This window comes from Clarias gariepinus, chromosome 15, assembly GCF_024256425.1.
Source record: "Clarias gariepinus isolate MV-2021 ecotype Netherlands chromosome 15, CGAR_prim_01v2, whole genome shotgun sequence".
NCBI classification, from domain to species: domain Eukaryota; kingdom Metazoa; phylum Chordata; class Actinopteri; order Siluriformes; family Clariidae; genus Clarias; species Clarias gariepinus.
Window position 1 is genome coordinate 5,731,792 of NC_071114.1, and position 68,209 is coordinate 5,800,000.

At 36.7% G+C, this 68,209-nt stretch overlaps 5 protein-coding genes and 1 pseudogene across 5 annotated transcripts in view; 4 read left to right on the forward strand and 2 right to left on the reverse strand.

Annotated features, from left to right (window-relative positions):
* Positions 1-1,064: 1,064 nt before the first annotated feature.
* Positions 1,065-24,259, reverse strand: LOC128543205 (receptor-type tyrosine-protein phosphatase C-like). Its single transcript, XM_053513571.1, is given in 21 exon segments — positions 1,065-1,598; positions 1,747-1,901; positions 1,998-2,120; positions 2,212-2,346; positions 2,427-2,560; positions 3,177-3,264; positions 3,738-3,884; positions 4,815-4,950; positions 5,087-5,170; positions 5,928-6,007; positions 6,203-6,284; positions 6,286-6,326; positions 6,690-6,787; positions 6,907-6,947; positions 7,131-7,162; positions 7,712-7,812; positions 7,910-7,944; positions 8,049-8,157; positions 8,292-8,355; positions 8,966-9,159; positions 24,238-24,259. Coding segments are annotated over 21 exon segments (2,112 nt in total). The 3' UTR covers positions 1,065-1,387.
* A 3,468-nt stretch (positions 24,260-27,727) lies between these two features.
* LOC128543207 (chloride channel CLIC-like protein 1) lies at positions 27,728-36,229 on the reverse strand. Its single transcript, XM_053513574.1, has 8 exons — positions 35,884-36,229; positions 35,732-35,784; positions 32,696-32,845; positions 32,386-32,526; positions 28,614-28,713; positions 28,329-28,426; positions 28,097-28,243; positions 27,728-27,964 (listed from the first exon to the last, which is right to left on the reverse strand). The coding sequence occupies exons 1-8, from the start codon at positions 36,008-36,010 to the stop codon at positions 27,728-27,730; spliced, it is 1,053 nt and encodes a 350-aa protein (XP_053369549.1). The 5' UTR covers positions 36,011-36,229.
* An 8,944-nt stretch (positions 36,230-45,173) lies between these two features.
* LOC128542687 (chloride channel CLIC-like protein 1) lies at positions 45,174-49,674 on the forward strand. Its single transcript, XM_053512644.1, has 9 exons — positions 45,174-45,346; positions 45,446-45,565; positions 46,934-47,026; positions 47,110-47,334; positions 47,472-47,612; positions 48,367-48,466; positions 48,980-49,077; positions 49,163-49,309; positions 49,428-49,674. The coding sequence occupies exons 1-9, from the start codon at positions 45,230-45,232 to the stop codon at positions 49,626-49,628; spliced, it is 1,242 nt and encodes a 413-aa protein (XP_053368619.1). The 5' UTR covers positions 45,174-45,229; the 3' UTR covers positions 49,629-49,674.
* A 1,916-nt stretch (positions 49,675-51,590) lies between these two features.
* LOC128543208 (chloride channel CLIC-like protein 1) lies at positions 51,591-56,355 on the forward strand (annotated as a pseudogene).
* A 982-nt stretch (positions 56,356-57,337) lies between these two features.
* Positions 57,338-60,712, forward strand: LOC128542686 (chloride channel CLIC-like protein 1). The gene is made up of 6 exons (XM_053512643.1): positions 57,338-57,361; positions 59,140-59,271; positions 59,538-59,637; positions 59,772-59,869; positions 59,955-60,101; positions 60,230-60,712. The coding sequence occupies exons 2-6, from the start codon at positions 59,185-59,187 to the stop codon at positions 60,605-60,607; spliced, it is 810 nt and encodes a 269-aa protein (XP_053368618.1). The 5' UTR covers positions 57,338-57,361; positions 59,140-59,184; the 3' UTR covers positions 60,608-60,712.
* Positions 60,713-62,974: 2,262 nt separating this feature from the next.
* mcoln2 (mucolipin TRP cation channel 2) overlaps positions 62,975-68,209 on the forward strand; it is an 11,966-nt gene continuing 6,731 nt past the window's right edge. Inside the window, exons 1-10 of the mRNA XM_053513726.1 lie at positions 62,975-63,072; positions 63,731-63,890; positions 64,290-64,463; positions 65,190-65,343; positions 66,011-66,089; positions 66,179-66,275; positions 66,357-66,456; positions 66,547-66,659; positions 66,795-66,944; positions 68,167-68,209. The exon at positions 68,167-68,209 is cut by the window's right edge and continues 59 nt beyond it. Coding sequence (XP_053369701.1) covers positions 63,035-63,072; positions 63,731-63,890; positions 64,290-64,463; positions 65,190-65,343; positions 66,011-66,089; positions 66,179-66,275; positions 66,357-66,456; positions 66,547-66,659; positions 66,795-66,944; positions 68,167-68,209 — 1,108 coding nt within the window. The 5' untranslated portion in view covers positions 62,975-63,034. The remainder of the gene's footprint in view (positions 63,073-63,730; positions 63,891-64,289; positions 64,464-65,189; positions 65,344-66,010; positions 66,090-66,178; positions 66,276-66,356; positions 66,457-66,546; positions 66,660-66,794; positions 66,945-68,166) is intronic.

Sequence of the window (68,209 nt, forward strand, 5' to 3'; positions counted from 1 at the left end):
TGTGACACCACAGTGATTTTTTTTGTTTGTTTTTGTTTGAACTCTGTGGAAGACTTAAGTGTGAGGTAAGGGAATTTGACAGATATTTGTGAACACTTCATCAATGTGGCATGTCTTTATACTCTCATAAATTGATTTACAGTCCATCCAATTCTGAAGTCATTTACCATCACACATCACCTTCATCATTCCCTAAACCCCAATAAGAGATTAAATGCCTATGATCATTCTCTTTAGTGCATTTTGGAAAATTAGAATATCCTGAAATTAAAATAATTTCTTTTCATAATTTAATTCAGGTTATGTATATATTAGTAGATAATCATGGACTTAATCTTGTTTGGAAGCCATTTGATTTACAGTGAGTTGACGTCTGGCATTGAAAAAATCTCAAGCAAGATTTTATTGCTACAGTGTGACGCGCCATAAACAGAATATTAAAAAAGAGAATATTTTCAACAAACAACAACAACACCTTGTTTTTTTTACTATATAGTATTATATATAGTAATATACATAGTATTTAACTAACTATATAAAATTTTTATGCAAAAACAAAATGAATGTGAGAACAAATTATATTTTGCACACAGGAATGAATCAAAATCTAGAAAATAACTGTATCAGAAATTGTGCACAAATTAACCAAAAATACAAACACAAGAACAAACTATCTTGTTTACACTACTTAAACAAAATAGGGGAACAAAATGTATTCCATAGACATGAATTAACCTAAAACAAAAACATGAGAATAAAAAGAACATCTTGTGCACAGAAGTTAATAAAAATGAGGGAACAAATTGCATTTTGTGTGCACCTACAGAAAAAAGAATGTCTTATATGCTGTGAGCACAAATTAATCAAAATGTGGGAACAAATAAAACCCGAAATGTAAGAATTAAATGTATTTCATGCACACAAATTGATTTAATTGAAAGCATGAGAACGAATTAAATTTTGCATTCAAGAATTACCCCAAATCTGCGGAAAATAAATGAAGAAAAATGTTGAAACTAATTATCCCTTGTGTGCACAAATTAACTACAACCAAAACGTGATAATGAGTTGTGCTTTATGGTTTTCATAAGTTAACCAAAATGTGTAAATGATTTCGAAAAATAAGCGAAGAAATTAGGGGAAAAAATTGCCTATTCTGGAGATCCATAGTCTAGCACCCTGCTGAATGACATCACTTATTATGAATGTAACTTTTTAATTTTCTGCTACAATTTTGGTCAAGATTTAAAAAAAAAATAATGACCAAGATTTATTGGAATAGTTTTAACTTAAACAATTATCCAAAATAGATAGATGATTACAAATGAGTGCACAGTTTTATATTTTTATACTGTGACATTATAACAAACTTTTGCAAATATTTATTTTATTTTATTTTAAATTTTTTTATTATATTTTGGTATTTGGGATTTTGGCCTGTATATGAAGTTCGAAAGCTCACCAAGCTGTTGATGACGCCTAGCCGAGCCTTGCGCAGGTCCTTGGCCACCTGGAAGATGTCCACCAGTTTCTCCGTGTCTGCGGCGTCCAGGAGTTTCCACAAGGCGCAGAAGACTCCAGAGCGTGAAGAACCATCACTGGTACAGGAAACAATCATGTTCAGTATAATACAGTATATTGCACACTCATTTCTGTAGATGCTCTATTCCTCTTAATTTCCTCTATTTCCTTTAATTTATTAAGATGTTCAGGGTGTGAGAGACATTCCAGCAGTTAAAGACTCACTTGCAGTGTACTACAATGGGAACGTCACTGTTCTTTGTATCACTGTCCTGTCTGACTTTCCTCATCATTTCGACCAGGTCGAGAGGGTTGGGTGGCAGCTCGTGCCCCGCCCATTTCAGGAAGTGGTACTGCTCCAACGTGTGGCTGTCTTTCCTCTGCAGGAGGGACGAGCAAGCAAGTCTGAGTGCACGGCTGTATCTAAGAGTGTATTAGTCAATATGATCGTAATAGCAAAGCAACGATCTGCTCACCTTTGTGTGCTGTATTTCCAGGCACCGCTTGACATACGTAGGACAGTTTTCAGTCTCTTTGACCTCCACCTCTAATTCACCGAATGTTTTCTTCTCATCATCCCAGTACTGGGAGCAGAACTCCTGACAGATCGACACATAAACACAAACGAGTCATGAGCGTGGGATCTTTTCGAGCCTTATATATATTTAATGCAGATGTGATGAGACTCACTTTTTCATTCTCAGTGCAGTCAGTGAGCATGAACACAGTCTTAACCCGTTTCTGGTAAAGCATGTGCAGAAAGTCCACAACCGTGTCAGGCATTGGTCCTTGTGCAGCAATGAAGCTACCCGAGCTCCAGTATCCCTGGAGGACAGCAGACATTATACATCTGAACATGCATGGAAATGTTTTAACGTTTGTACTGTATGTAGGGAAACACTTACATCCACATAGGAGGCGTTGATGTATTTGGTGGGGATTTCATCATCTTCATCTGAGGAATATTCATACTCATCCTCAGCCTCGCTGTCATGGCTGGCTTCATCATTCACTTTAATTGGGACTCTGTTAAAGTCGTCTGAAAGGAAAAAAACAAGTTTTATAGTCTTATTTTTTTCTCATTTTGTAGAATATTTCTTCTCTATAGTCCTACTAGGGACCGTCCAGGACAATGCTGACCATTTACACACTATAGGCAATTTTGGAACACCAATTAGCCTAATCTGCATTTCTTTGAAACCCACCAAGCACCCTCCAGTACCAGGGAGAACATGCAAACTACACGCACCCGGCCCCCAAGGTGAAAATCTAGACAGAGGCTCAAGGCGACAGTTCTAACCACTTCACCACTGGAACAGTTCCAATAAATATCAACAACACTGTCATATCTATAACTTGGATAAAAAAAGATCATTTTGATTTTGACATTGAAATATTGAAATTAAACACTCAAGATGTGAGTAAAGTCAAGACCTTTAAAGAGTTTTACAAAAGATTGGCATTAACTTTCATACACACCACGTTTTTGTGTGGATCATAAGTAATGGAACAAACGCTTGACAAGCAGTTGCATGAGTAGTGAGGCAGATAAAAGGTCTGGAGGAGGTTCTATGCAGTATCGTTGTTCCACAATGTATGGACCTGACTGTATTTCAAATTTTTATAAGTGATTAAAAACAAAGCTCAATGCTCACTTGGCACGATAGAAGAACGGTTTTTATTCTTGTTCTCCTCAGAACGCGCCGTGTTGGACGACCTGTAGTTTTTGAATTTGGGAAGTTTCTGCAAAATAAAAAAGGAGAATGTTAGAATGATGTGCCTGGGCTTGAGTAGGATTAAGTTAACATGAATGCAAAGGTCAGTGAAAACATGGTTAACGTGTTATTATACATTATTGCTGAAGAAGTAGGGAGAATACATCTACTGTATAAAGAATGTTTATAATTTAAACAGTGTTATGTACTTCTGAAGTTTTTTTAGGGGGAAAAACACAAAAAATAATATACTGTACTATAGATTGTGCATATAGTTCAGCTCTTTTTTATTTTTGATTCACCACTAAATCAGGAGGTTTTAAATATACCTCCATGTAGATAAAGTACAGCACATTAATAGAGATGAGTAGATACAGTGATAACATATTTGTAAGTGTTAGATTAAGTACAATATCTCTGACAGTGCTGAGATTTGAACAATTTTTTTTATAATAACTAGGAATTTAAAGGTTAGGATAAAGAAAGAGAGGAACCACAAACCTGAAACTCCATCTCTATTAAAGACTGATCGTTCCCCTCTTTCTGTCGGAGTATGTTGACCTCCGAGTGGAAGTTTGAGAGTGACATTTCCGTCTCGCCAAACTGACTGTACTCGATCAGCGCCGTGTGGATGAGCACGTACTGGGCCTGGGATACATCACACCTCCGATTAGATCAGGGCACATTTACTGTTTACATTTAAAGATGTTGCTTAATCCTAATCGTCCTCAAACAGCAGCCAGATCTATACACACACACATCTCCATACATTTCTCTTTCAGTCTCACACACACAAATACACACACCCTCTGCTGGTCTACCTTAAAGCTTGTTAAAGTATTTTGCCGTTATTTAGATGACCCATTAAAATCCTGAGGCATCAGGTTAGTGTGGCTGTAGTGTCTATTGGGATTTATTTATCCAGCTGATTCATATAACAGTTGACCTATTATTCTTTTATTCTGCTATCTGGTAAACCAATATGATCATATACAGTTCAATTAAAATCAACTGCACAAACTCAAATAACTCTAACTAGATGATTTCCAACAGTTTGGTGGCACACACTCCTTTACACTATGTATTAAATACAAGTTTATTAACCATACACTAATTGGAATAACTAAAGTAATGGTTTATTAATAGAATTATTAATAATGTTTATGTAAAAAAATCATAAAAGGTTCCTGCTGTGTGTTTTAAAATAACAGTTGAGAAGTTTAGCATATAGTGTAGAACAGGAACAGTAAAAAGTCCACCAAGCTGGATAACAGGCAGAACTATTAACTAATATTAGTTATAATACAACAAGTGGTTCTGACTATATACTGTAATCTGATTGGATGAGAGGCTCTCCATAAGTGCTCATATAGTGCATAACAGCACTGGGTATTTAACTACATGTAGAATATAGAATATATTTCTTGTTTTTATCATAATTAGTTGTGGACTTAACTATTTTGTAATACTTTCTACTGTATTAAATAATATGAATGTACCCATACTGTTAAGTGATAACCACAATAAAGTAATAAAATGATGTCAGACCATGGCAGGACGCTACTGTATGTGTCTCACCTCCACTTGGACCATGAGACATCTTTGGCGGCGAAGTTTCACCACATATCCATAAATGTCCACACGTCCTTCTGCCTCCAGACTCTCAATCATGGCATCGATACCAATGTAGGTCCCTGTGCGTCCAACTCCGGCACTGCGCAGAATAAAAATTATTTGAGTTCAGCTTTTGAAGAAGAATCACAGACAATGTTTATTATTCATATCTAACAAAATGTGTTAATTTGTGAATAACTAATGTAACTGTTTTCCAAAGTCTGCTCCTGTAGTACCTGCAGTGAATGACGATGGGCCCGCTGAAGAAGTTTTTTAAGGAATTGACTCTGCGGCGGAGTTTAAAGGGGTCATACAGGCCTACATGCACTTTTTTAAGCTGTTTGGACTGAACTGTGTGTTAGGAGAGTGCGTACACAACCACTCTACAATGATAAAGAGCCGCCCAGTGGTTTTCTTTCTATTTATTACAGTAACATCCCCCTTCTGAAATCAGGCCAATCGCAAATGCCTGTCGATGTGACGCCTAGTGACCTAGGGTACCTACCTAGGGTTAGGTATCTGAGCCACTGAGGACGCAGTGGCTGAATTTAGTTTTTGAAGCTAACGTCCCCGCCGATCTACCTAAATGCGTTCATGTTTGCGATAATCATTTTTCACCAGACTGCTTTATAAACGCGGGTCAATATAAAGCAGGTTTTACTAGGAAGCTGCTCCCAAAAAATGGATCTGTACTAACACTTCGTGTTCCTGCTTCATCTTCACCAGGCTCAGTAAGTAATTTATTTTTCTATGACTCTTTGCAGATCGCCTTTTCTAATAATCACGATGAATGCGGAGTGTAAGATAACTTACACTCTCATAGAACATGGTTATGGCTTCTTCTCTGTGTACATCCGTCTCTATATAATTCCTAATCGCCCGTTTATAATAAACAATGCACTGAGGTGATTGTCTAGTTGCAAACTGTGTACGTAGTCGGAAAACTATATTATGCTTACCTTTGTTACGTTAGATGGTTTATAACGATGTCTGTCGAAGATTAAGAAGTCATGTAAACACATCAGTAAACACATCGCGTCAACATTTAATGAAAAATATGATGTGTAGGACCTTTAAGGAGAAGGCGGGACACCGTGGTCGGGCCAGCTGGTGAACTGGATGTGAGTGACTTCTCGTTCTGCTGATTTCTTTCTACGCTAAAATTGATGAAATATATAATACTCACTCACTAACTTTTGTACACCTGAATCATAAAGAAGATTTCTAAATATGTGAAAAACGTGAAACATTACATGTATTTGCAGCAGATTATACAGACAGTTGAACATGGAATAGGATCATGATTAATAGAAAGCATTTCTGTAAATTAAAATGAGTCTGAATTTGCTTACGTTCATCAGGGTCAGGTGGCGGATGATGTAATCTGGACAGGTTTCCTCTCCTTTGATTTTCACAACCAAATCCTCGAAAATCTGTTTCTCTCTCCAGTGAGGGCCAGTACTGAGCACATTTGTTCTGAGAAGCAAAACAAGGATTGATTAAACTCTTTTTGAATGAATGCCATAGTGATGGAGAGTTTTTTTTCTTGGGATAATTTTCATGGCGAAGAAAAAATAGTCAACAATCTTGACAAACAGACATTAGTCTGAGTTAGTAGTGTTCTACTAACTAGTGTCACTGTCTGTGGTGCTGAAGCAGGAGTTCAGTTTGTAGACAAAGTTGTGTTTTTCAGTTGTCATTGTCACTGTTCTTACTTTTACTGTTTTCCATTTAATTCTTAAATGTACAGGTTTTAACCTCTATAATTATGGAAAAAGCCTCCTCAATAACTACAATAGAAAATCACAGGCTTCCTAATATATTAATAAACAATATTACCTTATTTCCTTCTTCACAACGAGTTACCATGACAATAATAGAACTCTTCTGCTCCCAGATCATTGTCCAGAATTCTCCAACTGTCTCTTCCTTGGGTCCTTGAATAAAATAAATAAAATAATTCATTAAAAATAAATAAATATATAAAGAACAACATAGAAATAACTGCATCAACTACATTATTTCTGCATTTGACTGTTACAACAGCAGCATTTACCTTGAGCTGCAATGTATTTGTTGGATTCGAAGATTTTTTTCCTGTAATTTTTTTTTTTCCGACATACTACTTACTTACTGTTAAAGATTCAAGTTCATTATGGGGAAAAGTGCAAAATGTTATTAGCATTTCCTATTTAAAGATTAAAATTGATCTTAACAAGTAGAAAATTAGTGGCATCTACAAGTAAAAAATTAGTCGTGTATGTGATGCTGGTGATATACTTAATACTACAGCATTCTTTGTCATTTGGAATCTGTGGAAATGCAGCGAGAGTTATGTGAGTATGTTGCGGTGATTTGTGGCTGTACGAATTATTTTAATGCTAAAAGCTTGTCATGTTTTACTGAGCTGGATGATTTTGGTATATGTGTATACCAAAAATGGTATTGGTCATAATTAGGTTTACATTATAAGAGTTATTTTTATTATATATTATATATAATAAAGACAGTAATATTTGTATTTGTTCTATTTTAGTTTATAAATAATATTCTTGCCTTATTCTGCATGTGTGACATAAAAGCCACTGGTGTATAGGTTTAAGAGCTCCAATGTATTCTATTCTGATGGTAATTTCATTACTATTTTGTCTTGATTATTGTTTTAAAATAGTACATTTATTTCCATAACACTATAATAAAGGATTATTGACATGTGACTCCATGTCAGGCAAACCACATCAATCTAGGCATAGCTCCACCTCTACTTCTTCAGTGTTTGCTGTTTGCTATTACTGAGACAGCTGAGATATTACTACAGGTATACATGCTCATGGAATCAAATAAAAATAGGTGAGAATAACCTGAAATTCTTCCATGAACAGACGTCCCTTATCAGCTCTTTTCCTCTTATATGCCTCCAGCAGAGCTTCAGCACTCATGGGTTCCACCTGGAGCAGTGCATCTTTCAAGGAGAAGAACAAGATCAGGGAGATTTCCAAAATAATATAAACATTCAAACCAGAAACAAAGGATGAGGTGTGTAATGTGTTATCACTTACTTGTAGGAAGAAGGTCGTCCAGTTCTTGCTCATTCCTGTCAAACAGCATTAGTGATATTGTTTATAAAATATCAGTAAATCTTATAGAAATTTAAACCAAAAATGAGAGGGTTCAGAAAGCATTATCTGTGACACAAACCTTGATTTTTCTCTCTTTAAAAGGAAGATTTTGTACAGGACAAACAAGAGTGCGAGAGACGTGATAATGATGAGAAAGCTCAGAATTCCAAGAACAGCTTTGTCATTGTCTGAAACATATTAACATATTAGTCTAAGGATTTATAATATATTTAGTGCATATTATAATATAAATAATAGAAGGACATAAAATACTGAATGAGGACTTCTGAATCAGTGCAATGGATGTAAAGGAAAGTCTTACATTTGGTGTCATGGTTTTTGTTATATATTTCTGTTTGGTTCCCATTATCATTTATGGCGTACACCTATTTAAACATACATAGTTAGTCTGCAATGTTAGTGCAATGTTTCCCAAAGTTAGCATTCATTAAAGCTAAGCACAAGGAACAACCTAATGTGCAAGTACTGTATATGTAATGTTATTGCACAAGATTAAGCAGTATGTGCCATATTTGCTAGCGATGGTCTTTAAAGAGACTGATTTTTGTTCTCATTACACACTGTTTGGTTACTTGGATTCGAATTATTATTGCATAAATCACTACGTTTTAGTGATTATAATGCAGGTTGGTTAGAAAATATATATTTGTTTATAATATAGATCTGTACTGAATTAAAATTTTTGGCACCAAGTTATCGGGCTTTTCTGGCAAGTGTTACAAGTAACCCTCTGTTACAATTAAATCTACCCTGGGGTAGGTTGCAACAGTGCGCTTCACTTTCATTAAAATTGCACATAAATAGTAAGTGTTGGAATCCAAGTGTTCGTTGTGCTGTATATGCTGTTTCTACTTAAACATAATTATTATTTTTAAAATATCTGTTCAAATATTTTACGAAATTCAAATTGCATTAGGTTGTGCCCCGCTCTTCTCTATTTCATAGTCTGTAAACCTTAAATGTCAGTGCAAATACCTTAATTGTGTATGTTGTTAAATAGTAGAGGTTATCTAAGACAATACGACATTTTTTTTCTTTTTTGGTACAGCTTTTTTTATCAGGTTTCGGACCATATTCTACAACAATCTCTCCATCGTCTCCATTCCAATCTTGGATTTCACTAGTCACTTCGAAGGCATTATTGCCAATTGACCTCACTTGGGTTTTTTCTTTGTCGTAGGAGTTTTTTTTTTTTTTTTTTTTTTTTAAAAAGGAAAATATAATAAATTAAATAATTAAAGGTAATATCGTACTGCATATGCTTCAGTCTTTTTTCATTTTATACTGTATGCGTGAAGAAAATGTTTGTCACATATTCATGTCTTTGGTATTTATATTGTTAGTTTTATTACTTATACAATACTCAGAAATTTGTGGTATGTACTGTAGAGCCCTTAATAAACTGAATTAGACATATTGAATCAATAAAGAGTCTTTTCTTATCTTTTTAAAAATTTAATGAACATTGTGTGGCCACTGTGGTGGATCTGCCATCATACTGTGACTAGTTATCTTAAAATTAGGAGGGGTTAATTTGCTATCATATATGTAACTGCAACCACTGTCATATATATATATACATATATATGCACTGAATTTTTAAATCTATAAGAGGGAGAGTAGCTAGTTGGCACATACAAAAAATAAAACTGTAGAAAATGGTGATTGACAGTGAGGAATTACAAATCCCTAGAATTTTTTATTAATACTTTTGGCACAAACCACCCAGTTGGTACCCAGTATTCCCTAGATATTCTCTGGCAACACCCCAGTCCTGACCAGGAAAGGCAACTACTAAAGTTGAGTGCATGAACTAAAAAGGGAGATTGGAATTTGTTTCTATGTTTGCTTAAGCTCCACTAATCTTAATGATTCCCGTAGAAATAGACAGAAATGTTTTTAATTTGTCAGAACAATTAATTTTAGCAAATATCTAGCATAAGCAGTAAAAACAAGCATTCCTGTTAGGTTAGCTAGATGGTTAGAATGTACACTTACTGTAAAAAGATACTAAAAACATTTTTTATAATGATTTATGTACAATGAAGAAGATAAAGGATATCCAGAGTGGCAAAAGAGAAAGATATTTGCTGTAGTAACTCATAATGCAATAAATGCTTTAAATGTACAATAACTATGTTCTAACAGTGGTGTATTTTATTTAGTAACACCAGAAGTAAAACTGTCCACTACAGACCACTGTGCACAAGACCTTACAGGAACCAGTTTTATTCGTAATGTAGTCCAATAATAATATTATTAATACAGTTAAACCTTGGATTGCGAGAATAATTCTGCTGCTTATAATCCAAAACACTCAAAATATCAATCTGAATTTCCCCATAAGAAATAATGGCGATGAAAAAAATGCCTCCTTTTGAGAATTTGTCGCATTGTTGTTTAACAGATTCATCTCCCACACTGCTACAGCCTTTTTAACCTGTTTCTTTACAAGAGCTGTTGTTGCAGTACAGTAAATAAAAAAATCACTACACTTTAAACAACACAACATTTAAAAATGCCTTACCTGCACACATACCCCTGGTCAGTACACGAGCACAGATGTTGACTATACAAGTGACACACGCTAATTGAGACTGAGCATGGGAGAGGATTACCCACAATCTCACAGCAAGAGAGAGAGAGAGAGAGAGAGAGAGAGAGAGAGAGAGAGAGAGAGAGACAGAGGAACCACTGGCTCTGTTGTGATCATGTGACGCTCAGCAGACAATAAAAATACATACTACTCATATTGCAAGACTCGTTCATCAAGTTAAAATGTATTTTTGCTCATCTTGCAAAACACACGCAGACCAAGTTACTTGTGATCCAAGGTTTTACTTTATTTGGATACTTTAACATTATTTTTAAAGCTGAAATTTTGAGCATTTTAATTCTGTCTTTATTAATGTAAAATGCAGTGTTAATCATATACTGCAGTGTAGTGTAGTTTCTGTAAGGATTAAAATGTGCCTAATGGTTCTTTAATTATTACACTAATGTGCCTTAAAAGTGCAGGTACTCACTTGATGCCACTGAGAATGCCAGCAACAGAAATATTTGTTTTTTGTTGTCTACCTTTATGCTGTATTAAATACCTAGTATAATTTGTATTCATTTTTTGTGGATTTGTTTATGAATCAACTTGAAACAGAATTTCACTGTGAGGAACACAAACACAGTAAAACACAGTAAAACTTTTGAACCCTTGAGCAACAAAACATCTACAGTGACAATGCTCATACAGTACTTTGACCAGTCTGCATACTCAAATTTGTTAAATTATTTTTGTCATATACTACACTGTTCTGTGAAAAGTAATTAAAAAAGATAATATTTAACAACATTTAATAATAAGATAATAATTAACAACCTGTTTGTGGCCACTGACTAACTGAAGCCAGTGTCCTTACAGTTAAAAATGTCAGTGTGATGTGCCCCAGTCAAAACAATAGTAGTGGTAAACAAATGATGGTAATATGTGCTCCACTGAAGATGCCAGGGTACAAGAATTAGTGTAATATCCATTAGGCTTTTTTTTTAAACATTAAGATAAATTACCAACTTATCGCAGTTATATTTTACTTAAATGGTATCGCTTGTAACGTTTTCATTCAAATAGAAATTATATGTTCCATTCCATTCATAATCATGTAAAAGTAAAACAGTGTTGACTCTGTTTCCTGAACCAACTTATTGAATCGGTCACTCTTTTGGCAAAACCATAAGCACTTTTCACCTGTTTGGACACATGTTGTCAACACATTGTCATTGTAATGCACCTGTGTTGCATAATGGTGAGCACAGGTTGCAAAAGTCAAACACAATTAAAGCTCAGGTGTCACCGGTTGAACACAACAACTCAAAATTTACAGTGGTGTGAAAAACTATTTGCCCCCTTCCTGATTTCTTATTTTTTTGCATGTTTGTCACACAAAATGTTTCTGATCATCAAACACATTTAACTATTAGTCAAAGATAACATAATTGAACACAAAATGCAGTTTTTAAATGATGGTTTTTATTATTTAGGGAGAAAAAAAATCCAAACCTACATGGCCCTGTGTGAAAAAGTGATTGCCCCCCTTGTTAAAAAATAACTTAACTGTGGTTTATCACACCTGAGTTCAATTTCTGTAGTCACCCCCAGGCCTGATTACTGCCACACCTGTTTCAATCAAGAAATCACTTAAATAGGAGCTACCTTACACAGAGAAGTAGACCAAAAGCACCTCAAAAGCTAGACATCATGCCAAGATCCAAAGAAATTCAGAAACTAATGAGAACAAAAGTAATTGAGATCTATCAGTCTGGTAAAGGTTATAAAGCCATTTCTAAAGCTTTGGGACTCCAGCAAACCACAGTGAGAGCCATTATCCACAAATGGCAAAAACATGGAACAGTGGTGAACCTTCCCAGGAGTGGCCGGCCGACCAAAATTACCCCAAGAGCCTCACTTGCCTCAATTAAGGTCAGTGTTCACGACTCCACCATAAGAAAGAGACTGGGCAAAAACGGCCTGCATGGCAGATTTCCAAGGCGCAAACCACTTTTAAGCAAAAAGAACATTAAGGCTCGACTCAATTTTGCCAAAAAACATCCCAATGATTACCAAGACTTTGGGGAAAATACCTTGTGGACCGACGAGACAAAAGTTGAACTTTTTGGAAGGTGCGTGTCCCGTTACATCTGGCGTAAAAGTAACACAGCATTTCAGAAAAAGAACATCATACCAACAGTAAAATATGGTGGTGGTAGTGTGATGGTCTGGGGTTGTTTTGCTGCTTCAGGACCTGGAAGGCTTGCTGTGATAGATGGAACCATGAATTCTACTGTCTACCAAAAAATCCTGAAGGAGAATGTCCGGCCATCTGTTCGTCAACTCAAGCTGAAGCGATCTTGGGTGCTGCAGCAGAACAATGACCCAAAACACACCAGCAAATCCACCTCTGAATGGCTGAAGAAAAACAAAATGAAGACTTTGGAGTGGCCTAGTCAAAGTCCTGACCTGAATCATATTGAGATGTTGTGGCATGACCTTAAAAAGGCGGTTCATGCTAGAAAACCCTCAAATAAAGCTGAATTACAACAATTCTGCAAAGATGAGTGGGCCAAAATTCCTCCAGAGCGCTGTAAAAGACTCGTTGCAAGTTATCGCAAACGCTTGATTGCAGTTATTGCTGCTAAGGGTGGCCCAACCAGTTATTAGGTTCAGGGTGCAATTACTTTTTCACACAGGGCCATGTAGGTTTGGATTTTTTTTTCTCCCTAAATAATAAAAACCATCATTTAAAAACTGCATTTTGTGTTCAATTATGTTATCTTTGACTAATAGTTAAATGGCTTTGATGAATAGAAACATTTTGTGTGACAAACATGCAAAAGAATAAGAAATCAGGAAGGGGGCAAATAGTTTTTCACACCACTGTATATTGACTATCAACTTACCAATTTCAGGAGTTTTAAAATTTACAGCTCCAGTCACGTGTTCACAGTAAGGATTAACAGTGATATTATAATTTTGGGAAGGCTTTAGTGATGTAAATGCAACAGGGAAACTTGACAAATTCCATGGCTCGATGTTATTTGATGCATTTGTGAATGTGACGGTGTAATTGCCTGAGTCCGTGTTGCCCAATTTTACCCTCACTTGATCTTTTCCCTCTTCAAAGGTTAAGTTACCTGTAAAAAAATGTTTACATGTGCACCTGGTAAACAAAACGATGATATGATCACAACAGGAACATTTTTTTGGCATTAGGTTTAATAGGTACTTACACTTGGGAGTTTTTCCTGTGGAGTAAAAAAAAAAGAGATAGCAAAATGCTGATATTTATATTTAGATGAAACACAAAAATAAATACACATAATAAATATGTTACACCACGCACTGCACCACGTTCCCTCTGATCCTCCAGCACTGCTCGCCTCATTCCACCATCTCTCAGGGATCGAGGGCGGCATTCATCCAGGCTCTTTTCTGTTCTGGCACCTAAGTGGTGGAATGAACTTCCTCTAGATGTCCGTACATCAGAGACTTTGACTATCTTTAAATGACGACTCAAGACGCATCTGTTTCTTCAGTACTTTAATTAACACCCCCCCCCCCCAAAAAAAAAAAAAAAAAAACCTCTTCCCAGTTGTGTTGGACTAATGGCACTTAGTTGTTAACCCAGTGTAAGTATGTATCCAATGATGTAAACTGTAAAGTCGCTCTGGATAAGAGCGTCTGCCAAATGCCTAAATGTAAATGTAAATGTTAAGAAGGTGTTTGTGCATGCGTGCGTGTGTGCATCCGTGTGTGTTACCTGTTGTTGCAAGTAGGGATAACTGCAGGCTGGAGCAATAAGAAACAAATCATAATAATTAGTACAAAAACAACAAAAGCTAGACGCCTGACTGAGCTTCAGTCAGGCTATTTATAATAAACTTAATTACCTTTCCTCGGTTCAGGTGAATGCTTACGTCACCTGCCCAAGGTGCAGTCTGGGCCTTGAAGTCCAACTAAAACAAAACTACAAACATAAAACATAACGCAAACCAGACTAAGAGCGCTTTGGCGCCCTCTAGGGGTTAACCCTTACAATATCTATTTGTAAATTCCTGTCTACAGTTAATAACAACTTGTATATATCGACCACCCACTGTAAATTTATAATTATAGTTACTTGCAATATGTATACTATGCTTACATAATATCCTGCACATAAGTATAGTTACCAGCCATACCAGTTACCATAATATCCTTCTGTAATAGTTACCCATAGCTTCTCCCTGCACATATCCCTCTTAAGTGTACTTAGACTTTATACCTTTATCCTGCACTTTCTGCTAATTGCACTTCTGGTTAGACCTAAACTGCATTTCGTTGCCTTGTACTTGTACATGTGTAATGACAATAAAGTTGAATCTAATCTAATCTAATCTAATATTTGTCCTTATCAGGCAATGTCAAAGTCAACGTTATTGTCAATTCTGCTACATGTACAGTGCATACATATAGAGAATTGAAATTACATTTCTCTCAACCCTTGTTACAAATAACACTGAAAAAAAAATAAACCTAAAAAAAAACCTTAAATAACACTGGAGAACAACAAAGGTAAGATAATTAAGTTACTGTTCTGCAAAAAGGGACAGATTACAACGCAGAAACCTGATATGGTGAAAAATGGAACAGTGCAATAAGAATAGTGCAAGTGTGTTTATTTTAGTTGAGTAAAGTGACATTTTAAAGAGCAATATAAAACAGTATAAACAAGAATGTTTATACTTTTTAACGTAGTTGCACTTCTAGTAAAACTACAGAAAACAACTGTCAGTTCAAAACATTCTAAATGACTAATTCTGTAACGTTTTTGGTCTTGTTTAACCAATACAAAGTTAATAGTATTTCAAAAATATTAAAATTACATTAAAAAATTTATGAACAGCTTGTGGTACTATATTCTTTAAATAATTGTAATTTGATTTTGATTACGGTTAAGGCTAGGAGAAATACAGCTCGAGCTCTATTGGGCATGCGCACATCAATCTAACATTTTTTTTCTCTCACTGTACAACAATAAAACTTTTTGTATTACAGAAAAATTATCCAATAGGTATAACAATTCATTATATTGTTAGTTTCGGTGTTATGCACTAAAATGCCCCCCTGCCATGGATTGCCCCCCATACATAATCGCTATCAAATATTATAGTAGAACATAAATTCAGAGGTTTATTATTATCAAATATGATATTAATATTATAATAAACCCTAGTTACATAACAGCCGTCAAGACCATGAATACAAATTCTTGTATAATGATAATCAGAAAAAGTTAAAGCCATCAGGTATTGATGGCCAGATGAAAACTCATTTAGGTGTCAAGGCTTCCCAGCCAATATTTTCACCAAAAGGTTAATTTCATGACGCTTCATTTAAGAGCTCATTGTACTGCCATCTAGTGGACAAATTCTGTAAAGCAAATAGACTCTTACACCAGCAGGACAATTAGGGGTTAATATGGACATGCCCCTGTAGGTAACGTTGTATTTATCACTGACAGTAATGTGTGTGTGTTGTTTAAAGAAATCCACTGTTCAAATGAAATGTTTATGCACATAATCTCCGCCCATGAATCTTTGAAAATTAAGTGAAGTACGGAAAGGAAACGTGAAGAACAAAAAGGGTCCTTTTCTTTCTTTTCCTTTAAAAAAATTATAGACATGAACAGGAACAGCACTAACAAGTCACTTGGAACAGAATATATAAATACACCAGTCAGTGTTAAGGATTCAATACACACATATCATTAGAGTGTATGACCTTCCTTGTATAAAATATAGGAAGTAAATGTAAGATTCTTTATGAAATGGATAAAAAAGTTTTCCTAAATTTTGATTGAAAAAAAAAAAATTAATCTCCAGTATAATGACTCACAGCAGTGAGACTCCATGTGCTCGAACCTTTATTTAAACCAGGTAACAAATGAGACCTCGCGTTTGCTGAAATCACGTGACTGATGTCGGGGTGATATTGAGATCACATGGGCCCTGTATCCAATTCGAATGGGTGCATTTTGCAAATGACCGAAAAATAACTGACTACCTGTTGAATTGACCCAGGTTAAAGACTCGCTCAAAAAGAATAAATCGTTCATTAATTTTGTGTGTTTGTGCATGCTGCATATGTCTGTCTGTCAGAGAGAGAGAAAGAGGGATGTGAGTGTTAACATTTGTGATGTGTGTTGGGGTGTGTGAGTGTTACCATTTGTTATGTGTGCGTGATACAGTATGAATAGAGGGGATTTTTTATTTTATGCTAAGACTTCTAAAAAGCAGCAGATATTGAAAAAAAAGGATTCACACTATGATGTCATTCAATGTGATGGCATTCAATGTGATGTCACGCCACACAAAAAGCACAAGTTTTCAGCACAACTTTAGGTTTGGTGGCAATCGCATAAATTCCCAAAATGACACAAAACAACTGACTTCCTGTTGAATTGACCCCTTGACATGCAAGGTTAAATTTGTTTGGCTCAATGAGCTCTAATTGTGTACAGGGTTTATGTCTCATGTGACTCTCAGACATCCTAATGGCAGCAGATTCCAACCTGCTAGCCGATTTTCATGAGTTTTTAAGCACGTTAAGTCCCCCCAAAAGCCCTAAATTATGGGAATAAATATCCTTAGGAAAACAATAGAGCCAGGGCCCAAAAAAGTAGCCTTAGAAAAAACAAGAGGGCCCTCGCATTTATGACATCAGGCCTAAAAAAAAACAACAACAAAAAAACAACAACAAAAGAGCATTATCAAAGCAATGTTGATGACATCATAGTCATGTTGTCATTGTGCTGATGTCATAGTGCTTGGCCCCTAACTAGTATAAAAACTATTAAATTTAAATACATAAAACAAATTCAAAAACAATGCAACTATTTAAAGTACATACACAGCATTAGTCAATGAAATAAGAAAAATAAGTCTTTAAGCTCGATGTAAAACCATCCAATGATGGAGAATCTCTGATGCTCAAAGGAAGACTGTTCTACAGCTTTGGGTAAACTACTGAGAAGCTCAATCGCCCTCTGTTTTACAACATGAATGGGGGGGGGGGGGGGGGGGCTTGTCAGTTAAAAGTAACTGACCATTAGATCTTAATGGCCTAGAATCCATATACTGCCTGATGAAATCAAAAATATAATCTGGGGCAGAATTATGCAATGCCTTGAATACAAAAACAGGATTTTAAAACCAACTCTAAATTTTATTGGGAGCCAGTGCAATGAGGAAAAGAGTTGTAATCCAACAGAAAAAAAAATGTACATGAATTACAATTTCCAGGTCTTTACTAAGAAAGAAACTGTTTCACCTTTGCCACTGATCTAAAATGAAAAACAAAAACTACTCTTTACAATTGTGTTTACATGCTTGTCAAATTGGAGAAGAGAATCAAAAAGGATTGATTTTTTATGATGTGTTTTAATGGAGTTGTTAATAGCAGCAGGGACCAGTAGTCGTTTAAGTTTTATTTTCATTCAGTTGCAAAGATAACAGGCCTTGACTTCATTAAGACACAAACAAAAAAAGTTGATTTAATGGAGTATCATTTCCTTTAAGAAATGATTTTGTGTAATTGAGATACATTAGATACTGGCTGAAGGTTTGTAAAGCTACTGAATAAATGAACCAGATCTTAAATCTCTTTTTCAAAAGGAGAGAGGTGTGTGTGCTCTAATATTTTCTGAAAAAAAATAAAATTGTGTCCACATCTCAATATTGACATCAGAAACTGAGGGATTTTGACAATGGAATTTAGATGGTTTTGAAGAAAACTTTGGGCCTTTGTATTTTTTGCAATCAGGTTTGAGATCAAGTTATTCACTGAGCACCAGGTCATAACCCTCCACAATTTAGAGTCAAGATCAAACAATTTCATCTGTGTTCCTCTGGCTCCTGTAACTGAGGAGGAGCAGGCTGCTTTGTGATGCCAGGTGGAGGATCCTGACGTTTGTCTTGTAGAGGCCGAAAAATTGCATGGTGCAACGCTACTTCACCAGTGCTTTAAGAAAATATCTGTAAATGGGTAAAAGTCTAAATAATCTAATTTGTAAATTGATAAGACATATAGAAGTGGTAATACTGACAATTACTTTGTTCAAAAGGAACATGGAATTGTTTACTTGTAATATTCCTGGTAATTGATTAATTTCACATTAAGAATTTGCTACAAACAGTTGACAACCATTTAAAATTTTATACCAGGATAAAGAGCACAAGAGAAATAAACAGGCAACTGCAGTGTGATGGACAGGTCTTTCAGTGAGGCCTTGAGAAACTCGCTAATGTCTTGTCCCAAGTACTTCAAATGGCCTTTGGGTCATAGTGATGGCCTGTAAAGACAAACATGAAACAGGTAAATCAGGCCTTCGTTACAATGTAGTTGAGAGCAAAGCCATAAAACATTATGAACCTTGGTTGGAGCCACTAGCAGGATTGGATTGACAATCAGAAGCTGGAAGTATTTCTTACAAGGATCATCCTGTAGAGTCCATGTGATCCGATACCACTCCGAAATGATATAATGTAAATGTTGCTGTTGTTAGTTTTTCAGCTGCACCCATCATGGGGTATCCACAGTGGACCACCTGATTCATACACAACATTGCAGGCAAAAAAACCTACCACTGAGCCATCAATGCCCAAATAATATAACTTATATGCCAATGTTAAAACTTTGGTTAAAAATCCTTCATTCATTTAATTTATTCCACTTTACCTGATGAGGATCTCAGTAGCAAAAGACCGAGAAGGTCAGTACAGACACCAGACTTCTCCAACTCCAGCCACTGATTGCATCTTCTTATGTAGGAACCCCACACATTTATAAACCAATGAATTTCCCAGTAGGACCAGGAGCCTCAACTGGTTCCTTTTAATTTGGAGTGGCCACAGCTTTACTCTGAAATTCACATTATTGTAATGAATACCAATGAATTGTGGCTAGATGATCTCCAGCACCTCACCTCTGATATTATCTATCCAGTCAATTTTGTTCACTCCGGGACAATTCTTTTCTGACAGGCCCCATCTTCACCATTTCGGCTTGGTGATCGGCAAAGGCAATCTAGAGAATGCCAAAATAGCAAATCAAGTTATAAATATACTTAATTCCATGCAAAGGTCAACCTTACCATGAGAAAAAGTAGGCATAATTCATAGAGTTCATACAAAAGACACAAAAATACTAGGCAGCTACATATGTGTATACTGACTAAATGTTTACTTGTAAAGTAAGTACAGATTCAGTGAGGTTTCTGCACGTTTGGAAGATGGCACGCGCTACACTCTAAAGGAAGCTCTTCAGAATGTTCTGGACAGTGGGAGGAGTTTACCTTTTCCTCAGAAGAAGATCGTTACTCTGACGACGAACGGGAGCATTTTAAAGAGAGAACAGATCCAGCAGAGGACATTTAAGCAAGCTGTTATGACAGTGGGTAAGTTATTAAGTCATATATAACTCTTATTTTAGTTATATATTTTAGTTATTCTTATGTTAGTAAATATTTTCCTCACTTCAGCTAGCTTTTGTCAGCTTATGTGAAACATTGGCTTTCAATGCCATTTACATAGTTTAGTGTAGCATGTGGATAACACTGCTAACATGCTGCCTTATGTAGCAAACATATTATTTCCCGGTGGCTAAGCTAATGCCTTATAGAGTTTATAGATGATTTTTAAATGTTCTAATGTATTTCACCCCGTTTTGGATAGCTTTAGATTACGGTTACTAACATATATTTGGCTCCGTTTTGGTTAGCTTATAACACTGCTATCGGTAATGTTATTTAGCACAAACAAGCTAGCTCCAGTTGGCTAAAATACTGCCTTATGTATCTTAGATGTTTATGGATTCATGTGGTGTAAATGTTCTTAATGCCTTTTGTTTGGCTTGTATTTAAAAATACCTGCTGAGGTGTAAATGTTTAGAATGTGTTAAATATTATGTAAAGCATGTCCAGGGGATGGTGTTCGCTAATGTATCGGATGTAAATTGGTGATGGGTCGTTCGTGAACGATTTGTTCTTTTTGAACGATTCTTGAACGTGACTCAGAAGGACGAGTCGTCTTGGAGATTGATTCGTTTATTTTCTACTGAGCGCGCATGCGCAAATCACCGCAAAACCTCTGTAGGTTATGTACAGGAAACAGAATTGAGCGATTCTTTCTCAATGACTCTTCTACTCCGAGTCGTTCGTTCTTTTGTCACGTGACTCCCATAGACGCTATGCGGTAGTGATGGGAAGTTTGACTCATTTTAGTGACTCGGTTCTTTGAATCTCGTTCATCAAAATGAACGATTTTTTTGAGTCATTTAGTTCATTTCGTTCTTTTGATCAGAAATAAAATAAAGTTTTTAATAAAAAATACCTCCAATACATCTACATACACAATTCTTGGCTATAGTTCCAGTAATGAAAATATTACAATGCAGCTTTGTCCTTAGCTGCATTGTAATATTTTCATTACTGGAACTATAGCCAAAATTTGTGTATGTAGATGTATTGGGGGTATTTTTTATTGAAAATGCAACATTTTATTTTATTTCTGACCAAAAGAACGAAATGAACTGAATGACTCAAAAAAGATTTGTTCATTTTGATAAACGAGATTCAAAGAACCAAATCACTAAATTGATTCAAACTTCCTATCACTAGTGTAAATGTTTGAGATGCACTACATGGTCTATGGCCCATCAACAGATATTTGTCCAGCCTATTGCCAATTAACAGACATAGAGGGGCACAAAAATGTATACACATTTTCACATTATCTATGCCCTTTTTTAAAACTCAAGTTGAATTATGGCATCAGTGTGTAGTATTATCTTTCTTCTAAAAATGTCAGTTGTATCACCATCATTGATGCTGTCATGTGACCTACAGAAGAGAGGTGTATATTTATCGTGTTAAAGTGTGGATAGATTTTTTGGGCCTCTCTGTATATACAGTATTGTGCATTCATACCTATTAATTGCACATCCATTTACTCTGAAAAGTGTAGGCTAACATTTTTTTATTTATTTGTTTTAGGAATGTGTCTGCATCACCCTTGCCTTCACCAGCACCTCACATCAGGACACGCAAGCGTTGTTCAATTTTGAGCGCAATTAAGAATCATACTGAGTAAGTGCACAAATATGTGTATATATCTATATGATGATAATGTACTTTATTTTATTGTGTTCTCAGCATGCTCATGGCTTTTCTTTTTTTTTTAAATAGTCAAAAATGATCAGCCACCTGTCCCCCAAAAAAGCAAAGGCAAACAAGATACAGTCATGCAAAACATTGAAGTGGTATAGAATGATTTTTCTACACTTCCTGAACATTGCCGCCACCAATGCTTTTATTGTGCATGAAGAACTATATGGTAACCTGTCCCATAAAGAGTTTATGGAACAACTTATCAAAGAGCCTTGTGGTGTCTCACAGGAAGTAGCATCAAAACAGACAAGTAGTGAGTTCAGTTCCAGGAGCTGAGTTGACCTTGGATGCCAGAGATGTTGCCACTGCTGGTCACTGGTTATGTGCTCATTGCAAAGCAGTGCAAGGCAAGCGTCAAAAAACACCTTGGAAATGCCAGACATGCAATGTTCCCCTGTCTCTTCAGTTGAACAGGAACTGCTTACAAGATGGGCACAGAGATGTGTGACTATACAAACCATACACCCATTTTATCCTGTACTGTTCCTGTTTGCACCATTTGTCTTTAAATGACCGTCTTTTTTTAGTTTTTATTTTGCACTGTTTTATACTGAATGTCCGTCTTTTTAAAGTTTTTATTTTGCAGCTTTTGTATTTTTTCCAATCAGGTTTGAGATCAAGTTTTTCACCGAGCACCAGGGCATTACCCTCCACAATTTAGAGCCAAGACCAAACAATTTCATCTATGTTCCTCTGACTCCTGTAACTGAGGAACAGCAGGCTGCTCCAGAGAAAAAAATTGTGCATGAATTACAATTGCTTTACTGAAAAGAAAGTATTTCACCTTTGCCACTGATCTTAGATGAAAAACAAAAACTACTCTTTACAACTGCGTTTACACGTCAAATTGGAGAGAAGCGAATCAAAAAGGATTGATTTTGCATGATGTGTTTTAATGGAGTTGTTAATAGCAGCCGGAACCAGTAGAGTCATTTCAATATTATTTTTTTTCAGTTGCAAATATGCCAGGCCTTAAATTCATTAAGACATAAACAAAAAAAAAATATTTAATGGAGTGTCATTTCCTTTGAGAAATTATTTTGTGTAATTGAGATAGATACTGGCTGAAAGTTTCTAAAGCTACTGGATAAATGAAACCAGATCTTAAGTATCTATGTCAAAAGGAGAGAGATGATCTAAGATTTTCTGAACAAAAAAAAATATGTCCACATCTCAATATTGATATGAGAAACTGAGGGATTTTGACAATGGAATTTAGATGGTTTTGAAGAAAATTTTGGGCTTTTGTATTTTTTGCAATCAGGTTTGAGATCAAGTTATTCACTGAGCACCAGGTCATAACCCTTCACAATTTAGAGTCAAGACCAAACAATTTCATCTGTGTTCCTCTGGTTCCTGTAACTGAGGAGCAGCAGGCTGTTGTGTGATGCCAGGTGGAGGATCCTGACGTTTGTCTTGTAGAGGCCGAAAAATTACATGGTGCAAAGCTCCCTGACCAGTGCTGTAAGAAAATACCTGCAAAGGGGTAAAAGTCTAAATAATCTAATTTGTAAATTGATAAGACATATGGCAGGAAAAACTGACAATTACTTTGTTCAAAAGGAGTATGGAATTGTTTACTTGTAATATTCCTGGTAATTGATTAATTTCACATTAAGAATTTGCTACAAACAGTTGACAACCATTTAAAATTTTATACCAGGATAAAGAGCACAAGAGAAATAAACAGGCAACTGCAGTGTGATGGACAGGTCTTTCAGTGAGGCCTTGAGAAACTCGCTAATGTCTTGTCCCAAGTACTTCAAATGGCTGTAATAAAGCTGACGAGGGTTATTGTGATGGCCTGTAAAGACAAACATGAAACAGGTAAATCAGGCCTTCAGTACAATGTACTTTAGTTGAGAGCAAGGCCATAAACCATTATTAACCTTGGTTGAGGGCACTAGCAGAATTGGATTCACAATCAGGAGCTGGTAGTATTTCTTAAAGGGTCATCCTGTAGAGACCATTTGGTCCGATACCACTCTGAAATTATATAATGTAAATGTTGCTGTTGTTAGATTTTCAGCTGCACCCATCATGGGGTCTCCACAGTGGACCACCTGATTCATACACAACATTGCAGGCAAGAAACCTACCACTGAGCCACCAATGCCCAAATAATATAACATATATGCCAATGTTAAAAACTTTGGTTACAAATTCTTCATTCATTAAATTTTTTCACTTTATCTGATGAGGATCTCAGTGGCAAAAGACAGAGAGTCAGTACAGACACCAGACTTCTCCAAGCCACTGACTGCATCTTCTTATGTAGGAACCCCACACATTTATAAACCAATGAAAATAAAAATTTCCCAGTAGGCCCAAGGGCGCTTCACTGGTTCATTTTAATTTGGAGTGGCCACAGCTTTACTCTGAAATTCACATTATTGTAATGAATACCAATTAATTGTGGCTAGATGATCTCCAGCACCTCACCTCTGATATTATCTATCCAGTCAATTTTGTACACTCAAGTACATTTCTTACTGACAGGCTCCAGCTTCACCATTTCGACTTGGTGATTGGCAAAGGCAATCTAGAGAATGCCAAAATGGCAAATCAAGTTATAAATGTACTTAATTCCATGCAAAGGTCAACCTTACCATGAGAAAAAGTAGGCTTCATCGAGTTCATACAAAACACAAAAAAATACTAGGCAGCTACATATGTGTATACTGACTAAATGTTTACTTGTAAAGTAAGTACAGATTCAGTGAGTTTTCTGAACATTTGGAAGATGGCACGCGCTACACAGCAGAGGAAGCTCTTCAGAATGTTCTGGAAAGTGAGGAAGAATTTACCTTTTCCTTAAAAGAAGATTGTGACTTTTTTCAGTTTTCATTTTGCACTGTTCCTGTTGCAGTTTTACCCTGCATGTATGTTTTTGCACAGTTTATATCCTACACTGTCAATGTTGTTTGCACTTTTTATTTATATTAAACTGTTCCTGAAATCTTTGCAAGTGAATCTTAAGTTATTCTAAATAAACCACAAACAAAGAAATATGTTACTGTCCTCAACTTATTTTCTTGTACCACTTTCCTCTGTCCCATACCTGACTGAAAGGGGTAATTATACAGCTCATTATGCGGGTCTTTCGTCTTCTCTGGTGTAAATTACAGCATTATTCATGATCTTTCACACCTCCTCGCATATGGGCTTTCTAAACAAAAAGTGCCTTAGAAAATTTAAATGAATGTATTCTTTTCTGTTAATGAGTGAGCGAGATGATTGTCACATCATTTCGAAGTAAATGAAAGCTCATAGGGGCCAACAATCCCTGCTGATATTATTTTAAACAAAAAAAGATGCATATAAACACAGTTATATATCAATTTATACCAGCAGCCGTATAAAAAAATAGCAATGTAACTAAATGTAAACAAATAACTATCCCACCTTTCTTTTACAGTCAGATAACAAAAAACAAGATAATGTACTTAAAAGCTAATTACCTAGATCTTTCATGAAAGATCATTCAGAAAGTATTTTGTTATATCTACAGTTATATTCCACCCATTATCCTATTTAAAGGTTGCCATAAGTCTAAGTGTGATTTGAGATGCTTTGAGAAATCTTCTGTTTCGTCATGATGTTAGTAGACAATACCATAATTGGTTATTTATAATGTATAGCATAACAATTATGTGTAGCAGTTGTTTTAATGTTACCTTGTAGAGAAAGACCCAGTTCCACACTAGACTAATAATAAAGCAGACAGAAAACACTCTCCACCCAAACTGGATAAACCAGGGAACGACAGAACACATCTCAGTGCAGATCATAAAAACAATTAACATGGCCATGGCAAAGACCTGCGTAAAAAGTGTGAGAATAATATATTACAGTAGGCAAACAACAATTAAATAATATAATAAAAAAGTCCAGGCTCTGATTATGAGATATGTTGCAACATTAATGCAGCTGTGTTCAGTTTATTTTGTGTGTACCGTCTTTTTTACTGTGCAAAATACCTTGCTCACCTCAATAACAGCGTCAAGTTCGACACCAAAAGTATCTTTAAAGTGCCCCTTGCAGACCTCATAGTCATGCATGGTCTCTAATCACCACAGTTGCCGGTGATACAAGTAGAAATAGTAGTTTGCGAGGAATTGTGAGGTATGGCAGGATGCTGCTGTTAATTAAATCCTCACACATCATGGCCTCTTCTGTACTCTTGCTGCTGCTGAGTTACGTGTGGAGGAGCTAAAGGCCAGTGAAATGTGAGGTCCCACAAGCGTCTCAGAATCACTCTTGGGAATCACGCTCAAAGTTCATTTAGAACTAAAACTATTCCTACCTCAGAGTAGGACATAAAAGTTCTTTATAAAGCTTCCTATTCTTACTTTCGGCGAGGAGTAGCAAAGCGTGACGTGAGAACCGCAAAGACGACTGCACATTCTAGTGGGAGTTGTAGTTTTCACAGCTTTTTGTAGTTTTACAAGATGGAAAAGCGAAATGGTAAAATCGGCAGTATTTAAAATGCTGTTGGTTTGCTTTGGTCTCCTGCTGTAGGGAATATTAAATTTTCAGTGTGTTTCATGATATTTTGTGTGCATGAGAACAGAGAGTTTTTTTTCTTTTACCTCAACACATTCCATAGTAGTTTATGTTAAGGGTCGTAAAACTGTTGAACGTTTGCAAATGCAGAACTACTCCCAAGTTTCTGTTCTTCTTCACCTCATCTTTTATAAACATTCCAGAACAGATGTAAACACTCCTGCACCCACCTTTTTGGTTCTTTGTGTGTGTGTGTGTGTGTGTGTGTGTGTGTGTGTAAATATATATACTCCTGTCTCACACAATAACCTTTGAACACCTCTCTAAGCACTGACTTGTACTGTATGTTTCATTGAGGGGGTTCCTGGTACCAGGCGGGACAAGCAGTAGACAAAAGGGGGTCTACCAAAATTCAAGAAATCCTTACACCTGCGATACTCAAGAATTAGGATGGACATCTAGATAGTAATGTGATTTTACTAGACTGGTATATTAATGTGAAATTACAGCCATTTTTTTACCAAGTCCCTTTAGTTTTATGTGTTTTATTGTGTTTTTAAAAATAAAAAAAGCTGACTCTTGAATTAAAATGTACGGTTTATTTTGATGCTTTATTGTTGTCGTATAAAATGCAAAATGATAAAAAAAAAATTGTGACTGTCCAAATACACATGGACCTGACTGTATCAGAAGGTAAAAGCAATGGATGTATTTTATTAGTATATTTCTAAGTAAAAGGGTTGCCATGTGTTTCAGATAACAGCATGAACCTCTGATAGTTTTGCCAAAGTCTATTTATCCTTTACAATCTATGATAAAAAAAAAAATTGTTTGCTGTTTACCATGCCCTTCTGCTATATAATGTCTTTTAATTTAAATATGGTTTATTAGGTAAAAGTCTAATAACCCCTGGTCTAGAGAACAAAATAGGTGAAGTAATATTTATTTTGGTATTATTTATGTTTTGTTAATGATAAATTCTTTGCAGCATCAATAATTTACAGAATTGTAAAGTAGTGTTTCATAATTTTTGTTAGAAATTAACAAATGATTTCCACAGAACATGAAATTTTAATTCAAAATTTATTTATTTCTAGTCTATATATATATATATATATATATATATATATATATATATATATATATATATATATATATATAATTTTTTTTTTTTTTAAAGGACAACAATTACAGTAAAGTGCCAATATTTTTAACACAGTCTTCTGTTTTGGATGCATCTACTTCTATGGTTACTAAATCACCTACCTACAATAAATAAAAAAAAAAAAGAGGCCCTGAAAAACTGAAAATGCATAAATCAGGTGATCGTAAATAATAAAATAATAATAAAAAAAAGGAAATAGTTTTAGTTTTTAAAAAGGGTAAAAAAAAATGAAACTACTTAATTAACACTTTATGTACCTCATTCCTTTCAGTGTTTCCTAAACGTTTGTTAGACTTAGTGCCACTGGGCTCCTTAGATGTTGTTGGTGTGCACTTTTCTGTGGTATGATGATCCAAGTGTCTGTCTCATCCATGCTGTAAAGGCGTTCCGCATTCGTAGGGTTTTCACAGACGTCCACTCCTTCACTCTGTTCAGTCTATTGGGAGGAGCATCAGGCTGATCTGCAACGGCAGGTGGAGGATCTTGATATCGGCCTTGCTGGCTCCAATGCAGCAGAACTACTGCTCGACCAACACCATACAAAAACACCTGTAAAGGAATAAAAGATACAATTTGAAAATGATATTAGACATGATGACAGTGGGGTGGCACAAAAACTGGCATTAACGGTTGACTGACAATCAGGATTTGCTTACAAAAGACAAATTTATAATTTCATACCAGGCTGAAGGGCACAAATAAAATAAGCAGAGGTATCTGGAGTGTAATGGGCAAGTCTTTTAGTAAGGCCCTGAGAAACGCGCTAATGCCTTGTCCTATATGTATCAGAGGATCTGTAAAAAGGGTAGTGAGGGTAACAGTGATAACCTGTCAAAACAAGAGTGAAACAAGTCAAGCAAGCCTACGAAAATTTGTCATGAGCTGATGATCGTAGCAGTAAGACATTATAAACCTTGGTCGGAGGCACTTGCAGAATTGGATGCACAGTCAGGAGCTCAAAGTATTCCTTACAAGGATCATCCTGTAAAGTCCATGTGGTCCGATACCAGTCTGAAATGATATAGGGTTACTAAGTCTTTATACATTTAATTTCAATTTACTTTTCCAGGTAAGGATCATAGTGGCAGCAGGCTGAGAAGGTCAGTCCAGAGTCCAGACTGCTTACTAACTCCCAGCCACTGATGGAAAGTTGCAAACCAAATAAAGTTTTAACACATGGTGAGCTCCAGGACCTTACCTTTGAAATCATCCCACCAGCCATTTTTCTGCCCTCCAGTGCATTTATCCATCATATTTTCCCACTTAAGCATTTTGGCCTGGTGTTCAGCAAGGGCTGTCTAGAGAACATCAAATCCACATAAAAAATTAGTGACACAGTTTTAAAGCACAGTTCAGTTTTACACCCCCCCCACACCCTTCGCTCTTCCTCATTAAGGCTCCTCCACGCCCGCTTGACCACCATGGACTCTACAGCCTTTAGCCACATTGCTCCTCATCTCTGGAATTCCATAACTACAGGGGTGGGTGAAAAGTAACTAGGCATTAAAACTTGGTAATAAAGTATATATTTTTAAAATGTACTTTAATACATAGAAAAATTTAAGTAAATCTTTACATTTTAACATAGGTTTTGGTGGCATTAACTAGTTTCTTTAAACGGCCAGGGATGGAGTGCATGGGGTGGTGCTTCAGTGATATTACAAGTTCAAAAGCCATTAAATATTGCACAGTCAATTTTTACTCACCATGGAGACTCTCCAACCACATTAAATTTATGTCTTAAAACACATTTATACAGAAGTATACAGTGGAACCTTGGATTACGAGTAACGCGGTTTATGAGTGTTCCGCAAGACGAGCAAAATTTTGAAAAACATTTTAACTTGAAAAATGAGCATTGTCTTGGTTTACGAGTACCGAGTATCATGTATAACGTATGCGTTTCTTGTTTTGACGGCGAGCGTCACGTGATCACAACTGAGCCAGTGGTTTTTCTCTCTCTTGCGCTGCGGAATGTGGATAATCGCCTCCCCTGCTGGGTCTTAGTGCTTCTCTCTCACTGGTATAATCAACATCCGTGAGGGTGGCTGTAAAAGCGTGTGTGTGTGTGTGTGTGTGTGCGTGCGTGCGTAATGTAGTGTAATTTGACACTAGCTCCTTCATTGACAGCAACACACACACACACACACTCACCTTTAGAGACCCCCTCCCACCGGCTTCGCACCTATACACACACACACACACAAACTCTCTGCCTTACACAGAAACTCCGCTCTTTCATGATTCTTTTAAATGGTAAAGTGGAGGTTTATTTATTTTTTTGGTTGCTTTTTTTGTTTTTTTTACTTTACAGCAGTGATTTCGTTAGTATACGCTCGCGCGAGTGTGACTAGCTAATTTTTCCGATAAAACAGTTTCTCCGTTACTGTGTGTGTGCATGCACATTACACACACACACACACGCACACAATACGAGCCCGCTTCCGGAATGAATTATGCTTGTAATCCGAGGTTCCACTGTAAATGTATTTTTGATTTTTAAATAATTTGATGTTCCATTTATACAGAAGTATAAATTTATATAAATACAGTTTATCTGATTTTAGGTGATAGCTCTATGTCAACACTATGACATCAGCCCTATGTCGTCAGTGTGTGAGGGCCCTCTTGTTTTCCTATGGATTTTATTCCCCACCATTTGGGGCTTTTTGGGGTCGTAACATGCTCAAAAACTCATGAAAATTGGCAGACAGGTTGGGATCTGCTGCCATTAGGATGCCTGAGAGTCAGTTATTTTGTGCAAATCATATTGTGTGACAGCATAGTATGATGCTTTTTTTCCCCAGCAATTGCAACAGAGCTTTTTGAAGGTCTAAACATAAAATTCCCCTTTTTTAAAATTATGTCATAATGGTATTGGGATATCCCATTTAAATGCATGTGCCCACTGTCTTTTTGGTGCGTCCAGGTGGCAATGGTGCAGGCTGCTTGGGCCCAATCATCATTGCAACCATATTCAAATTGTTTTACTTTTTACTACTTGGTGTCATAAATTTAGTTCTTGTTTGAATTTTGGACAGCAACCTTGGGTGATTATAAAGGCATCTATATACACTGGGGCAAAAAAAGTATTTAGTTAGCAACCAATTGTGCAAGTTCTCCAACTTAAAAAGATGAGAGAGGCCTGTAATTTTCATCATAGGTATACCTCAACTATGAGAAACACAGACCTGTAACAACGTCTTCAAGAGGCTCTTCTGTTTTCCACTCGTTACCTGTGTTAATGGCATCTGTTTGAATTTGTTATCAGTATAAAAGACACCTGTCCACAACCTCAAACAGCCAAGACCAAAGAGCCGTCAAAGGTCACCAGAAACAAAATTGAAGACCTGCACCAGGCTAAAAAGACTGAATCTGCAATAGGTGTGAAGAAATCAACTGTGGGAGCAATTATTAGAAAATGGAAGACATACAAAACCACTGATAATCTCCCTCGATCTGGGGCTTCATGCACGATCTCACCCCGTGGGGTCAAAATGATCACAAGAACTGTGAGCAAAAATCCCAGAACCACACAGGGGGGACCTTGTGATTGATCTGCAGAGAGCTGGGACCAAAGTAACAAAGGCTACCATCAGTAACACACTGCGCCACCAGGGACTCAAATCCTGCAGTTCCAGACGTGTCCCCCTGCTTAAGCCAGTACATGTCCAGGCCCGTCGGTTTGCTAGAGAGCATTCGGATGATCCAGAAGAGGCTTGGGAGAATGTCATATGGTCAGATGAAACCAAAATAGAACTTTTTGGTAAAAACTCAACTTGTTGTGTTTAGAGGAGAAAGAATGCTGAGTTCCATCCAAAGAACACCAGACCTACTGTGAAGCATGGGGGTGGAAACATCATGCATTGGGGCTGTTTTCTGCAAAGGGACCAAGACGACTGATCCGTGAAAAGGGTAGAATGAATGGGGCCATGTATTGTGAGATTTTGAGTGAAAAGTTTCTTCCATTAGCAAGCGCATTGAAGATGAACTGTGGCTGGGTCTTACAGCATGATCCCAAACACACCGCCTGGCCATAAAGAAGTGGCTTCGCAAGAAGCATTTCAAGTTCCTGAGGTGGCCTAGTCAGTCGCCAGATCTCAACCCCATAGAAAATCTTTGGAGGGAGTTGAAAGTCTGTGTTGCCCAGTAAATTCCCCACAACATCACTGCTCTAGAGGAGATCTGCATGGAGGAATGGGCCAAAATACCAGCAACAATGTGTGAAAACCTTGTGAAGACTTACAGAAAACGTTTGACCTCTGTCGTTGCTAACAAAGGGTATATAACAAAGTATTGACATGAAATTTTGTTATTGACCAAATACTTATTTTCCACCATAATTTGGAAATAAATTCTTTAAAAATCCTACAATGTGATTTTCTGGATTTTTCATGTTTTGTCTCTTATAGTTGAGGTATACCTATGATGAAAATTTACAAGCCTCTCTCCTCTTTTTACAGTAAGTGGGAGAAGTCCCAGATCATGGGGTCTGTACTGTACGCATGGAGTTTGCGCACGTTTGTCGTGTGCTTGGTATGTTTCCTCTAGTTACTTTGGGTTCCTCCCACAGTCCAAATTAGGCTAACTGGCATCCCCAAATTACCTGTAGTATGTGAACGTGTGTGTAAATGTTGACTAGAGGTCCCCACCATTCATAAAAATTGGAAAACTGTAAATACAAAGGTCACCTTTGGCATCGACAGTCCCTAGTTGGACTACGGAGGTTCCTGGATGGATGGACTGCATTTTTATTCCAAGTAACACGCAACTGGCTATATGACTGTATGCCAGAATAAATTTTTGTACTAAATGTCATACTGTAGTTTTTAATGTTGATATTAATCTTTTTTATTTTATTTTATGTATTGTATTGCCACTGTGTTAGCAAACTATTCATGATTATATAAATGGTGTAGCATGAACATGTTGTGCAGGATTAAAGTTTAATTTATATATTTTAATTTTACCTTGTAGAGATATAACCAGTTCCACACTAGACTGATTAAGAAGCATACAGCAAACATTCTCCAAAACTGGACAAACCAGGAAACCTTTGACCATCCCTCAATACAGATGATGACCACAATGGTAATGGCCATGACAAGTACCTGTGTAAAAAGTGTCTGAGTAATATATTACAGCTGACAAATGACAAATTAATTATTAATCAAAAGCCCAAGTATGGGTTGAAAGTTGTGTTGCAATAGTGATGCATCTATACTCAGTTTATTTTCTGTGTACTCTAAGATTCGTTCACATATCTTTCAAGTTTTTCACCTTGTTAACAGTGTCCAGATCTACACCGAAAGTGTCTTCAAGACGCCACGTCCGGGACTTGAGGTCATGCAGTTTAATTTTGATAGGTGTTCGACCGAGAGCATCATCCTGAGCCCCAGATGTCCAGGTGCTCTTGTCGTTCACAAGCTCCTGGATGAGCAGCACAGAAATGTAAACAGAATGGTGCATATTGCTTATGAAATTATCATACCAAGCCAGGTTTTTTTCTATTTCATTTAGAAGATTTGTGAGTATCAATTAATCAATCAATCAATCAACATTTTTTATATAACACTTTACAGCAACCTAAGTTGAACCAAAGTATACTAAGTATACTAAAAATAACAATAAAATAGCAATAAAAAACCAAAATAAAACACATGATTATAAATAAATAAGTAAATAAAAAATATAATAAAAGTAATAATAATAATCATAATGATAATGATGATAATACTACTACTAATAATAAATAAAACAAAATTATAAAAAATAAAATCATAAAATATTAAAAGCCATTCTTTAGTTTTGCTTTAAACAAAGAGAGGTCCATAATGTTGCGTAACTCAGGTCGAATGGTGTTCCGGAGTTTAGGACCAGCCACTGCAAAGGAACGATCACTCCATTGTTTGCACCTTGACCGAGGAACCACTAGCAGGTTTTGGTTAGCAGAACGTAAGTTTGTTGATAAAAGCTTACTGTCTCACACAAGTAGGAAGGTGCCAGACCATTAATCGCATTAAAAACAAACATCAAAAGTTTAAACTGAATCCGGAACTGTACCCGAAGCCAGTGGAGGGAATACAGGATTGGTGTGATGTACAACTATTTACAACTATTGGTCAGCATACGAGCCGCAGCATTCTGTACAAGTTGCAGACGATGTAGACGAGCTTAAGTAATTCCAACATAAAGTGCATTGCAGTAGTCTAGCCGTGAACTAATAAAAGCATGAATGGCTTTCTCCAGGTCGCTCTGATTCAAAAAGGGTTTGACCTTTGCAAGAAGGCGAAGATGAAAAAAGCCTGACCTGACCACAGAATCAATGTGTGTCTAAAAATTTAAACTGCTGTCTAAAACCCCTCTAAAAATTTTTGACTGCTTGGCTTAAATGAGGAACCGGAGAATCTTGACCAGCAGTGATAAAACTAGAAAATTGGGGGTGCCAAACATAATACATCCTGTTTTACTCTCATTCACACAGAGACAATTTTGTGACAGACAAATTTGATGTCATGCAGACAACTGTGGATCGATTTAAGTGCATCAGATGAATTTGTCACAACTGGCAGATAGATTTGTAAATCATCTGCATACAGATGAAAAGAAACATTGTGCTTTGAAATGATTGATCCTAATGGCAGCATGTACATGGAAAATAAAACAGGGCCCAAAATAGGACTCTGTGGAACACCAGAGGTCAAAGATGCTGAAGAGGAAGAGAGATCACCAGTCATGACTGATAAAGTCCTATTTGTTAAATATGACCTAAACCATTGTAGTACAGAACCTTGAAGACCAACTACTTGTGCTAGATGTGTCAGGAGAATCGAGTGTTCAACAGTATCAAAAGCTGCAGTAAGGTCTAACTTCACCAGCAGCACAGGTTTTTTGGAATCAAGGGATAGGAGGATATCATTCTGTACCTTCAGGAGAGCGGATTCAGTGCTGTGGTGAGTTCCAAAGCCGGATTGGAATTTCTCTCGAACATGATTTTTTCTAGAAAAGACTGTAACTGGATAGAGACAACTTTTTCTAAAACCTTAGATGAAAAGGATAAATGAGATACTGATACTGAATACTAAAATTAGACAATACTGCACGATTAAGATTGTATTTCTTAAGAAGAGGCCTGACCACAGCGTGCTTAAAGACATCTGGGACAAACCCTAAACTGAGGCAACTGTTAATCTGAGTAAACTGAGTAAGGCACTGAACACAGAAATACATGCTGCTTGTTGTGAAAAAGACATCGTCGTGCTTCTGAGCGCTTCAATCTGGAATAGGTTTACAATTAAAAAATATGATTATTACTTCACTAAATATTAATGTTTTAAAAACAACATTATGACCGAGAGCAGATAAATTCAACACTAAAAAACAGCAGGGTTAGAAGACATACAAAAGACATATTCTTTTTTTTTTTTCATTCACCTTTAAAGCACCCACAAATTCAGGAAATGTGTTAAATTGAATTCAATCACAAAGGCTGTTTTCCGCATGTTTGCAAAGATTTAACTGGTTGAGATAACCCCAGGTGTTGGATCACATTCTTCATTTCTTCTGTGTTCTCCAGTTCTACCACATTCTAAAAGGTGCTTTACTGGTTCCAGATCTGCTGACTAACAAGGTTACTGTGGTGCACCTGGAGCCTATCCCAGGAGAGTTAGAGCACGAGGCGACGTAGCCCCTGGATGGGGTGCCAATCTATCACAGGACACACACACATACACACTCACATGCTCATTTACAAACTATGGGCAATTTGAGAACACCAAAAAGCTTAATCTGAATGTCTTTGGACTGCTGGAGGAAACCGGAGTACCTGGTGGAATCCCAAAAGCATGGAGAAAACATGCAAACCCCATGCACACAGGTAGGAATTAAACCCTGGAGGTGCCAGACGACCAAGGTGCTAACCACTATGCGACTATGCCGCCACTTCTTTTACATTTTCTGTATTTTCTACATCTTGTTATTAAGTTCCTGTTTAAATTTTGGACGATGACCTTGGGTAAATAGAAAGGTGCTTATATAAAGAAAGTGCATTATTATTATTATTATTATTATTATTATAAGTAAGATAAGGATGACTACGTATATGACTGTATGCCAGAATCGATTTTGATTGAACAAGTCTGACTAGTTTACACAGGCCTTGTTCAACAAGAAGGCTTCTACTGCCACCCAAAGAAAACCACCACCGACAGAACATTTTTTTTTTATCTAAGGAGAGCTACAGTTATTTAAATATTTAAGCCAACCTGTCTTGTGTAATCAACCGTATGTGTGTTTATTTTAACCAAACAGCCTCACCTTCTTGTCTGTACGTTTCTCCATATCTGCACACTGGTCCACTTGACAGGAATCTAGAAAAAAAAAGGTTTCACAAAAATATCATTCAACAAAAGAAAATTAATTTCTGTAGTTTGTTTTATTAACAGCTACTGACTTAGTATTTATCTTACCAGGTGCTTTTTTGCTTTCATCAGCTTCAGAGTGAAGATTCCTGTAAACCAGCATTGAAAAACTACTTATAAAAAGAAGACCATAACAGCCCCACACGAACACCACACCTAACCGCCTCGTGATCATTGCACGTTAGAAATAGCTGCTTAAATATACCTGCAGCACCTGTAAGCTACTAATACAGTAACTCAGCCAGCAGTTGTCAGCTTTATAGAAACAGAGAGGAGAGTCAGACTAGGACTGAGGCTCTGATAGGTGGAAATCAATAAGCTCTGAATATTTTAATGATTACGTGCATGTGCATCATTTATGCTAGGCCTCAATTTTACTGAATGCAGGGTTGTGATTTTCTACAAAATTGGGCTAGTTTGATTAGGCACAGGTGAGTAAAAATAATAAGATACAGTTTGTTTGTTTGTGGTTTTTTTTTTTGCTTTCAAATTTTACAGAACAAACAAACAAATACATTTAAAAAAAACATTAATAAATTGAAATAGCGAAAATAAAAAAAAGCTTGTCTTATAAATTAATTTTATAAATAAATTCAAATAAGGTTAAGGTTAAGCACACTGGCTGACAGCCAACACCAACACCCTGAGCACAATTTTGAACTGTAAGGATGTTGAATATGTGCACGTTGGCAAAACTACTTTAAACCATTTTTAAAGACATCTGCTCCAGATGTGTGAGAACAGCTGTCATGTGAAACCGAGTCTATCAATTCATGTCTTGTACACATAAAATTCACTGCAATTGTTACCCTACTTTATCTGTTACCGTACTGTATGTGTTTGTCTCATTTAATTTTATTCTTAAGTAATAATAAGCTTGATAATAATAATAAAAAACTAAGTGACAGGCATATGGGGCAAAATTGGGTTAATTGGTGTTCCCAAATTGCCCATTGTGTGTGTGTGTGTGTGTGTGTGTGTGTGCTGGCACCCAGTCCATGGTGTGCACGTGCCCCAGGTCTCCCTAAGTCCCCATGACTCAAAATTAATGAATCGTAGTTCTGATAAAAATGATGAAAATTATAGTGATTCAAAATAAAATAATAAAAAGAGCCATTTTAAAGGGGAAGAAGCAGCTTTCTAAACGCGAGGGTTAATATTTTCAACACGGTTTCTTTCTTGTATTCATGTCAGAACTATAAACGCCAATTGATGGACGCCACAGGTCATCAGCAGTGAGTTCTAAACGAGTTCCGTCAGGATGTTGAACAAATTAGAATGGATATGGTACAGCTTCAGCAGAACTTTAAGTGGTGGATCAACTCACCAACAAGGTGTCTGTCAGCTCCTACACAAGGAATTTCTATCTCCGCCGCGCCTAACCTAATCATAGTGGCTCGTCCTGAAAAATACGCCAGTGATCCGGCAGAGTCCCAAGGCTTCATCATGCAGTGCTCACTTTACTTTGCTGGACAAGACAATGTCAGCAAAAAAGGAAAAATTGCTCACTGGAAAAGCCTTATAATTGGCCACCGCTGTATGGAATAAAGGTGACGAAAGCACAAATTCATTTGACCATTTCTTTGTAATGTTTAATGGCATTTGATCACTCACCGAAAGGAAAAGAAGGTGAGTCACCACCTGCTCAATATGCAGCAAGGCAGACAGAGCGTAACCGAATACGTTCTCAACTTTCGCACTTTTGCCGTTAAAAGGAGCATATCACTAAGGATTAAATCCCAGGATACTCAAGGAACTGGCATCTCGTGGCGACAATGATGTTGAAATCATTGATTTCACTATTAAACTAGACGCATTAATGTCAAGACAATGATACCCCGGCGAAATAATTTAATCTCCCATACCTCCAACCAAACCAATGCAAATTGGGGGCGCATGGACAACAGCAGGAGAAATGAACCACAGCCGAAGGGCAAAAGAGTAGCCAATACCCAAAAAGTGGTCAATACCCAAAATCCTGCTGTGAGTAAAAAATGTGAAAATGCTCCTCCTTGTCTACTGTCCATAAAAGTTAAAATAGAACTCTCAAATAAGAAAATTTATGTTACAGCACTGATTGACTCTTAGGCAGCCGGAAACTTCATGGACAAAAACCTTGTCACCAGATACAGCATTCTATTGAAAACACTAAAATAACAAAACTGCATGACTGTCACTTACTGTCGGCGCAGTGCATCAGGAACACATTTCTTTCCTCATTACCACGAAGAAATTCCCCCCAATCCTGGGGTTCCCCTTGCTACAACAACATAACCCTCAGATATCGTGGAAGGAACAGGAAATACCACAATGGTCTAAGGAGCGCAAAAAACAGTGCATGCTTCAACTCACCTTTCACGTAGCATCCACCTCCATTGAAAGTCCAGAAACAGCTACAAACAATATAATTCCCAAGGAATATTGAATGTTCAGTGACGTCTTTAGCAAGACAAAGGCCACTCATCTCGCACCCCACAGACCCTATGAGTGTGCAATCTAGTTCCTTGAAGATGCCCCTCTTCCACGAGGCAGAATATACCCACTATCGCAAAAGGAAACAGAAGTAATGGAGGAATACATCACCACATCTCCAAGATTCTCTTTTGTGGAAAAAAAGTAGGTGGTCTCAGACCGTGCATTGACTATCGTGAGCTCAACAAGGTGTCTGTAAAGTATTGGTACCCTCTACCCCTGGTCCCAACTGCCTTGGAACAACTTGAAATTTTTTCTAAACTGGATCTACTCAGTGCTTATAATCTAATCAGAATTCGCTGCCATTAGCCCCACATCTGGACCTTATGAATATTGCATGATGCCATATGGACTTTCTTCAGCCCCAGCGGTATTTTAGAACTTTCTAAATAACATACTCAGAGAAATGCTGGGATAATACGTCATAGCCTTAATTGATGACACCTTGATTTACTCGCCAGACTTGAACAGCCACATAATGCATGTAAGGAAGGTACTAACCTGTCTCACAAACAATCACCTGTACATCAAGGAAGGAGAAATGTGAATTCCATGTTAAAGAAATTGCCTTCTTGGGGTATGTTATTACCCAGAATGGCATACAGATGGATTAAGAAAAGGTATCAGCCGTAAGGGACTGGCCCAGCCCAACAACTATAAAGGAACTACAACGTTTTCTAGGATTTGTAAATTTCTACAGATGGTTCATTGGAAATATCGGCCTTATAGCAACACCATTGACAGACCTGTTAAATGAAACTCTAAAAGATTAAAATGGAACCTAACAGCACAACAATCCTTTCTACATCTCAAATAAGCATTCACAACAGCACCTATATTAAAGCACCCAGATCCTTCTAAAATGTTCTCAGTGGAAGTGGATGCCTCAGAGATGGGAGTTGGAGCAATACTCTTACAAATATTTGGCATCAAACCAAAGCTACACCACATAGCATTCATGTCAAAGAAGTTAACACCAGCAGAACAGAATTACGACATGGGAAATCGGGAATTACTTGCCAATGGCATTGGAAGAGTGGCGTCATTGGCTTAAAGGAGCAAAACATCCATTCATGGTATATACAGACCATAAAAACCTGGAGTACATCAAAACGGCCAAGAGAATGAATGCCCACCAAGCCCGAGTCTAGGGGTCCAAAAATGGTAAGGCAGATGCCCTTTCGCAGATCCATAACACACCCTCTCCAAACAGGGGTGAGGACAGAACAATCCCGAATTGTATGTACAATAATGTGGGAAATCGACAAAGAGATAAATGATTTCCCTGAAGATCAAGTACCAAAGCGGTGTCCCCAAGACAAGAAATTCATCCCCGACTCAATACTGAGCAAGTTGATAACATGGGCTCACACATCCCCAGGAACTGGTCACCCTGGAGCTAATAGAACCCACAACCTGTTACAAGAAAAGTATTGTTGGCCAAACATGGGGGGTGAAATCAACAAGCACATTGCGTCTTGTTCAGCATGCGCCCAAGTTCCAAGATCTCTCCCCGCTGGGAAATTAATGTCACTGCCAATACCACAGAGACCGTGGTCCCACAGAGCTATCAACTTCATCACTGACCTACCTGAATCTCGAGGGAAAACCACCATAATGGTAGTTACTGACAAATTTTTTAAATCCTTGAGATTAATTCCACTATCTAAGCTTCTCACTGCCATCAGAACTGAAGAAATTCTGTTCCAGCATGTGTTTAGATACTTTGGGATACCAGAAGATGTTGTAAGCAATCGCGGACCCCAATTCACCTCAAGGGTATAGAGAAACTTCATGGAGAAATTGGGGGTAACGGTAATCTTGACTTCAGGATATCACCCCCAAGCTAATGGACAAGTAGAGCATGCTAATCAAGGAATCGGCAAAATGTTAAGAACTTATTGTGCAAAGAATCAACAGGATTCTCAGTTCATCAATGTGTAATTGGAAACCGACAAAAGAAGGACCTTTGAATGAACTCATGCCCAACAACGCCCCTCCTTAACCTATGAGGATAGATAATCAACAGGTCTTCAGCAAAAGAAAAAATTCTGAATTCAAGAATGAAACAAGACAAACTACAGTACCTCATCCACACACTTCATCCCAATAGGCCAAATCAAAGGCAAAGGGGTAGACCCCGAAAAATCATCGCTCCCGGAGAGAGCTCCTTGGGAAGGGTCTCTGTCAGAACAGTAATGCTCTGACTTGAGTACTAGCACACCTGAGACTAATTACAAGACACAGATAAAAAGGACTTGCATACGTCCGGTCCTCATTAAGTATACGCTCCCTCTGACCTTGTTCCAGTATACTTAAGAAGCCTTCTAAATTTTGACTGCTATTTCGGATTTTGAGCTTGTTTCTGTTCCCATGTTTACGAGTTCAGCCAGTCCCAGTTCATGCCAGTTGTACATCACCCGACCCTTGCCTGTTTACTGGATTTACGAGCTAGATTATTCGGTTATCAGGTACATAACAATTCATCTACTCCAGCACCCTTCTGAATCACCTGCATACATGACAGACAGACAGACAGAAAGAAAGAAAGAATACAAAAATAAGCAACTAAAATATTGAAAGAGAAAAAACACACAACTACTGTACTTACTGTACAGTACATAACACCATATTTATCTCATTCCTTTAAGTGAATCTTGACATCTTATTATCTTTAGTGTCACGTTTCACACTGTGCTCAGTTGAAATGTATATAATTTCTGTATTATTCTCCATGCAGTTGACTTGGTCGCCCTCTTGTTCTACATGGTGTTTGGGCTGTGCAGAGCATTAAGCATCTCGTCTTGCTAACAGGTTCTGTTCTTCTCTGTGGTTCACCGGTTCATGCACACGAGGAGTAGCATGCTGCTGTGGAAAATCCTGATACCAACCTGTATACACATATACCTGAAATGGGTTAAAAGAGTTAAATAAATAAATTAGGAAAATGGCCGAAAAAGCTGGTTGCATGACAATTTTGATTTTCTCACGAACTCAGAAAGTTCAACTCAAAATCTGTGAGTTGACCTAAAAAGGGCCATACATAGGAGATGCCCAGCCAATAACCAGGTTATTGTACATTAAATAAAATGTTTTTGCTTTAATTTATTAATTGTAATTTCACAGTAAAGAGAAGGAAAAAAACATATTAGCAATGGTATGTGAAATTTCTACCTTCAAACCAAACAAGCTGTATAATTATAATTAAATTATAATCTTTCAATTTTACATCAAGGATTTGGTGAAAACACTTTTATAAAAAATATGTGAAAAATATTTCTACTTTTATACCAGGATGGAGACCATAACAGAAATAAGCACAGGTATCTGGAGTGTAATGAGCAGGTCTTTCAGTGAGGCTCTGATAACCTCATTAATGCCTTTTTCTACACTGTAAAAATCCAACTAAATAAATGTTGAATGAATTAATACTGTATTGTTGGCCCAACTTCTTACAGTGGTATTTGTTGAGACAACAGGTAACACTGTGTTCTTGAAAACTTTGGAGACGCAGACTGAATACATTTAAAATATCAAGCTGAGGCAGCAATTTACCATCACATGATTTACCTTGAACCAATGTAAAATATTTTGTTTGGCCAGCAAATTTCTATAAAAATTGAGTAAACTTGTTAAGGTTTTTACATTAAGTCGGCTTTTTTTTTTTTTTTTTACACTGTACTCTGCTGAGAAGAAAAAGTAATTCTTCTCAGCGGCATCTTGTCATGCTATAATTTATACATGGGTTCACATCATTCTGTCAGTTAAATATTTCAGAAATATTTGGTCTCCGCATACAAAACTCTGTAGAATTGTGTTAGCAAAATGACAGGACTGAAGAATGGTAAGTTTTTCTGTTTTTTTTTTTTCCATGTAATATTTTTCAGAATTTTAGAAATCAGTCATAGGGATTCAGCAGAATTCGTCACAAGAAACCATCAGAATGTAGGCATTTCTTAATGAATACATTTATTTACTTCCCATGTCCTTTAGATAACTTACAATTACTCATGGACTAGTATTTATTTCTGTATCACCTACAACAGTGTGTAACTACTCATACTGTATATTCTATTTGTAACGTTATTCCAGACGAAAGAGCTCAGAAAGATGGAGATGTTTTCCTCACAAGAGCCAACGTGCAGTCTGTATTCAAACGCTTCCTTGCAAAGCTTCTTATTGAAACTGAGAAACTTAATTCCAAAACACACCTGTACCATTCTCTTTACATTTCTGTGCTACTCATACTTTTTTTTTGTCTGAATTTCTAGCTCACTCCTGTGACTGCTGAAATGCGGCAGTAAAACATTTCAAGCATGTGGTGTCAGAAAATCCAGAAGCTTGTGAAAACTGAGAGCAGCTGGATGACTGGGGCTCTGGATGATGCTCTCAGACAAATACTTGTTGACTTTAAACTGCATGACAGCAAGGCCCGGACAGGGCATTTTTAAGACACTTTTAGTGTCAATCAAGGTGAAATACTTGAAAAATCTTACAGTACACAGAGTATAGTGTATAGATGCATCACTATTGCAACACAACTTTTAACCCATACATGGGCATTTGTTTATTTAATTATTTGTCATTTTTCAGCTGTTATATATTAATCACTTTTTAATACAGGTCCTTGTCATGGCCATTATTATTGTGGTCATCATCTGTATTGAGGGGTGGTCAATGGTGTCCTGATTCGTCCAGTTTTGGAGAATGTTTGCTGTATGCTTCTCAATCAGTCTAGTGTGGAACTGGTTGTATCTCTACAATGAAAATAAAACCTCAATTCTGCAAAACATATTTATGTTACGTAATATACATAATCATGAATAGTTTGCTAACATGGTGGCAATACGATACAGAAAATTAATAAAATAGATTAATATCAACATTAAAAACTACAGTTTGCCGTCAATTTAGGATGACATTTAGTATTATCCATCCAGCTACAATCTCTGTAGTCCAACTAGGGACCATCAAGGCCAGTGTAACCATTGTATTTATTCCCATTTTTATGAATTCAGACACACATTCAAACACTTTGGGAGCACCAATTAGCTTGATCCTGGAGGAAACCCACCAAGCAGAGGGAGAACATGCAAACTCCATGCACACTGACCCTGAGGTAGGAATCAAACCCAGACCATAAAGGTGCAAGGCCATGGTGCTAACCAGTACGTCACTGTGCTGCAAATAATGCAGTTACTCAGAGTTATAATAATAACAATAATAATAATGCAAAGTGGGCACATGCATAGCAATTTAAGAAAAGGGGTATTTTATGTTTAGACCGCTAAAAAGCCCCAGATGCTGAAAAAAAGCATCACAGTATAATGTCACTCAATGTAATGTCACTGAATGTGATGTCACACAGAAAGTTATTAACCACTTTTCGGCACAAGTTTAAAGAATCGTCATAGCTGATCGTCATAGCAAATATCACAAAATAACTGACTCTCAGGCATTTTAATGGCAGCAGATTCCAACCTGTCTGCCAGTTTCTTATGAGTTTTCCCCCAAAAAGTCCCATGATTTGCTTAAATTTTTCTATGTATTAAAGTAGCATACATGAACAATTTGTATAAATACATTTGTATTAGAAATATGGACTTTATTACCAATTTTTAATGACTAGTTACTTTCCACTCACCCTGTATGTTACAGAATTCCAAAGATGAGGAGCAGTGTGGCAAAAGGTTATAAAGCCCATGGCCCAAAAAAATTACAGACAGTGCATACAAGGTCATGAAATTGTATTTAGAAATTGTTTGTTTTTATCTGATAAAAATATAAATGTGTAGGCATATTTACAAAAAACAAAGCATAGATCGGGAGATAAGGAGCCTTAAGTATGATGGAAAATAGTGCTATATGATCCTATCTGAAAATTCACTCTTTCACCTACAGTAGGTGAGATATTTTTTTAGCACCATTACCATGTTTTGGCCGTTTGCATATCTTTGCATGTAGAAGCAGGGCTTACCAAGGAAAACTGAAGGAATCACAGATACACACTCCACATGAGATAACTATGAATTCTCATTTATCCTCATCTGAAGGCACAGGCTAGAGTATTATTCTTAAGATCCTAAAGTCTTTCTAGTTACTGATACAGTAAATCCTTTTTAAAATCAGATTACTATCTAGATGTCCATCCTGACTCTTGAGTATCGCAGGACACCAAAAGCAAACCAACAGCTTTTTAAACACCTTTTTAACTAGAACTAACAGTATTATTCAATGAAATTTTATTTATGCATAATGCCTTTAATGGCGGTCATTGTTGCAAAGCAGCTTCACAGAATAAAAACAAAATAATGTAAATGAGTATAAAATGTGTAAGAAATCATAATTATCAGATGAGCAAACCATGGGCGACGATGGCAAAGGAAAAACTCCCTGAGATGGCAATAGGAAGAGACCTGCAGGAACTAGATTCCTTACTTGGGTGATAACGGATAAAATGAATTGATTTAAACCTTTTCTGTCATTTGCTGTTGAATTATTTTACATTATTATCATAAGTATTACTGAGGCGGCACTCCCCGTGCATGTTGGATTTCCTTCCCTAGTCCAAAGATTAGGCTATTTAGTGTTACCATAATTGTACTCACTAGTGAGTGAGTAATTACTGTAACACATACATTGATAGTCCTCATTTAACATGACAGCTGCTGCCTTCATACTTCCTTCTTTCTGTCTTTTCAGATAACTAACTTAAGTAGCTTTGCCAACACGCTGTTCAATTTACTATTGTGCTCAGGACATTACGCAATGCCTACTTCCGCTTTCGTTTTCCTTTCTTCTGCCAGGTAACCTAATACACGCCTCAATACCGCAGCATTCACAGTACAAGTGCTCACTGAGCTATTTAAAGTCATAGGTACTCCAGGTTGAGTTTAGTTGCCGTTCTTAACGTGTAATTGTCATGAGGGTATCAGGCAGGTTGTTCTTATGTGGTATTGGTGGTCTACTTGTTATGAGTAGTTTTTTATTTATTGCTCATGGGAATGTTCACTCTGAAGCGGATAAAAGCGATGATGAGGTAAAAACTCATTGAATAGAGCAACAGTACTTACATTTTCTTTATTTTTTTTTTCTTTTTGTTGTTGTTTCTAATTGTGTTTTGTAATAATTTTTCCAGGCTTCCAGCTATGGTAATACACCAGCGATAAATAAGGAACACATTCAAGATTTCTGTCCAGTGGGTCAGTCTTCAGAAGGGAAGGAATGCTTTGACAAAGTGAACATCAGGCAACAGAAGGTAAGAATGTTTAGTAAAAAAATCAGTTGTTGTTCACATCAAACATCAAAATCGGTCAAAAGTCATCAGTGACCAGGGCGTGATTGATTGCAGCTGATTTGAGCGTTGTTAGAAACTATGGCACATAACTATATATAACTACTGTAGCTATTCGAAACGAACAAAAATGTATCTTGTGGGTGAAAGTTCTTTAAGTAAAACCATCTTGTTAAACAAGGCATCTGGAAACCACCCAGACTGATTTCATTTAAAAGCAAAACTGCGGTAACTTAAATAGCAACTGTCTTTACAACAGTGTGATGAGCAGAAATGCTCAAATAATGCACAATCAGACCTTGACGAAGATGATCTACAATAGCAGAGGTTTACATCAAGTTTCACTTTTGTCAGATAAAAACAGAAATCTGGAGCTATCATGGGCAGAGACTCACCAAAAATTGACAAGTGAATTGTGGGTAAATCATTTCGTTTTCCGATTAACCTGACTTTCACAAACACATATACAAACACAAAATAAAAGATGTTTTATGTGCACACACACGGTCACAGTGTTTATAGTAAACAGTACACGCATACATGGCATTTATTTTTTTCCTTCTCTGATGGCACACACATATTCCATGGCAATACCATAATTTATCAGACTCAAATTATGAAATAGTGGTTCAGGGAGCATGAGTCATTATTTTCACATTTGGTCACCATAGAGACCTTAACGCCATTAAGAATATTTGGGATGCGTTGGTGGTAGACTTTATAAGGCGGGCCAATTCTACCATTATCAGTACAAGATATTGACGAAAAATTAATGCAACACTGGACAGAAATAAATGTTGCGACATTGTATAAGTTGTAATCAAGGCAAAGGGCAGTTATACAAAATATTAGAGTGTGTGACGTTTTTTGGCTGGGCAGTGTAAATTAATTGAGATGGCTGGACACTTTAGAGGCAACAGTAAGGCAGAATTTTACTTTAATTATTTCTTTATATTTTAGCGCATCCTCCTCAAGCTAAACACTCTCATCCTCTCTACAGTTTTGCTTTCTTTTAGAAATAATTTTGATCAGATTATGACAGTCCTACGCAGCTCTATCATAGGGGGTTTAGGCAGTTGTGATTGGAGCAGTGTGTTTTTAAAACAAAGTGACATTGCACGCTTTCATTGGTGCAGTTCTACTCCTCGCCGAAAGTATAAATAGGAAGCGTTATAAATAACTTTTATGTCCTACCCTGATGTAGGAATATTTCCTACATAACATTCGAACGCGATTCCTAGGAGTGATTCTGAGACTAAACGACTATTTCTATCTGTATCACCTGCAACTGTGTGTTACAAATCATATCTTCTATTTCTAACCCTACGCCAGACTGAAGAGCACAGCCAACAACAGCCAACATGCATTCCTGTGTTCAAGCGCTTCCTCGCAAAACTTCTAAGGGAAATTGAGAAACTTGGCCTGGTATGGTAAATTTCATAAGACACATGCACCATTCTGTTTACATTTCTGTGCTGCTCATAATCTGTTTTTGTCTGCACTTCTAGCCCACTTCTGTGACGGCTGAAAAGCACTACGATGCAGAGGTGAAACTTTCCAGGCAAATGGTGTCAGAAATCAGGAAGATTGTGAATGACGAGAGCAGCTGGAAGACTGGGGCTCTGGATGATGCTCTCAGTCAAATACTTATCAATATTAAACTGCATGACTATGAGGCCTCGAAGGGGCTCTTTGAAGGCACATTCGGTGTCGAATTTGGCACTGTTATTACGGTGAGCAAGGTATTTTGCACTGTGAAAAAGATACAGTACACAACTCATAATCAGAGCCTGGGCTTTTGTTTCATTATTTTATCAATTTATTTGTCATTTGCCTACTGTATTATATTGTTCTCGCACTTTTTATGCAGGTCTCTGGAATGGCCATGTTATTTGTTCTCATAATCTGCACTGAGATGTGGTCTGTCGTTTCCTGGTTTGTGCAGTTTAGGGGAGTGTTTGCTGTCTGCTTCGTAATCAGTCTAGCGTGGAACTGGGTCTGTCTCTACAAGGTAACATTAAAACAACTGCTATGCAAAATTTTCATGCTGCACATTATACACAATTATGGTATTGTGTACTAACATCATGACAATAAAAAAAGATTCATTAAAACAGATCAGGGCCAGTATTTGCTAGGCATCTCAAAATCACACTTAGACTTATGGCAACCTTTAAATAAGACAATGGGTGGAATATAACTGTAGATATAACAAAATACTTTCTAAATTATTTTTTATAATTAGCTTTTAGGTACATTATCTTGTTCTTGGTTATCTGACTTTCTAGATGTGAAAGAAAAGTGGTTTACCTTTAGCTGAATTTTTTTTTTTACAGCTGCTGTGTCACTAAAAATCAAATTAATATATAACAGTTTATTTATATGGCACTTTTTGTTATCTGAAATAATATCAGCAGGGATTGTCCCTAGGTGCTTTCATTATCAAATCTTTTGTTCTTGCATTAATCAAATCTTGCCTTCTCTGCATTAAATGGATAAATATTTATAAATAAGTACACATTTTCAAAAAAAAAAAAAGAGAGACTGGAATGAACATGTTTTAAGTGTATTTTGGAAAATGTTTACATTTTTTGCAATAAATGATTTAGCATAAACACTTTTTGACTCTCAGATAAACTCTCAAATAGTGTGTTTTGTATGAACTCTATGAATTATGCCTACTTTTTCTCATGGTAAGGTTGACCTTTGCATGGAATTAAGTAGCCTATATTTATAACTTGATTTGCTATTTTGGCATTCTCCAGATTGCCTTTGCCGATCACCAAGCCGATATGGTGAAGATGGAGCCTGTCAGTAAGAAATGTACTGGCGTGAACAAAATTGACTGGATAGATAATCTCAAAGGTGAGGTGCTGGAGATCATGCAGGCACATTTCATTACAATAATGTGAATTTCAGACTAAAGCTGATGCCACTCAAATTAAAAGGAACCAGTTGAGGCCTCTGGTCCTACTGGGAAATTTTCATTGGTTTATAAATGTGTGGGGTTCCTACATAAGAAGATGCAGTCAGTGGCTGGAGTTGAAGAAGTCTGGTGTCTGTACTGACCTTCTCTGTCTTTTGCCACCGAGATCCTCATCAGGTAAAGTGGAAAAAATTAAATGAATGGAGAATTTGTAACCAAAGTTTTAACATTGGCATATATGTTATATTATTTGGGCATTGAATTGGGCATTAATTTCCACCCAATGCACAAACCCCAGCCACTGGATGCAGTGCCGGTCCCAAGCCCAGATCAAATGGGAGGGTTGTGTCAAAAAAGGCATTCGCATAAAACCTGGAACAAGCTGTGTGAGACCCCCTGATGGGTGCCGCTAAAATACTAACAACAGCAACATTTACATTATATCATTTCAGAGTGGTATCGGACCACATGGACTCTACAGGATGATCCTTGTAAGAAATACTACCAGCTCCTGATTGTGAATCCAATCCTGCTAGTGCCTCCAACCAAGGTTCATAATGTTTTATGGCTTTGCTTTCAACTAAAGAACATTGTAACGAAGGCCTGCTTGACCTGTTTCATGTTTGTCTTTACAGGCCATCACCATGACCATTGTCAGCTTTATTACAGACCCTCTGAAGCAACTGGGACAAGGCATTAGCGAGTTTTTCAGGGCCTTACTAAAAGACCTGCCCGTCACACTGCAGTTGCCTGTGTTTATTTCTTTTGTGCTCTTTATCCTGGTATGAAATTCGAAATGGTTTCAAATGGTCTTCAACTGTTTGCAGCAAATTCTTAAAGTGAAATTATATGTCTTATCAATTTACAAATTAGATTATTTAGACTTTTACCCCTTTACAGGTATTTTTTTACAGCACGGGTCAAGCAGCTATACACTATGCAGTTCTTGGGCCTCTTCAAGGCAGACGTCAGGATCCTCCACCTGGCATCGCACAGCAGCCTGCTGCTCCTCAGTTACAGGAGCCAGAGGAACACAGAGAAGAAGAACAGGACCTGTTAGTAAGAGGAAATGCGAACCGCGCTGCACAGCCCAGACACTAAAAGTACACTAAAGATACTTACAAAATTAGGTAAATATGTTGTTGTTGTTTGTTGAGTATTTTTTTACATGTTTTCTTCTAGTTACACATAGTTACACATAAGTTTAATGTGTAACTTATTAAATATTTGAATAATTTATTTATTTTTGGTCTATATTAATGTTGAAACCTATGTTTGTCTCTAATAAACATTTTAATTATTTTATGGTTAATATGTCTGTGAGAATCACCTGAATAAAGTTCACATTTAACTTTACAGGAATGCACTTAGTAAAATCATTTACACTATGAATTGCTACACAATTCGCAGACTTAACATTGAGACCAAATTTAATGGATTCTAACGTAAAGCAAGAATTTAATAGAAATCTCAAATTTACCACATTTAATGAGGTTTGCAAGCTGTGTCAGAACATACCCCGCAAGAGGGTATAAGTTGTACGCTATAGGGGCCCAAAAGTGCCCCATTGACATATAATAGTAACTTCCAAAGGAACTTTGAAACTGTACCTAACTGTGGATCACTTTCTCTTGGGTCGCGTTTATCAAGTTGCTTATAAGCCATGCCCTTAGCAACCATTTAGAGCACCCTAGCAATTTAACCCATGGAGGATTAACTTTACAACAGTATATCATAGAGACTTGGGGTTTATATTATTCATAGTCGACAAAAGCTTTTAATTTCTTCATTAACAGGTGCCAAGCCACTCCCTTACCACAAAACAAAATACCCTAGCAACGATTTTGCAAAAAAAAAAAATCTTTGCATCAGAACATTAACAGGCATGTCGGTTACACTTTTTTGACCCATGCCAGCAATGGTAATGACGTTAAAGTAATGCTAGCAACACGCTAATCATGTTAGTGTCATGCTAGCAACATGCTAATCATGATAGAATTAAGCTAGCAACATGCTAACATGGTGGTGGGCTTATTTTACTTAGGCAACCGATCAGTCTCTGAGGATCAATTGCAAAGCTGTCAAGCCACACCCCTAGGCCCGAGTTTTGTCACGGCAAGCACCACTCACATTTTCCTTAGAAAATGTATCTCTATAGTTATTATTTTTTATGAAATTAAATTTCATTTACATATATAGTGCTTTTAATGGTGGTCATTGTTGCAAAGCAGCTTAACAGAAAAAAAAGAAAATTTTTGGAAATGACTATGAAATGTGTAAGAAATCATGATTATTAGATGAACAAACCAAGAGCGACAGTGGCAATGGAAAAAACTCCCTGAGATGACAATAGGAATGCTGTCATACATTGTTAGGTAGCTAAAGGTTCAACAACTTAATAAGCTTAACCTTTTCGGTCTTTTGGTGTAGCAAAGGTTTCCAGGGTATACCCAGCATCATGCCCTAAATCTAATTGCTATAGGAGACCCTGAATACAGGATAAAGTGGTGTAGACGATGAATGAGTAAGTAAGTAACACATACATTGATAGACCTCATTTAACATGACAGCTGCTGCCTTTATACTCTCTTCTTTCTGTGTTTTCAGATGATTCAAGTAGCTTTGCCACCACACATGTCTGCCTTTTAATTTACCATTTTGCTCTTGCTTTCGTTTTCCTCTCATCTGCAGCCTATTTCACAATCAGCATGCTCATTGTTAGGTTTACAGTTGAGCTAATACACGCCTCGATACAGAAACTTTCACGGTAGTAATGCTCACTGAGTTATTTAAAGCCTGTTTAGTGGCCGTTTTTTAACGTGTAATGATCATGAGGGTGTCAGATAGGTTATTCTTGTGGGGCATTGGTGGTCTCCTTATAATGAGTAGTTTTTTATCTATTGCTTATGCGAATATTGACTTTAAAGAGGATGAAAGTGATGATAAAAATACTCAGTTAATAAAACAAACTATATTACTTTAATTTTATTTTGTTTCTTTTTGTTGTTTAATTGTCTTTTGTGAAAAATTGTCCAGGCTTCCAGCTATGGTAATGCACCAGCGATGATTAAGGAATACATTCAAGATCCTTGTCAAGCGGCTCATCGTTCAGGGATGAAGCAATGCTCTGAGAAAGTGACCATTTTGCAATGGGATGTGAGAATGTTAAATTAATGTTTAAAAAAATCATGTATACACTATTAGTTGTTGTTCATTGACCATAGAGTGATTGATTGCAGCTGATTGTCAGGAACTGTGGCCCGCCCAGGATTTTCACACACAAATTCCTCTAGATATTATACAGGTAGAAATATCTTGTTGAACAAGGCCTGTGGAAACTACCCAGACTGGTTTAATTGCATTAACTTAAATAGCAACTGTCTTTACAGCAGAAATTTGTCAAATATTGCACAACACATCAGACCCTATGGAAAATGGGCTATAGTTGCAGAGGTTCACATCAAGTTCCACTCTTGTCAGATATGAACTGAAATCTTGGGCACAAACTCACCAAAAATGGACCAGTGAATCCTGGGAAATCATCACCTGGTCTGATGAACCTTGATTTCTGATGTGTAGCTAGTGTAAGATGAGATTTATTTTTTCTTGTGAATATTTATTTTTGGAGTATTTTTTTCATGTATTAGAATTTATGAAATTTAAGTTAATAAGTACTTTTTGATAAGATATAATTTTTAATATCAAGTATTTTTAGATTATGTATTTGTATGTGAAACTGTGGAACAAGTGCACCAAAGTGAGGGGACCTAGAACTAAAATTGGGTTAATTATCTTTCCAAGTTTTAATAATGCATTAGACAGTTCTTAACCGTCTAATGCATTATTAAAACTTGGAAAGATAATGGCTAACCTTTACCTTCGAGGAAGAAATGTGGTCAGAAAAAAAAATTAATGATAGTGATCGGAGATCACCTAAACATTTGGTGAAATTAAATCATAAAGAACAAAATATGTTTATTAGTAAAAGCAACAGCATTTCCACATGCACAATGCAAGGGGAACTTAAGGGATTGGGACTAAACAGCTGTGTAACGTCAGGAAAACTATTTGTACAAGGGGCTAATCAGGAATCAAAGCTTCACAGGATCAAAGCTAGGGAGCACAGTGAATGGACTGTGGAGTATTGAAAAAAGATCATGAGTCCAGATATACCCTGTTTCAGAGAGATGGTCACATCAGGGTAAGAAGATAGTCAGATTAAGTGATGCACCCATCATGCTTAGTACCAACTGTTAAAGCCTGTGGGGGCAGTGTTATGATCTGGAGTTGCTTCTGCTGGTATAGGTTCAGCAATATTACTGTATGTCTCCATGTTCAACACTCTGTAGAATGGTGCAAGTGGCAATTTTGTGATGTGTGGCACTTGTTGAGAGGGTCCAAGCACAACTGACAGGTCTGGTCCAAGTTAACTTTTTCAGTTTTTTCCCCTCTACGCTTTTTTTGAATGTTAGAATCATTCTACTTAATCACTCAAATTATTTACTTCTCATGTTCTTTAAATAACTCACAATTACGCACAAACTACTAAATATGTCTGTCTCACCTACAACAATGTGTTACTACTTATATATTATATTTGTAAACCTTCTCCAGATTGAACAGCTCAGAAGGTTGGAGATGTTTTCTTCACAACAGCCAACATGCATTTCTGTGTTCAAGCGCTTCCTCACAAAGCTTCTAAAGGAAATTAAGAAACTTGGCTTGGTATGTTAATTCCATAAGCCACATGCACCATTTTGTTTACATTTCTGTGCTGCTTACACACTTGTGTGAACTTTTAGCCAACTGCTGTAACTGCTGAAAAGCAGTACGATGCTGTGGTGAAACATTCCAAGCAAATGGTGTCAGAAATCCAGAAGCTTGTGAATGACGAGAGCAGATGAAAGACTGGGGCTCTGGATGATGCTCTTAGTCAAATACTTGTTAACTTTAAACTGCATGAATATGAGGCCTGGGAGGGATGCGTTCAAGAACCTTTCAATGTCGAGCTTGGCACGGTTATTAAGGTGAGCAAGGTATTGTACAGTACATTGTGAAGAAGATATTGTACACTGTTGCAAAACAGATCTTAATCAGTGCCAGGGATTTTGTGTATTTATCTGTGGCAATACGTGGCAATACTTCTTTTTCATCTTGTCAGTATTGTTTTGCCAGTTGACCTATTACATCACAATCGAAACGCAAGTTATCTAGCAACAAACTGGGGCTCTGATTGATGCACAAAGTCAAATGCTTTGAGAACTGGAAGTGGCGCTTTAAAGACATGGTTGATGTGGAGCCAGAGACACTTATCAAGGTGAAAAATCACAGAAATTAAACCTATTTATCCCTGTTCTTGTATTTTGCATTCTAAGCAAATGTTACAGTATAGTAAATCACCAGAACAGAGCTATTGTACTGTTGTGACTCTGTGTTTGAGCTTTGTATTTCATCTTGCATTCTGATTTTTGTATTTCATGTTGCAACAATGTTTAAACAGGTTATCATCATTGTCTTGGTAATCGTGGTCATAATCTACATTGAGATGCGGTCTGTGGTGTCCTGGTTTGAACAGTTTAGGAGATTGTTTGTTGTCTGCTTCATATTCAGTCTAGTGTGGAACTGGTTCTATCTCTACAAGGTAATGATGGAGAATCAAATGTCAGTTTACAAAACTGCAAGAAATCAAAAAGAATCAAAAATTGTAGTTTAATGTTGCATTTAATGTTCTCAGACATACAAATGTATTAAAAACAAATATAATCACGAAATTAAACCTCTGTTTGCCTTAAATTTGTTAGGCAAAGCTATCTCTGATGGTTACTATTACATCACTAAGCTAAAGGGGCACTTTAAGGCCATGTATATATTTGGTTTTAATATATATTGGAATCTTGAATTGCGAGTAACTTGGTTTGAAAGCATTTTGCAAGAGGAGGATAATTAAAAAATAATTTTAACTTAATAAACAAGGTAGGTGTTGCCAATGGTTCTTTGTTCTCACCCGCTATGGGATTATACTGTAGGTAATCGTCTCTCATGCTTAGTCTCAGTCACTACGTGTAGTCAGCCTCCATGTGCACATGTACTGTTTAATATACAAAAGCATTGTGACCACGTGTGTGCACGCACCCAAAGCGAAATAAGTTTCCCTACAGAGCAGTGTTTTGTTAGGGTGTGTGTAAGTCATCCTATACAGTAGCCCCCTCCTCTCCTCTTGTCTTACTTCCAGGGGCCAGGGGCAGGGGTAGCTCAGTGGTTAAGGCATTGGACTGCGGTTCGGAAGATCCCAGGTTCAAACCCCACAACCACCAAGTTGCCACTGTTGGGCCCTTGAGCAAGGCCCTTAACCCTCAACTGCTCAGATGTGTAATGAGATAAAAATGTAAGTTGCTCTGGATAAGAGCGTCTGCCAAATGCCCAAATGTAAATGTACTTTAGTTTCACACATATACACGCACACACACACACACACAGAAATGCTGCTCTGTTGGGATTCTTTTCAAAGATACAGTGCAAGAAAATTTGTTATCTTATATGTTTGGGTTATGGAACAAATCAAACAAGTTTCCATTATTTCTTATGGGGACATTCATTTTGATATACAAGTGCTTTGATATACAAGCCCACTTCCGGACGAATTATGCTTGCAATCAAAGGTTTAAATGTATTTCTACTACCAAATCGCAACCATGCTGATATCCAGCACGTCCAATCAGATTACTTGCTCAGAACTAACTGTTGTATAACGTATATCATATACAGTACAAAGTGTGATTGCAACAAATTTCATGTGGCTTTGATATTTTCTAGACTGCCTTTTTGGCCAATCTGGTAAAGAATGAAATCATCACTAATAAATGCAGTGGCATAAAGAAATTTGATTGGATGGGTATCATCAAAGGTGAGGTGCTGGAGATCACACTTGCCATAGTTGAGTATAGCTGCTTTGGGGTTAGGATTCTCACAGAGAACAGTAGATGAAGAAATTAATAAATAAATTAAGATTTTCCTCTCTGTTTAATAATAATTAAAATTTCCTTTGTGTGGTTTCAGAGCGTTATCGCACCACGTCACCTCTAGAGGAAGATCCATGTAAGCGGTACTACCAGGACCTGATTGTGGATTCAATCCTTCTAGTGCCTCCAACCAAGGATAGATTCTCCTAAGTCTGCTTGACCTGTCTCATGTTTGTCTTTACAGGCCATCACTATGACCATCACTACCTTCTTCACAGACCCACTGAAGCACATAGGAGAAGGCATTAACAAATTTCTCCGGGCCTTATTGAAAGACATGCCCATTATACTGCAGATACCTGTTCTTATTTCTGTCATGCTGGTCATCCAGGTATGAAATTATGAATGGTTTTGAAAGTGTTGAGTATTTAAAGAAAATGCTTAATGTTTAATTATTTAAAATTTCAATGTAGTGCAGTTTTTCCCTTGTTACAGTATGTTTATGCAGATTTTTCTGTTGTAGAAAAATTTATATCCCAGTTGTCAGGCAACCAGCTTTTCTTCCCTCTCACTACTGTCATGTCTCATCTTTAAATTTTTTATTTTTCATCAGGTACTTTCGTACTACCTGGGTGAAGTAGCTGCACACTATGCTGGTCTTAGGCCTCCGCAAGGCCAACGTCAAGATCCTTCACTCGCTCCTCCCTTACAGGAGCCAGAGGACCACCGAGAAAAAGAACAGGACCTGTTGGCAAGAGGTGATGCTTACTGCCCCCCACCAAGTACTGTAGGACAAGAGGGCGACCAAATCAACCACATGGGGAACTGCACTTACCAAGAAGACAACAGACCTGAAATGTAAGAAGGCCCAACAGACAGAGAGATCGGAATCATTAGCCGAGGACATGAAACAGCATGTGGAGAAAGAACCACAAACTAACAGTGATGAGCCAAGGAGGAGGAAAATGAGGCCACAATCCAAAGACATGCACATTAGGCTAACTAGTGTTTATGAATTGTCTGTAGTGTGTGAATGTTGACTGGAGGTCCCACCATGGTCATAAAATAGGAATTTCCCACCAACCTAACGCTATAAGAGATTTTCTGATCAGCAAACAAGCTATCTTAAAACAGTTTTAGTTTGTTGTACCCGCATCCCAATTAGTTTAGTCTTTATGGTAATGAGACTAATAATGTGAGACTATCTTTTTTCATAAAATTCAGTAAAAGTTGTGCAGTGGATTCCAAAAACATCACCTATTAGTCAGCATCTGGCAAAATTATTGATGGTAACACCAAAACTAGCATAAGTATTATCTTTAAGATTAAGCAATGTTCTATTGTCTATTCACACTTTCGCCCCATAAACCCCACCGCTTAGGTTTTTGGTTTCTTTGCTCATCTCTCTCGGGTTTGTTTGCTTATTGCCCACAATGACTGCTGCTTACTCGTCTTTCTCTTTTTTCGAATGATGTGAGTAGTTTTGCCAATGCACATACACACACACACACACACACACACACACACACCTGTCTTTTTAATTTACCATTGTGTTCAGGACATTAGGTAATGCCTACTTTCACTCTCAATCTGCATCCTATTTCAAAATCAGCATGCTCATTGTTAGTTTGTCAGGAGACCTAATACACCTCAATACAACAGCTTTACAGTAGAAATGCTCACTCATCTGTAGCCTGTGGGCACTCCAGTTTGAGTTTAGTTGCTGGTTTGAACGTGTAATGATCATGAGGGTATCAGGCAGGTTGTTCTTGTCTGGCATTGGTATCCTCCTCGTTATGCGTAGTTTTTCGTTCATTGCTTATGGAAATGTTCATTCACTCTGAAGAGGATGAAAGCAAGCAAAAGCATAATGAGGTAAAGTCTTAGTTAATAAAGCAAACTATAGTTTAGTTTGTTCAGAGATGAAGAAATGCTTTGACAAAGTCAACATCTTGCAACAGGAGGTGAAAATGTTTGCACTTTATCAGGAAGACCGGCAGACTGCTCATTCACTCAACCATGGGCCAGGAGCACATTGTTTAAAAATGCTAATGCAGTTTAAGAGTTATCAAAATACCTGAAACTAATTCTTTTCAGGGAAAACTTATCTGAAATAACACAATAAGAACTGTTTTGCAAGTTAAGAACATAAATCTGGGGCTACTGTGGATATCTACTTACCAGAAATGAACAAGTGAATCCTGGAAAAGTATCACCTGATCTGATGAACCTTGAAAGTTTATGACTTTGATTTAAATATGTCAGTCAGCTTAAGTTATAATGTGTGGTGCATTTAACAGTCGTGCCGTGAGACGTTATAGTTAGTATAAGACTACTTTCGGAAAAGCCCTTCCCATTCTGACATACAGTAACGTGGGCTTATTAATTGAACACAAAGATGGACACAACAAACACAAAAACATCTATGGCAGACATGACACTACCACCATAAAGAGAAATTAAAACGATGCTACTGACTATTACCAACCATTACGGTTAACAATAGGACTTTGAGCTTATTATGTTATGCTATGTTTTTGTATTTGTTGTTTTTTATTTGTGTTGATCTGAATATATTATGACTGAAATAAAGCTGCTCACACTGCGTGCACTTTCACTTTGCAAAAGGCAGCGTTTATTTATTAAGTATATATTTATGTTTTGTTGTTTTTCTGGGGTACTATTATTGATTTTACATTTTATCTGCTTGATTCTCTCTCTCCTTCCCTCTCTCTCTCTCTCTCACACACACACACACACACACACAGACGGAGAGAGAGAGAGACAGAGAGATTCACAATCATACACAAATCTTAAATATACAGTAGTTGCACGTAGCGATATGCGGGTCCAAGCACCGGCACCACCAGGAGGCACTAGACCACCTCGTTGCCTTTTGAGCCGGTTAAGACCTCCAAAAAGCCTGGGATGCAGGGGGAAAACACTATGATGTCACTCAATGTGATGTCACTCAATTACATGAGTCAGCTCATATTGAGCTTGTTAAAGGTCACCATTATGACATAATATATAACTATATCATTATACTGTATATAACGAAGGAACTTAATAGGCTTACGGCCTCACCACGTCTGAACCATTTACCATTTGAGATGTCAAAAATGTCTTTGCAATTTTGCATCCTCATTGTCTTGAGATCATATTTGTCACGATCGTATAAATCTCATAGGAGAAGTAAATAAAATTTAATTGAGTGCGTTTTTGCAAACAACCCCAAATAACTCACATCCAATTAATTACAGCCTATGACATGAATAGTGCAAGCTGTTTAGCTAAATGAGATCTACAAATCTGAGATCTGTAAATGTGTCCCGAGTTCTGCATGTACACGTGCAGGCTTGTACACGCTATGGAGCAAAATCTCATCTGCTTAGCATGAGACCTAATAGTAACAGGTTCCAATGTGCTGATTTTCATGACTTTTGGAGAAAGTTAAAACCTCCAAAAATCCCCGGATGATTGAACAAGACAAAAACATCATTAGAAAAACAATAGGTTCCTCCACACACTATGATGTAATAGGGCGGCTGTCATAGGGCTTGGGCCCTTATAAGTGCTTGAGGTTTGTTTATTTGTTCAGGATTAGTTATTTTCCTGCTTTAACATATATTCCTTGCACACTTTTTACACAGGTCCTCGTCATAGCCTTGTTTATTGTGGCCATAATCTGCACTGAGATGTTGTTCATGGTTTCCACATTTAGGAGCATGTTTGCTGTTCTCTTCATAATCAATCTAGTCTGGAACTGGTTCTTTCTCTACAAGGTAATAATTAAAAATGATTCTGACAGACGGTCATACAGTCATCTGTGTGTTACTTGGAATAATAATAATAATAATGTCAGTCAGGATTATGTTATTGCTATTATATACAGTACACAGTATATCGATGAGCCTCACTGAGTTGTCTATAGTGGCAAAAGCTAAGTGATTGTAGCGATAATCATCAGCTTTAATAGTTGTATAATGTATATAAAGTGTAAATGAAACTTTTTTTTTTGCTAATTTCATGTGAATTTAACGTTCTCTAGATTGCCTGTGCTGAAAACCAGGCCAAAATTGTAAAATGGAAAAAAATGATGGATAAATGCACTGGAGGGACAAAAAATGACTGGATAGATAATTTAAAGGGTAAGCCGATTTTAAATACAGCATGTCAAACTCTTTGGTCTTCTTGCCACTTGACTTTCTCAGCTTGCTGCCACTGCTATAGGAAATTAAATAATTAACTGTTTAATTGTTGGTGTTTCCCCATATCATTTCAGAGTGGTATCGAACCACATGGACTTTACAGGATGATCCTTGTAAGGAGTACTTTGAGGTCCAGATTGTATATCCAATCCTCCGAGTGCCTCCAATGAAGGTTCATAACGTTTTACTGCTACAATCATCAACTCATGACAAATTTTTCCAGGCCTGCCTGACCTGTTTCATGATTGTTTTGACAGGTTATTACTATGACCCTCACCACCCTTATTACAGACCCTGTAAAGCACTTAGGACAAGGCATTAATGAGTTTCTCCGGGCCTTACTGAAAGACCTGCCCATTACACTCCAGATGCTTCTGCTTATTTTACTTGTACTTTCCAACCTGGTATGGAATTATAAATTAGTCTTTTTTTGTAAGAATATTCTGATTGCCAGGTGACAGTTTAATGCCAGTTTTGTGCCACTTCACTGCCATCATGTCTAATATATTTTTGATCTTTTATTTCCATACAGGTGGTCTTGTACAGTGTTAGTCAAGCAGCTGTTTGTTGGCACCTGCGAGGCCGATGTCAAGATCCTTCACCTGACATTGCAGATCAGCCAGATACTCCTCCCAACAGACACCACAGAGAGCAGCAGAGGTTGTATGAGGAAACCCAACAGAATGACACTCTGGTGGAAGCAGCAGCTCAGGACCCGGATCGGCATGCGGTGGCAGAGCCTCAGATGCTCAGTCATGGGCCGGAGGAGGAAATTGAGGCATCTGCACATAACACTGATATGACACACAGTCTAACGACATCTAATGAGCCCAGTCCTAAGAGTGCCATTGAAGATAACATGAATTCAGGCAATAATGATAGGAATGATCATATAGTGTTAGCTAAGTAGTTCAACCTTCATGGATTTTTTTGTTATTTTTAAATTATTCAACTAAGCATTGTCTGTTCAATCCTATTTTATTTATTGTAGGTAGGAGATTCAGTAACCATAGAAAAAGATACATCCTTTTTAAATATTATTTGTTAATTTGAATTCTTTGAATTGAATTGAATTTCATTCTTTCAATATGGATATTAAATAAAGCAACATAGATAAATGATACACTGGTATTTTTAATGTAAGTGTTAAACAAAAATATCAAATGAACTGTTGAGGATTTTTTTAATACAAAGTTCCTAATTATTATTATTATTATTATTATTATTATTATGTCTCGATTGTATTGTGTGTGCAGGCGAGGCATTATCGCAGAGGTGAAGACTTTTAAGTTGTTTTAATAATATAAAGAAAACACAAACACAATACTTCACACAAAAACAAACCAAGCATGACTCTATGAAAAAAAAAAAAAAAACTACGAACCTGAACCGAACCGAACTGAACAGCATTTCACAACAGGAATATAACAAAACAGATTCAAGACAATGACCAACTAAACACACGACTATTTATACATAACTAATGAGTTACCTCGGTTCAGGTAAGCGATCCCATTACCTGAACGAGGTGCATTCTGGGAAACGTAGTCAAAACTAGTAAAAACACAAAAGTCTCAAGACTTTTCAAGTCTCAAGGGCCTCTCAAATGGCGCCCTCTAGGGGTTATCCCTGACATATTATTATTTTGCAGAAATTTAAAAATGCTATGGTTAAAACATTAAATAAAAAAATGTCTTTTACAATAATGTGATTTAATGTTCTTTTTCTGTTTTTATATCTGCTGAGAAACATTTTAATGTAAAAAATATACTGTACATATTACATAGCATGTGAATAACCTACTAATAACATTAACTTAAACTTTTTTTTTAAAAATCTCATGGGACCCAATTATTCTATGGGCTCCATTACTTTACTGATCCAAACAGGATCACAGAATGAGATGGTATAGATTCTTGCATAGGTGTAGATTCCTGTATCACACTTGTGATGGCAACAAGGCGGGAATCCAACATCCGCTGTAGCCACATCCCCCATACAGTCCTGACCTCGCTCCAAGCCATTTTTATATGTCTGGGCCATTTAAGGATTTTTTGGAAGGTCAGTGTTTCAGACCTGAAGCAGGCCGTCCAATTATGGCTCTTGTGTACTGGGAAAACGTTTTACCTTGATGGGATCTACGCACTAGTGAAACACTGGGATAAGCGCATTAGTGTAGCAGGGGATTATATAGAGAAATGAAGGAAGTGTTTAACTCTCATAACTGTGTTCTGGTATTCTGCACAATCTGCACAAAAATCCTGCTGTGAAATCACTCTTTGTATTTCTGATACATTCTTCCTTTTTTCCCCTTTTGTACACAAGATCTTAAGGGGTGAGGTTATTGTGTTTAACCTTTTCATTTTATCTAATCTCTGTAACATTGGGTGCAAGATGTGGGACATTTACCCAAGACAGTCAATCACACGGCTACATACTGGTGGAATTTTTTGTATTATACAATATTTTGTCTATTCAGAGCCCGTAAATGGAAATGCCCTCAAAAGATGATAAGGAGTCCCACAGAAAGTGCACAGTGTGTATCAGTTTGTTTAAGTAGTAATGAAGACATTATAGCAACAACTTTATTATATGTTCTCAAGGGACAATACTATAGAAATAAAAATTGGATGTACCCGTACTGTACTTTGGCGACCCTGTCCAGGGTGTACCCTGCCTCGTGCCCTAAGCCTCCTGGGATAGGCTCCAGGTCCCCGTGACCCTAAATGCAGAATAGAGCGGTATAGAAGATGAGTGAGTGAGTGAGTGTACTTTAGACTAGTCAATGTGCAGCTTGTAAAGCAGTACAGATTTACTGAGTGAGACTTTATTGTCTATATAACTGACAATGAAAATAAGTACACCCAAGTGAACATGTACCATAGTCTTCCACTTCTCCATAATGATATCATGGAGCTGCTGGATGTTAGACACATGGCGCTTCACCACCTTCCGCTTAAGGACGCCCCACAGGTGCTCAATAGGGTTCAGGTCAATTTAGGCTGTATGTTAAGTTATGTTCAGAGGACAATAGATCTATACTGTTATACAAGCTGCACATTGACGACTCTACAGTAAAATATATCCAAGTTTCATTTCTATATATAAAATTGATCTTTGAGAAGATATACTAAAATGTTTACTGAAATTAGAGGAGTATACTTACTTTTGTACACCACTGTGGTAAACTACTGAGAGGATTCAGTACAACAAAACGCCTCCCTGTGTTGAGTCATCGGATTAATGATTGGTCAGTAGGTTTTTGTGTAAAAGTACACTGGTTTTGTGTAAGATGGTCAGTCAGTTTGAGATTTAACCAGCAGCATGAGCATGGAGCATGGAGCTTAATCCCATACCAAATATCAACCCACCAAGGTAAGAAGTACTTCATGATTCATGTAATTTACATATGCAGATGTCTTCTTAAGAGGTATGTTATTTATATTATAATTGTAGTTTTACATTAAAAAAAAACTTAATATTTTTGTAAATATCAGTTTTACCTGTATTTTATAAATAAACTGTATATGCTTATAATGACCTGCAGATTTGGTTGAGTTCTATTAGAATTATGAACATGAATACTGTTTTGTTTACAGTATGTTGGATGTGTTGCCTAACCTTGGACTTTTACCACAAACGCTGTCAATGCCCTTAAAAAGAATGATGCAATAGTTTTTTTGTGGTTCAAATGTTCTGCTTGCCATTAAGTTCTTTTTTTTTTTTTTTGCATGAAGGAGGAATGGAGCTTCCTCATTTTAAGAATAGCCATGTCACAAGGGAATAAGCATCACAGTCAGCAGATTTTGTTTTGTTTTGTTCAATGGGAATTTGTTGTTAGGTTACATGCAGGATCGTCTGGAGTAGTTGGACAGATCATTGAATACTTTTAAACACATTTGACAGAATAGTTTGACTTGATTGATCCATAAATGGATGTTGACGTATGAACTTTGACTTATGAGCAGTTATCATTTTTTCTTCAAGCAACACATTTGTTACATTTTTAAAAGTTCCTGGCGGTCTCTTTTAGTAACACTATGTCCATGGGCCTCGACCAGACGTTGGAGGAAAGCTTACGAGATGACCTGAAATATTACTTCATGAGTCCATGTGAGAAATACAGAGCACGGAGACAGCTACCATGGAAGTTGACAGTACAGATTTTAAAAATAGCCATGATTACAACCCAGGTATTTATGTCATTATTGTTCTGAGTTAAGAACTTAAATAATCTTTAAAAAATATCTTTACTATGCTACAACTGTAGGAGTTGGCAGAAATGCCTTCCTGTCTCCTAGACTGATACAGAATGCCGTTTATTTCATTAGTTCTCTTAAAATGTGCATTAGGTGAGCCACTCAAAAGATATTTTCTTATTCAATTAATTCAATTTTATTTTATTTGTATAGCACTTTTAACAATTGTCGTTGTCGCAAAGCAGCTTTACACAATCAAAAGAATTATTTAAGTTTGTATGGAATGTGAATGTGTATGAATCAAAATGGTCAGATAGTCCCTGATGAGCGAGCCGAGGGCGACAGTAACTCCTGCATGAAATCTCAAAATTACAATCTGTTTATTTTTTTAAGCTTATTCTCTTCGGGCTAAACAATCAGCTCGTAGTGACCTACAAAGAAGAGAATTTGATGGCCTTCAAGAATTTGTTCCTAAAGAGTTACAGTGGTGTGGATGATGATGACTATAGTGTAGCTGTCTATACTAAACAGAGTGTCTTTGACCATCTACACTTCATTATAGATCAGGTTTGTTTACATTTTTCTTCCTCTCAGGTGCCTCATCTTTTTTTTAATTGTGTATTATTCCTTAACTTTGGCTTTAGACTTTCACTTTTCTGCTGATTCCTACTAAAATGTTCTTATCACACAACATCTATCAGATGCATATAAAGATGGCTAACGCATGCTTTCACTAAGATATGTGCAAATCCATTCACACATCTTATTGAACCAATGTCCATTTAGCATCATAGGATGACACACTGGGTGGAAGGTGCTACAGTATCTGCCCTATTACTGTCCTGTTCTCTATACAATCGGTTGCCTTTAAACAGCTTTTTGTATCTGTATCTTTTCAGTGTTTTAAATATATGTACACCTGTATCTATACCAATCAGCCATAACATTAACACATTATCATTGATTATCAATTATATACCAGTAAACAGGTTCATGGGCATCCGAGGCTCACCCATGCCCATGGGCCCAATTGCCATCTTATCAAAAAAAAAAAAAAAAGCAAATTATCAAAAATGTAAATGGTGGCAATGATAGGAAGGCACCCAGTGCTGTCTTAGAATGAATAGTCTCTGCTGTGCTTTCTTGATTATGGACACCATGTGCCTTATTCATTTCAAGTCCCGGCTTTAGAGACTCCACAGTAGACATTGCATTTATTTGACTAATTCTTTGTCTTTATAAAATGATAATGTAAGAAAACATTTTAAATTCAGAGTATTATGTTTCTTACAGTATTCACTGTTGGACCAGCTGTCTGTGGGCTCAGTCAGTTATGCCGAGGAGGATAAAAAGTTACTTCCTTTAGTCATATGTAAAAAGTACTACAGACGGGGCAGTGAGGAGCATTCTGAAGCAACCTTCGACATAGACGCCCAAACTGAGTCAGGTTGTTACTGTGTTTTTCAATTTTTTATTTTATTATGGTTATGGTTATTTGATGAAAAATACCAGGTCAGCATTTGGTCTGCCTTTAAAGAGCGCTGATAACTTTTAAAGACTTGAAGAAAAAAAAGGAAGGAAGGAAGGAAGGAAGGAAAGAAGGGAGGGGAAAAATAATGAAAAAGTAGGGAAGGAAGGAAATAAAGCAGGAAGAAAGGAAGTAAACATTAAAAGAAATAAGGGAAAAAAAAGAAAATAAAAGAAGCAACCAAGAAGAAAACCAGGAAATAAAAGAATAAGAAGGAATAAAAAAGAGAAAAAATTAAGAAAGGGAAGAACAGAGGAAATAAAGTAGGGAAGGAAGAAAACAATGAGGAAATAAAAAAAGAAGAAAAGAATTAGGGAAAGAAGCAGGGGAAGAAAGAATTAAGGAAGAAAAGGAAGAAACTAGGAAATAAAGTAAGAATAAAGAAGGAAAGGAAGGAAAAAAGGAAGAGAAAGGAAAAAAGGAAGAAAGAGTAGAGAAGAAAATGAATAAACAAATGTAGGGGGAAAGAAAGACAGAAGAATGAATGAAGGAGGGAATGGAAGAAGGGAAGTACATATAATTATAGCTACTAGCTTGTGGTACTGTTGCCATTTCACTGACATTTTAAATATATCTCACATTTCAGCTTGTCTTAGTTTGGATCCCAGATCTGCTGCGACATGTAGAACTAACAATGCCACTTTTTTCGAGATCGACTTTTACAGGTGCGCACTACGTACTAACTAGTGTTCCTTTTTGGTCATTATAATTAAATCTTATGCTGTTTAGACCACATTTTTGTCTTGTCCAACAGACTCGTCACTATTGACATCACGTTCCAGCTGAAAGGGATCAACCTGCAAACTGTCCTTTCACACGAGCAGCCTGACTGTTACACTTTTGCAGTTTCGGTACTATAATACTTGTTAATGAGGTTGGGAGGGTGCCATTACAAAGTGGCTTGTTACTTGAATCATTTTATTTCTCCTTAGATTACCTTTGACAATCAGTGTCATAGTGGAAAAGTGAAAATTACGCTTGATATTGATGCTGTTAGCAACGTGTGCAGCCACTGGAAGATTTCAGGAACAGGTATGAAAAGACTGAAGCACTGTTTTTTAGCCATTTATTAATAATGTGTATGTTAATATAAATCATTTTTATTATTGTTTTGTTTTTCAGCTCAGAAGAACACTCACTATCTCCTGGTCTTTGATGCTTTCGTTATCGTAGTGTGTCTGATCTCTTCTGTGCTTTGCATTCGCTCGATTTTTCTTGCAATTAATTTGCTTAAGGTAAACCACTGCTCATAAAGAAATTATGCACTTATGAATATTTATTATAGACTTGTCTTGTTTTTTTTATTAAAAAACTAACAAATAAACAAACAAACAGACAAAAAATTATGATGATACTTTTTCTTTTTGCAGAGATTTTCCAAGTTCTGTCTTTGGAAGTACAATCAAAAAGTATGTGAGGTGGACCAGCGAGAATTTTTAAATGGCTGGTACATCTTGGTCATTATCAGTGATGTTCTAGCAATCATAGGGTCAATACTGAAGATGGAAATTCAGGCAAAGGTAAATATAATCTATTCATTAATAAGGAATTAATTGTATTAAGTAAGGCATACTTTGATTAGTTTAGATCTCTAATGCGACATGAACAAAAAAATGATTAAAAATACATGGAATGAAAAAAAATTACAGGAAAAAAAATTAACCTGCTATTTTAATTGCGAGATCTCGCAATACCCTGATCGACTCATATAGAAAATCCTAAAAAGCTTCATTTTCTTTAGTAAACGTTTAACTATATTCCAATTTTTTCGAGATGCACTGTAATTTCTGTTGTTTTTTTGTTTGTTTTTTTAACTGTGATTAAAAACTGAAGTCCCACTTCCATCCACTAGGGTTTCTAACCAATCATAGACAAGTCTGAATTCTTGTAACAAATTATAACACAAGATAGGCAGGATCATCATACATTCATCATGATTTCCCTGATTTTCTTTTGATTCTTACACTGTTACACTTTTGAGCAAATGCATTCACACATATTTGCGACAATGACCACTGATAAATTAATTCAAATAACACATTTTGCATAAATTGGGGTAGGAATTGGGGCAGAATTCCAACCAATAATAGACAAGACCAAATTCTTCTTACATTTAAAGCATTTGGCAGAGGCCTTAATCCAGAGCAACTTCCATTTTTATTATAATTTCAATACTTCTGTTCAGTTATGGGTTAGGGTTCTTAATACCTTAACCACTGAGTTTCCAGTGCGACTAAAAAATGTATTATTATTATTATTATTATTATTATTTTGGATTATTTTTTTTTTTTTTACATTTACAGGAATTTTTAACCTCGCACAGAGACTTTATACCAGTTTATTTATTAAGTTTAAATTATTTCATATACTACAGGAATAGTATTACTAAAATAATTTTTTTAAAAGGTACTTGACTAGTAATGAATCTTCTTACATTGACCCCCCTTTTTGGTTAAAAAAAGGAGTTTTTTTGTCTTTAAATTTTTTTCAACAGGGTGACTTAACTTGATTGCTGATATATCAAGTGATAATAATAATAATAATAATAATAATAATAATAATATAATTAATTAAGTAAGTAATTAAATATAAAATAAATATATAATAAATTAAAATAAATTTTTAGTATTGGTTTTCTGCCATCTCATTAGTTAACAATTGCAATAGTTTTTTCAATGTTATTCTTTGTTTAAATTACAAGGAGCAGGAAGGAACTGTCTCATTTCTCTTTTTTTCTCACAGAGCCTGACAAGCTATGATGTGTGTAGCATATTTTTAGGAACCT

Coding starts and splice junctions, on each gene's coding strand:
- LOC128543207 (XM_053513574.1), bottom strand. CDS start 36,010: ATGATCACGAGGCGGTTAGGTGTGGTGTTCGTGTGGGGCTGTTATGGT. Junction 32,846..35,731: donor AGAAACGTACAGACAAGAAG/GTGAGGCTGTTT, acceptor CTGCTCATCCAG/GAGCTTGTGAACGACAAGAG. Junction 32,527..32,695: donor ATCTGGACACTGTTAACAAG/GTGAAAAACTTG, acceptor CTTTTTACACAG/GTACTTGTCATGGCCATTAC.
- LOC128542687 (XM_053512644.1), top strand. CDS start 45,230: ATGAGGGTATCAGGCAGGTTGTTCTTATGTGGTATTGGTGGTCTACTT. Junction 45,347..45,445: donor CGGATAAAAGCGATGATGAG/GTAAAAACTCAT, acceptor TAATTTTTCCAG/GCTTCCAGCTATGGTAATAC. Junction 49,310..49,427: donor CTTTTGTGCTCTTTATCCTG/GTATGAAATTCG, acceptor ACCCCTTTACAG/GTATTTTTTTACAGCACGGG.
- LOC128542686 (XM_053512643.1), top strand. CDS start 59,185: ATGTTGTTCATGGTTTCCACATTTAGGAGCATGTTTGCTGTTCTCTTC. Junction 59,638..59,771: donor CTGGATAGATAATTTAAAGG/GTAAGCCGATTT, acceptor ATATCATTTCAG/AGTGGTATCGAACCACATGG. Junction 60,102..60,229: donor TACTTGTACTTTCCAACCTG/GTATGGAATTAT, acceptor ATTTCCATACAG/GTGGTCTTGTACAGTGTTAG.